The following is a 72,089-nucleotide window of genomic DNA, read 5'->3' as shown; positions in this document are numbered from 1 at the left end:
TGGATTTCGATGGTGCCCTATTTAATGTGAATGCGGCCGTCTCTAAAGCATAACCCCAAAACGATAGCGGTAAATCTGTAAGAGACATCATAGATCGCACCATATCTAGTAAAGTACGATTATGACGTTCGGACACACCATTACGCTGTGGTGTTCCGCGTGGCGTGAGTTGCGAAACTATTCCGCATTGTTTCAAATGTAGACCAAACTTGTAACTCAAATATTCTCCTCCACGATCAGATCGTAGAAACTTTATTTTCTTATTACGATGATTTTCAACTTCACTCTGAAATTCTTTGAACTTTTCAAATGTTTCAGACTTATGCTTCATCAAGTAGATATACCCATATCTGCTTAAATCATCTGTGAAGGTGAGAAAATAACGATATCCGCCACGAGCCTCAACATTCATCGTACCACATACATCTGTATGTATGATTTCCAACAAATTTGGTGCTCTCTCTCCATAGTTCCGAAGAACGGCGTTTTAGTCATCTTGCCCATGAGGCACGGTTCGTAAGTACCAAGTGATTCATAATCAAGTGGTTCCAAAAGTCCATCAGTATGGAGTTTCTTCATGCGCTTTATACCGATATGACCTAAATGGCAGTGCCACAAATAAGTTGCACTATCATTATCAACTCTGCATCTTTTGGCTTCAACATTATGAATATGTGTATCACTACTATCGAGATTCATCAAAAATAGAGCACTCTTCAAGGGTGCCTGACCATAAAAGATATTACTCATATAAATAGAACAACCATTATTCTCTGATTTAAATGAATAACCGTCTCGCATCAAACAAGATCCAGATATAATGTTCATGCTCAACGCTGGCACCAAATAACAATTATTTAGGTCTAATACTAATCCCGAAGGTAGATGTAGAGGTAGTGTGCCGACCGCGATCACACCGACTTTGGAACCATTTCCCACGCGCATCGTCACCTCGTCCTTTGCCAGTGTTCGCTTAATCCGTAGTCCCTGTTTTGAGTTGCAAATATTAGCAACAGAACCAATATCAAATACCCAGGTGCTACTGTGAGCTCTAGTAAGGTACACATCAATAACATGTATATCACATATACCTTTGTTCACCTTGCCATCCTTCTTATCCGCCAAATACTTGGGGCAGTTCCGCTTCCAGTGACCAGTCTGCTTGCAGTAGTAGCACTCAGTTTCAGGCTTAGGTCCAGACTTGGGTTTCTTCTCCCGAGAAGCAACTTGCTTGTTGTTCTTCTTGAAGTTCCCCTTCTTCTTCCCTTTACCCTTTTTCTTGAAACTAGTGGTCTTGTTGACCATCAACACTTGATGCTCCTTCTTGATTTCTACCTCCGCAGCTTTTAGCATTGTCTCGGGAATTGTCTTATTCATCCCTTGCATATTATAGTTCATCATGAAGCTCTTGTAGCTTGGTGGCAGTAATTGAAGAAATCTGTCAATGACACTATCAACCGGAGGATTAACTCCCAGCTGAGTCAAGTGATTATGGTACCCAGACATTCTGAGTATGTGTTCACTTACAGAACTATTCTCCTCCATCTTGCAGTTGTAGAAATTATTGGAGACTTCATATCTCTCAATCAGGGAATTTGCTTGAAATATTAACTACAACTCCTGGAACATCTCATATGCTCCATGACGTTCAAAACATCGTTGAAGTCCCAGTTCTAAGCCGTAAAGCATCGCACACTGAACTATCGAGTAGTCATCAGCTTTGCTCTGCCAGACGTTCTTAACATTGTAAGTTGCATCAGCAGCAGGCCTGGCACTCAGCGGTGCTTCCAAGATGTAATTCTTCTAAGCAGCAATGAGGATAATCCTCAAGTTATGGACCTAGTCCGTGTAATTGCTACCATCATCTTTCAACTTTGCTTTCTCAAGGAACGCATTAAAATTCAACGGAACAACAACACGGGCCATCTATCTACAATCAAACATAGACAAGCAAGATACTATCAGGTACTAAGTTCATGATAAATTTAAGTTCAATTAATCATATTACTTAAGAACTCCCACTTAGAAAGACATCCCTCTAATCCTCTAAGTGATCACGTGATCCAAATCAACTAAACCATAACCGATCATCACGTGAAATGGAGTAGCTTTCAATGGTGAACATCACTATGTTGATCATATCTACTATATGATTCACGCTCGACCTTTTGGTCTTAGTGTTCCGAGGACATATCTTCATATGCTAGGCTCGTCAAGTTTAACCTGAGTATTCTGCGTGTGCAAAACTGGCTTGCACCCGTTGTGGATGGACGTAGAGCTTATCACACCCGATCATTACGTGGTGTCTGGGCACGATGAACTTTGGCAACGGTGCATACTTAGGGAGAACACTTTTATCTTGAAATTTAGTGAGAGATCATCTTATAATGCTACCATCAGTCAAAGCAAGATAAGATGCATAAAAGATAAACATCACATGCAATCAATATAAGTGATATGATATGGCCATCATCATCTTGTGCTTGTGATCTCCATCTCCGAAGCACCGTCATGATCACCATCGTCACCAATGCGACACCTTGATCTCCATCGTAGTATCATTGTCGTCTCGCCAATCTTATGCTTCCACGACTATCGCTACCGCTTAGTGATAAAGTAAAGCATTACAGGGTGATTGCATTGCATACAATAAAGCGACAACCATATGGCTCCTGCCAGTTGCCGATAACTTGGTTACAAAACATGATCATCTCATAAAATAAAATTTAGCATCATGTCTTGACCATATCACATCACAACATGCCCTGCAAAAACAAGTTAGACATCCTCTACTTTGTTGTTGCAAGTTTTACGTGGCTGCTACGGGCTTAGCAAGAACTGTTCTTACCTACGCATCAAAACCACAATGATAGTTTGCCAAGTTGGTGCTGTTTTAACCTTCGCAAGGACCGGGCGTAGCCACACTCGGTTCAACTAAAGTTGGAGAAACTGACACCCGCTAGCCACCTATGTGCAAAGCACGTCGGTAGAACCAGTCTCGTGTAAGCGTACGCGTAATGTCGGTCCGGGCTGCTTCATCCAACAATACCGCCGAGGGAATCCTGGATTAAGGGGTCTCCGGACAGCCGGACTATATCCTTTGGCCGGACTGTTGGACTATGAAGATACAAGATTGAAGACTTCGTCCCGTGTCCGGATGGGACTCTACTTGGCGTGGAAGGCAAGCTAGGCAATACGGATATGTATATCTCCTCCTTTGTAACCGACCTTGTGTAACCCTAGCCCCCTCCGGTGCCTATATAAACCGGAGGGTTTTAGTCCGTAGGACAACAGACAATCATACCATAGGCTAGCTTCTAGGGTTCAGCCTCTCCGATCTCGTGGTAGATCAACTCTTGTACTACCCATATTATCAAGAATAATCAAGTAGGACGTAGGGTTTTACCTCCATCAAGAGGGCTCGAACCTGGGTAAAACATTGTGTCCCCTGCCTCCTGTTACCATCTGCCTTAGACGCACAGTTCGGGACCCCCTACCCGAGATCCGCCGGTTTTGACACCGACATTGGTGCTTTCATTGAGAGTTCCTCTATGTCGTCATCATTAGGCTTGATGGCTCCCTCAATCATCGATAGCGATGCAGTTCAGGGTGAGACTTTTCTCCCCGGATAGACCCTTGTGTTCGGCGGCTTCGCACTGCGGGCCAACTCGCTTGGCCATCTGGAGCAGATCGAGAGTTACGCCCCTGGCCACCAGGTCAGGTTTGGAAGCTTAAACTACACGGCCGATATCCGCAAAGACTTGATCTTCGACGGATTCGAGCCCCTTCCTAATGCGCCACACGTTCACGATGCACATGATTTAGCTCTGCCATCGGACAGTGTTCAGGAGATCGTGGCGGCAACCGCTCCGACCCTCAATTCGGAACCAGTTGCGCCATCCATGGACGGGTGGATATACCCCACCATGGAGGCTGCACTCTCATTGGCGATCGAGTCAAGTATCGACCTTACCCTTCACGGGAGCCGTGACGCCGAACTACCGGATTCTTCCCCGGCCACGGACTCCGAACCGCCTACGCCCGTACCTATCGAATCTGACTGGGCGCCGATCATGGAGTTTACCTCCGTGGATATTTTTCAGCACTCGCCCTTCGGCGACATATTGAACTCATTAAGGTCTCTCTCTCTGTCAGGAGAGTCCGGGCCGAACTATGTTCGGCAGGATTGGGATGCGGATGACGAAGAAATTCGCCGCCCACCCACCACCCACTTAGTAGCCACTGTCAATGATTTGACCGACATGCTCGACTTCGACTCCGAAGATATCGACGGTATGGACGACGATGCAGGAGACGAACAGGAACCACTGCCCACAGGGCACTAGACGCCCACTTCATCATATGATGTATACATGGTGGACACACCCAACGAAAACAACGACGAGGAACGGAAGGACACAGCGAAGGGTTGTTCCCTCGAGAAGCAGTCAAAGCGGCGGCGTAAGCGCCGCTCCAAATCCCGCCTCGGCAGAAACAACGGTCATATAGACCCAGCGATAGAGCAGGGCGAACCATCGCCCGACCAGGGCAACACGGAGAATCCAACCGAACAACCCGACCCCGTCGAAGATAACAGTCCGGACGATATCACATCGGACAGGCACCCGGAGCAACAGAATGCCCATCAAAGGCTGGTTGCCACTGCGAGGAGTCTGAAAAAGCAAAAGCAAAGGCTCAGGGCTGCACAAGACACACTAAGAATCAGATGGAGCGAAGTACTCAACACTGCAGCGAAGTACGGTGGTAATCGCCACACCAAGAGCTACCCGAAGCGAAAGCTGCTACCTGAATTTGATGAGGAGGCCTTAGATCCCCCGCAATAAAAAAACAAAACGTCCATCCAGTCGGATAGACGACCTCGTGGCCAACATAGAACGGCAAACGACGCCGCACATAAGCCGGTACGCGATCCACGTGAGGACTCGCATCAAAAGTACGGCGAAACCAGATCCATCTACGGGCCACGCGAGTGCGCTCCGGCATGCAATGCAACACAACAAACATCCCAATACCACGGTACACCCAAATACCGGGGTGCCGCACAACCCCTATGTTTCACCGATGAGGTGCTGGACCATGAATTTCCAGAGGGATTCAAACCCGTAAACATAGAGGCATACTATGGAACGACAGACCCTGGGGTCTGGATTGAGGACTACATCCTCCATATCCATATGGCTCGAGGATATGATCTCAACGCCATCAAGTACTTACCCCTCAAGCTCAAAGGGCCAGCTTGGTACTGGCTTAAAAGCCTCCCCAAAAACTCCATTGGACGCTAGGAAGAGCTCGAAGACGCCTTTCGGGCAAATTTTCAAGGGACCTATGTCCGACCACCGGATGCAGACGATTTAAGTCATATAACTTAATAGCCCGGAGAGTCAGCCCGAAAGCTTTGGAACAGGTTCCTCACTAAAAAGAACCAAATAGTCGACTGTCCGGACGCCGAAGCCTTAGCAGCTTTCAAGCACAGCGTTCGAGGTGAATGGCTTGCCAGACACCTCGGCCAAGAAAAGTCGAGAACAATGGCAGCATTAACAAGCCTCATGACCCGCTTTTGCGCGGGCGAGGACAGCTGATTAGCCCGATGCAGCACCAGCGACCCAAGTACATCCGAAGTCAGGGACGGAAACGGGAAATCACGACGCAGCAAAAACAATCACCGGAATAAAGAAGACAGCCCGAAGAGAACAGCGGTAAACGCCGGATTCAAAAGCTCTCGGCCAGGTCAGCAAAAGCTGCCCCCCAAAGGCAACAGAGACGAACTGTCCAGCCTAAACAAGATTCTGGACCAAATATGTCAGATCCATAGCACCCCCGATAAACCTGCAAATCATACCCATAGAGAATGTTGGGTCTTCAAGCAGTCCGACAAGCTTAACGCCGAAGACAAGGGGTAGGATACACCAAGCGAAGACGAGGACGAGCCTCGCAAGCAAAGCACTGGGGAACAGAAGAAGTTCCCACCAGAAGTCAAAACAGTAAATGTATTACACGTGACAAAGGGGAGAAACAAAGCGGCACTCCTAGAGACTCATGCCCCAGGGCCTATCACCGTGGTGTCCTGCCACTGGTCGTTCCAACCGGTCACCTTCAACCATCGAGATTACTCGGCAAGTATTCGGCGTGCAGGATGGGCTGCTTTGGTATTAGACCCAATAATTGACGGATACCACTTCACATGAGTCCTGATGGACGGTGGCAGCAGTCTAAACCAGATATATTAGGACATAGTCCGCAAAATGGGGATAGACCCAACAAAAATTAGCTGCAGCAATACTACCTTTAAAGGAGTAATGCCAGGCCTAGAGGCCCATTGCACGGGCTCCCAGCTACTAGAGGTTATATTCGGCTTTCCCAATAACTTCTGTAGCGAACATTTAACGTTCCACATCGCTCCGTTCCAAAGTGGCTATCAAGCACTACTCGGACGCGAAGCTTTCGCTCGCTTTAACGCAATACCGCATTATGCTTCCCTCATGCTTAAGATGCCCAGTTCACGTGGCATCATTACAGTAAATGGAAATATTGAGAGCTCCTTGCGCGCGGAAGACCGTGCGGCTGCCTTGGCAGCCGCACACTAAACGGCCTCACCAACTAAAGCAGCTGACAGGTCGTTAAGACCACGGACATGGTTGGACGAGTCCGGTACTGCTATATGTAATTGATACAGGTTTGATGGCTATACCCCTATTACAATACAAGGGGGTCAACGCGCGCGCACAAGTGACAATCAGGCTCAACCTTACTCATATTGTTTATTTAGTATAACTTACCTTTTGCACGGCAACTTTTCAATTAAGTTCCTCTCTTTATCAGATGACCATCGTGCTACAGCCATCAAGAATACGGCACAACGGAGGCACAGGCGCAGACGTGCAGCAGGGACCCATTAAAAGGATTCTTTTTAGATTAAGACCTTGCGTAAACCTTTTTTACTGTCTCTTGTTGATACACATCCCTCAGATTCTCAGTACAATTGAGAAGGATGCTGATGTATTGGCATGTGGCCACGTCAAAATATTGCACGTACCTGCACACCATGGGCTTATTACAAAGGGCACTGTTTAGGCCTGGTTTACACCATAAAGACTGAATACCTTAGGGAGTGTTCGGCGTCGCGAGTTTGGCCTTATATGCATTAGCTCCGAATCACGTCTTTGGTCAAATGTTGGGTTTGCTCGGCTCCTGTGTTTTGCTGCCTTACGTTCCGCTCTATCGTGTAAGGCGGCACCAGGAGAACTACTGCGATTGTGCCCTGGTTCATCCGGACGAGCACCTCAGTAGAGAAAGCCGAAAATTGACTGTCATGATATAGCGTGAGACTGGTCAACCACTCAATGACCTATCAGAATCTTCGGGATTCCTCGGCCTTAACGAAGGGACGTTTCCCGGCCAGGCATGTACGCACCCCGAATTCGGATGAGTGCGGAGCCACCAGGGGCTATATAGTAGCCCCACTGTCAAACTCCTCTGGCTAAGTGAAAGTGTTAAAGCATTATAGTACGGTTGCCTAGTTCGCTGCGCTATCACCTCCTTAATGGACCAAGACGTTGGGTCAAGTGTGAACATGCATCTTCTGCGAACACCCCCGCATTATATGCGTGGGGGCTAAAGCCGACGACTGCAATCTTTCAGGTTATATACATATATAGATAAACGGCCGCACATGAGGCATCATAATACTTTCGGGCAAAAGTATAAATACAGCCTTGATAAACTTAATAAAACATTGTTTTTACAATGGGAATACATGTCACTCAAACATAACATTCTTCGAGCACTGGGCCTCTATCGAACGAGCGCCTTCAAGAACTTCTTCAAAATAGTGCTCGGCAGCCACTCGGCCTATGGCCGAACCCTGCGCCGCAACAGTGGTGGCATCCATCTTTGTCCAGCATGTTTTGACATGGGCAAGGGCCATCCGTGAGCCTTCTATGCACGCCGACCTCTTCATCGAATTAATGCGCGGCACCGCATCAAGGAACTCCTGCACCAAACTAAAATAGTTGTTCGGCTTTGGCCTTTCCGGCCACAGATAATCCACAATAGACCTCATGGCGAGTCCGGACAATCTATTCAGCTCGGCCCATTCGGCAAGCCAATCAGTCAATGGAAGCGGACGCTCTGAAATGTGAAATTGTGACCAGAATAGCTTGTCCACTTCACGATCTGTTTGATCTCGGAAGTATTCGGCCGCATCGACAGCACTTGCCGCCAAGTCCAGATATGCGTCCGCCGAACTCCACAGCCGGTTCAGAGAGGCATACTGAGGATCTCCAAACTTCCTCCGTGGCATAAAGGGTTTCCCAGCTGCGATATCCCCGGCTTGACGCAGCTCCTCCTTTTTCGCTCTCATCACAGAGCGGGTATCTTTGGTCACCATCGTGACCTTTTCCAGGTCCGTTGCCTTCGCCCGGTTTTCTTCTTCAAGAAGCTGGCAACGGTCGGCAGTATCTTCTAACTTTACAGCCATCCTAGCCATTTTCTCTTTGCTCTCGCAATGTGCGGCCTGTTCGGCCCTTAACTCTTCGGCTGCTTGCAAAGCAGCCGCATTGCTACTCCTTGCTTGCTCCTTGGCTCGAGCAAGCTCCGCCCGAAGGGTCTCCATGGTGGCCGCTCCATCTACAGTCACAACATATTAAAGATACTAGCATCATGCTGCTCTTATCATGTGACGATCACCAGAAAGGCCACTCACCCTGTGCCTCGTCAAGCCGCTCGTTGACAAGCACGATGTCGGCATCTGCCGCATCCAGCCGCCACTTTAGTTCGGCATACCCATCAGTCCGGCTAGCCACCGGAGCCTCCACCACCTGCACATAAAGGCAGTCTGGTTATTGCCTGGGACTATGATCCTCTGTTTGCCGCCGTTTTCGACGACAACCAGAGTCTCAGGGGCTACTATCTACACAAGGCACATCTAAAAATGTGTGGTACTTTCAAAAATATACATCATTTCACATACCTCAAAACCCGTCAGTAGACTCATAAAGGCTTCATGCAGACCGCTTTCGGCGGACAAAATCCTTTCAATCACCGTACCCATCAATGTGTGGTGCTCTTCTGAGATAACTGCCTTCTCCAGCAGATCCCTTCGTACATCCGACCGCGCACCAGACGATGCCGGACTCTTTTGATTGCTCTCTTCGAGAGCTGGATACTGAGGACTTCGGGTGGCCATAGGATTACCTTCTGGCCTTGCCGGATTAGGAGAAGCCCTCTGCGATGACACCTCAGGGTCACCCGCTTCATAAGGCGGTGTGGTAGGGGGAGGCGTTTCGCTCTCCATCATCTCCGGAAGAAGATCCCCCGAAGATGAGCTCAGCTGAGAAGGGCTAAGATCAGAACTGCAAGATAAATACTTCGGTTATTTTCCTCACAAGTAAGGTAGGATATCTTCACTATTAAATACCTTTTGATTACTTACAGCTCGTTAGAGGGCTGATCCCCGCGCGGACATTGTGCGGCAAGAACACCCTCCGAGGCAGGACCCTCTGGCGGAGATTTCTTCTCCCGTTTGGAAACCTTGATTTCCGGATCTTCGGAGGTAGTCCTCTTCCTTCCCCGGGGAGAGAGAATGTCAGATTCTTCCCCTCGGTTATCCTCCCTCGCGGAGGCGCTCATTCCCTCGGTTGGAATAGGTAGCGATGGAGGCCCACTTTCGCCCTCTTTATTCCCCCTTTCATCTTCCTTTGAGGGCACCGAACAAGGTGCTGGCTCGAGCATCTTTTCTACCACCGGATTGTCCAAGCCTTCAGGAAGGGGGGCCGAACACCGAATCATCTTCGCCTTTGTTATCCGGTCCTGGTCAAAGAGCGATTCGTCAGGATGATTTCATGATATATAAAAGGACAGTGTGTTCGGCCATGGGATTACTTATTTGGGCAGCGGTGCGGTTGCTGCTCAGGCCCACGTCCTCGATAGTGTCCGGACACTCTATTTGGGGTCCGAAGAACGATTTGTACATCTCCTCATGCGTCATGCCGAGGAAATTCTAAATTGTGCATGGTCCTTCTGGGTTGAATTCCCACATACGGAGGGGCCGGCATTTGCAAGGCTGGACTCGACGAACCAGCATGACTTGCATTACCATAACCAGACTGAAATCTCCCTCAAAGAGATCTCGGATACGGCTCTACAGTATTGGCACGTCCTTGGCTGGACCCCCAGCTCAGTCCCCTGCTAATCCATGACATCAGTTGTGGTGTAGGGCCCGAGCGAAAGGTGGGGGCAGCTACCCACTTGGCACTTCGAGGAGCTGTGACGTAAAACCACTCCCGTTGCCACAATCCGGACACCTCTGGAAAGGAACCCTTTGGCCATGGAGCATCAATAATTTTGCTTATTAAAGCACCTGCGCACGCTGCGTACTGTCCCTCGACCATCTTCGGCTTCACATCGAAGGTCTTGAGCCACAAGCCGAAGTGAGGGGTAATGCAGAGGAAGGCCTCACAGACGACAATAAATGACAAGATGTGAAGAAGGGAGTCTGGGGCTAGATCGTGAAAATCTAGCCCGTAATAGAACATAAGACCGCTGATAAAGGGACCCAGAGCGAGGCCTAGTCCTCGGAGGAAGTGGGAGACGAACACAATGCTCTCATAGGGTTCGAGAGTAGGGACGACCTGCCCTCAGGCGGGCAGCCTATGTCAAATTTCGGTGGTCAAATATCTGGCCTCCCTCAATTCTTGATGTCCTCCTCCGTGATGGAGGAAGACATCTACTGGCCTTGAAGGCTGGATCCGGACATGATTGAAGGTCCGAGGCACCTGACCTTGGCTTTGGGTGTTAGAACTCGAGGCAGGGGTGGGATTCGATTGAGCACGTGTAACACCCTCGATGCGGCTATATCTCCTACGTGTCGAAGCACGACTTAGAGGCATAATCGCATTGAAAACAATGTCGCAAGTGAGGTAATCTTCACAACAACCCATGTAAATAAATAAAGGGGAAAGGTACATAGTTGGATTACACTCGCCACGTCACGCAAATACATGAACAAGTCATTACATTCATCCAATACACTCGGGGTCCGACTACGGTACCAAAATAAAGATCGACCCCCAGATGCGACAAAGTCCCCGATCGCCCCAACTGGGCACCACTACTGATCATCTGGGAAAGACACATAGTAACGACGAGAGTCTTCATCGAACTCCCACCTGAGCTCGGTCATATCATCTGGAACGGTATCATCGGTCCCTGCATCTGGTTTGGAAGTAATCTGTGAGTCACAGGGACTCAGCAATCTCGCACCCTCGCGATCAAAACTACTTAAGCTTATAGGTAAGGTAAAGGTATGATGTGGAGCTGCAGCAAGCGACTAGCATATATGGTGGCTAACCTATTCACAAAAGAGAGCGAGAAGAGAAGGCAAAAGCACGGTCGAACAACTATGATCAAGAAGTGATCCTAGAACAACCTACGTCAAGCATTACTCCAACACCGTGTTCACTTCCCGGATTCCGCTGAGAAGAGACCATCACGGTTACACACACGGTTGGTGCATTTTAATTAAGTTATGTTTCAGGTTATCTACAACCAGACATTAATAAATTCCCATCTGTCCATAACCGCGGGCACGGCTTTCGAAAGTTCAAAACCCTGCAGGGGAGTCCCAACTTAGCCCATCACAAGCTCACATGGTCAATGAAGGATATTCCTTCTCCTAAGACAATCCGATCAGACTCGGCATCCCGGTTACAAGACATCCTCGACAATGGTAAAACAAGTCCAGCAACACCGCCCGAATGTGCCGACAAATCCCGATAGGAGCTGCACATATCTCGTTCTCAGGGCACACTCAGATGAACACTACGTACAACTAAAACCAACCCTCAAGTTTCCCCGAGGTGGCACTGCAAGTGGCTCTGTTTGGACCAACACTCAGAGGAGCACTAGCCCAGGGGGGTGGTTAAATAAAGGTGACCCTCGGGCTCCGGAAACCCAAGGGAAAAAGAGGCTAAGTGGCGAATGGTAAAACCAAGGTTGTGCATTCCTGGAGGAGTTTTATTCAAGGCGAACTGTCAAGGGGTTCCCATTATAACCCAACCGTGTAAGGAACGCAAAATCCGGGAACATAACACCGATATGACGGAAACTAGGGCGACAAGAGTGGAACAAAACACTAGGCATAAGGCCGAGCCTTCCACCCTTTACCAAGTATATAGGTGCATTAAGATAAACAAGATAATATTATGATATCCCAACAATAAACATGTTCCAACAAGGAACGGTCTCCAATCTTCACCTGCAACTAGCAACGCTATAAGAGGGGCTGAGCAAAGCGGTAACATAGCCAAACAACGGTTTGCTAGGACATGGTGGGTTAGAGGTGTGACATGGCAATATGGGAGGCATGATAAGCAAGTGGTAGGTATCGTAGCATAGGCATAGCAAAAGAGCGAGCATCTGGCAAGCAAAGATAGAAGTGATTTTGAGGGTATGGTTATCTTGCCTGCAAAGTTTTCAGAGTTGCCTTGATCCTCGTAAGCATACTCAACAGGCTCCTCGTTCACGAACTCGTCTCCCGGCTCCACCCAAACAAGAACAACAAGCAAAAGGAACACAATCAACCAGGTGCAATGCTCAAGCAACATGATGCAAACATGGTATGATATTGTGGCATGCGATATATGATGCATATGCAAGATTTGCAAAGGAATGATTGAACCTCACCTCAACATGGAAATCCAAGAGTGCCACTGGAGAGGGGAGTTGATTTTTGTCGAAATCGATATAAAGATCACCGAAATCGGATGCACGGTTTGGAAATGGCAAGCAAAACAAATATGGCACCGGTCTGCAATAAACAACAAGTGACCATCTAAATGCATCAAGATAAATATGCTACAACACTCAAACATGGCAACAAAGTACATGACAGGGATCCACTCATGATGCTTGACAAAATATGAACACTGAGCTATGGCTAATTCATCCATTAACAGGTTCAAACAAGCATGACAAAAGTGCAAATGATAACAGGTTTCAGACTTTGTGAAATTAACAACAATCCAGGAATTTATCATCAGGAAGCAATCTTTAGAGCATGAAAACTACATGTTACGGGAACATATCATGGCAAAGAAAGGCATGGCATGAAGCTACTCTAAGCACATAACAAAAGTCCCTTAGTGACCAAGAGCCAAAAGGGATCAGAAAATACAATTGCAAACATGTGAACATAGCAAAAACATAAACAGATTCAGACTTAGTGAAAAACTGGAGCATGCAAAACAGATTAACAAGTAGGCATGTTTGCGAGCTCGATGCACTCACTACAGAGCATGGCATGACAAACTAAGCATACACCCATCAAGAAGACATGGCATATAAGCTAGACATGGCAAGAACAACAACATAGCATGCACGGATCAATAGCAACATCCTCGGCAAAATCGCTAAACATGTTAACAATCTGCCAGGAACATTTTTATAAAAAAAGTAGAGAGCTCGATTGACTCAAGCTAGGGTGCTCCATAATTGCAAACAAGGACATGGATGGATAGATCACAACAATATTAACAAAACATCCTTACTGATCATCCTCAAAAGAGGCACGGATCACTAGGAAACATCATGAACATATGGCATAAAAACAAAAACAGGACAAGGACTTAGTGAAATTCTAAGTCCCTGAAATCAGCATCACCGAGTAAGCTACTTTGCATGCTTGTGCTAGTCACCACAAACATCACAAAAATACATGGCATACACCCCTGTAAAGATGGCATGGCATTCATCAAAACACATGTAGAGCTGAGGATCATAACATGCACACATTAATCATGGCAAAAATGACAAAAGGCCATTTGCTGAAACAGATGTGAAATATTCCTCACATAGCCCTCTTCCAACAGCATTTCGGGCATCAAGATGAGCTCAAATGAAAATGATGCAATGAGATGAAATGACGTACTCATCGAGGCAAACATTTTGATATGCTACACACACGAATTGGAGCTACGGATGCAGAGTTATGGCATGTCAAAGAGAGCAAAAAATCTAGGGTTTCGGAGGGGAAAAGTCAACCGAGTGATGCTCCAGATCCAGATCCGGCCAGAGTTACCGTAGCAGGGTGCGGTCTCCGAGGATGGCCGCTGCCGGAGGTCGTGCTTGTCGGCGAAGGAGGTAGCCGGAGCGGAGGGGCTCGACTCGGACAACGAGGAGGCACGGCGGGGTCGCCGGAGCGGCAGGTACGGCGAGGAGGCGAGGCGCGACCGGGTGGCGCCAGCGTTGAGGCCGCCGCTTGCCGGAGCGGAGGGGCTCGGCGATGGCGCATGGCAGCGTCGGGCGATGGCAGCGGAGGCGACGAGGCGGTCGGGCGGCGCGGGCTCCCAGGCGGCGGGGTGGAGCCGATGGGCTTCGGGGGGCCCCGGCCGTGCCGAGCGGGCTGGCGGGACTGAGGCGGAGATGTGGGGCGCGCGGGGACACGTGGCATGCCCTGGTTGGCGGCGGCGGTCTCGTCCGGTGCGGGTAGACGTGTCCGCGCGCAGAGAGGGATTTTGTAGGGTTTCGGAAGGAGGGGATGATCTGAAAATTTCGGGGGATGCCTTTATATAGAGGTAGAGGGAGCTAGGAAGCTCCAAATGGAGTGGGGTTTGCGGCCACGCGATTGTGATCGAACGCTCTAGATGATGGAAGAGGTTTAAGTGGGTTTTGGGCCAGTTTGGAGGGGTGTTGGGCTGCAACACACACGAGGCCTTTCCGGTCCCTCGGTTAACCGTTGGAGTATCAAACGAAGTCCAAATGGCACGAAACTTGACAGGCGGTCTACCGGTAGTAAACCAAGGCCGCATGACAAGTCTCGGACCAATCCGAAAACGTTAACACCCACACACGAAAAGAGGTAGAAAGGACCACCGGAGGACATAGGAGCGCCGGAATGCAAAACGGACAACGGGGAAAATGCTTGAATGCATGAGACGAACACATATGCAAATGCAATGCAGATGATGACATGATATGAGATGCATGACAAAGACAACAACACACGGAGACAAAAACCCGACAACAAGGAAATAAAAATAACTAAGTGCCAGAAATGGCATGAGTTGGAATACAAATAAGGTAAATTACATCCGGGGTGTTACAACACTCCACCACTACGAAAGGATCTCGTGCCAAGATCTAGGACTGGAAAACTCCGGGTACTTAGAACGGAGGTGGTCCACGCGTTCCCAGGTGGCTTCACGGTCAGAATGATGTGACCACTTGACTTTGAGGAATTTGATTGACTTGTTGCGAGTCTTGCGCTCAGTTTCTTCAAGAATATCAACGGGGTGCTCACGATAAGAAAGGTCTTCTTGGAGATCAATGTCTTCAAAATTGACGGTGCGGTCAGGGGTCTTGAAGCACTTGCGGAGTTGAGACACGTGAAACACATCGTGCATGTTTGCAAAGTTGGAGGGAAGCTCAAGTTGATAGGCGAGATCGCCTCTCTTGCTGACGATCTTGAAAGGACCCACGTATCTAGGGGAAAGCTTCCCTTTGATACCGAAGTGACAAGTACCTTTCATTGGAGAGACGCGGAGGTAAACATGGTCTCCGATCTCGAAAGCCAAGTCACGATGCTTACTATCATAGTAGCTCTTCTGGCGCGATTGCGCTGCTTTGGGATTATCGCGAATGACTTTGCACATCTCTTCTGCCTCTATGATCAAGTCATTTCCAAGGAGTTGATGTTCAGCAGTCTCTGACCAGTTAAGAGGAGTATGACACTTCCTGCCATAGAGAATTTCAAATGGGGCCTTGCCCGAACTCGCTTGAAAGCTGTTGTTGTAGGAGAACTCGGCATATGGAAGACAATCTTCCCACTTCATACCGAAAGAGATGACGCAAGCCCTAAGCATATCTTCAAGAATCTGATTGACACCTCGACTTGGCCACTATTTTGGGGATGAAAAGCTGTGCTGAAACGGATGTTGGTGCCCATGGCCTTCTGAAAAGAATCCCAAAACTTCGAGGTGAAGATGCTGCCACGATCTGAAGAAATCAACTGCAGAATGCCGTGTAGAGAGACAATCCGAGAGGTATATAGCTCTGCCAATTGAACTGCTGTGATGGATTCTTTGATAGGAAGGAAATGAGCCACATTAGTGAGTTTGTCAATGACAACGAAGATAGCATCATTGCCATGCTTGGACTTTGGAAATCCAGTCACGAAGTCCATCTCAATGTGGTCAAACTTCCATTCTGGAATGACAAGAGGTTGGAGGAGACCATCTGGTCATTGGTGTTCTGCCTTCACTCTTCTGCAGACATCACATTCATTCACGAACTGAGCAATCTCACGCTTCATTCGAGTCCACCAATACGACTGCTTGAGGTCATGGTACATCTTTGTACTACCAGGGTGGATAGAGAGGAGTGAATTGTGAGCCTCGTTCATAATGACTTTACGAAGGTCACCTTTAGGCACAACAATGCGATCCTCGAAGAAGAGAGTATCCTTGTCATCAAGGCTATAGCACTTGTACTTGGGTTGTCTCTTGGCAATCCCAATCTTCACCTTCTTCACCATAGCATCAAGAAGTTGAGCCTCGCGAATCTGATCTTCCAAAGTAGGAGAGACTTGGAGGTTTGCGAGAAATCCTTGAGGAACAACTTGCAGATTGAGTTTGCGGAAAGCTTCACAAAGCTCGGGTTGGTAAGGCTTGAGAATCAAACTATTGCAGTAGGCCTTCCTACTCAATGCGTCAGCAATTACATTGTCCTTGCCTGGAGTATATTCGATACTTGGATTATACTCTTGAATCATTTCGACCCAACGAGTCTGCCTGAGGTTGAGATTGGGCTGAGTGAAGATGTACTTGATACTCTTGTGGTCATTGAAGATGTCCACTTTTCTTCCCAATAAGAGATGTCTCCAAGTTAAAAGAGCATGCACAACTGCCGCCAACTCGAGGTCGTGAGTGGGGTAGTTCTTTTCATTGGGCTTCAACTGGCGACAGGTATAGGCCACAACTTTCTTCTCTTGCATCAACACTGCACCAAGACCTTGAAGAGAAGCATCACAGAAAACCTCAAACGGTTTGGATTCATCAGGAGGAGTCAGAACTGGATCAGTGACTAACTTCTCTTTTAGGGTGTTGAAAGCGATGTCACATTCAGGAGACCAGACGTACTTGACGTGCTTCTGGAGAAGGTTGGAAAGAGGCTTCGCGATCTTAGAGAAGTTCTCGACGAACCTTCGACAATAGCTTGTGAGACCAAGGAAGCTGCGGAGTTGCTTCACGTTCTGAGGTGGTTCCCAATTCACAATTGCAGACACCTTCTCAGGATTCACAGCAATGCCCTTGGCAGAAATGATATGCCCAAGGTAGAGAACCTCATCGAGCCAAAACTCGCACTTTGAAAACTTGGCATAGAACTGATGTTCTCTGAGCTTATCCAGCACCAAATGCAAGTGCTTTGCATGATCTTCCTTGTTCTTGGAAAAGACCAAAATGTCATCACGGTAGACCAAGACGAAGTCATTTTTGTAGGCATTGAAGATGAAATTCATCATGCGAGAGAATGTCGGAGGAGCGTTGACAAGGCCGAAAGACATGACAGTGTATTCATATGACCCATAGCTTGTTCTGAATGCTGTCTTAGGGATATCTTGCTCACGAATGCGAATCTGATGATAGCCCATACGGAGATCAAGCTTGGAGAATACTTGAGCACCTTTGAGTTGTTCAAACAGCTCGTTGATGTTGGGAAGTGGGTACTTGTTCTTTATGGTCTTCTTGTTCAATGGACGGTAGTCGACACAAAGTCGGTCCGTTCCATTCTTCTTCTTCACAAAAATAACTCCACAACCCCACAGAGAAGAACTAGGTCGGATGAGACCCATTCGCTCTTGAATATCGAGTTGTTTCTTCAGCTCCTTCAACTCATCAGGTCCAAGCTTGTAAGGACGTTTGCAAACAGGTTCCGTGCCAGGCTCAAGATCGATGACAAATTCAACTGGGCGGTGCGGAGGCATTCCTGGAAGCTCTTCTGGAAAGACGTCTTGATATTCGCAAACGACTGGAATTTGAGATATGGCATCCAGCTCACCCTTCTCATTGAGAGAAAACAGACGGATGGTATCATCACGAGCGGCAAAGACAATTACATCCTGAGACGAATGAGTCAATTGAATCTGTCTGGCAGCACAATCAAGCTGAGCCTTGTGCTTAGAAAGCCAGTCCATTTCTAGAATAAGATCAATATCCGAGTTACCAAGGACCACTAGAGAGGATAGAAACTTATAGTCACCCAATGTGATAGAAACATCCGGGACGCAATTGTTAGATGTCATTTGCTTGCCCGGGGACACAATCTTCAACGGGAAAGGAATCCTTTCGGTCACAAATTCATGCTTGGCAACAAATGGTCTTGAAATTAAAGAAAGCGATGCACCAGTGTCAAAAAGAACTTTTGCAGGAACATCGTTAACAGGAAGGTTACCCATGATGACATCTGACGAGTCCTCTGCATGAGCTGCATTCAGCAAGTTGACCTTGGCGTGCTTGGGGTTATGCTTGACCACTGCAGTACTTGAAGATCTCACAGGAGGAGGAGGAGGAAGACGCCTCTGATTGAAGCATTTGTTGGCATAGTGACCCTTCTGTTGGCACTTCTTGCACGTGACCTCTGAAAGCGGACGGTGATACGAAGCACTTGATCTTGGAGCTTGAGACGAAGTCTTGTTCTGAAAGCCTGGGTTGGGTGGGTGGGAAGATCCATTGCCACCTTTGCTCTTCTGTTGATAAGGCTGACAGAACGGAGGAGGAGGCAGCCAATACTTTTGTTGCTTAGCCACTTGAGTAGAGGAAGAAGGAGTTGCATCTCTAACTCGCTTCGTGGAAGCATCGCACTTCAGTTGGCAGCCTCTTGCTTCATTGCCATGTTGTAAAACTCATCGTACTTCTTGGGCTCAAAGAGGACGAGAGCTAGCTGGAGTTCTTCTCTGAGACCACCCCTGAACTGGTATATAATGCTCTTCTCGTCAGGGACATCTTGCTTAGCGAAACGGGCGAGCTTCTGAAACGTGATGTTTTACTGGTAAACAGACATAGTACCTTGCTTCAGGTTGCGGAATTCCTCACGCTTGCTTTCAACCACACTCCGAGGAATGTGATGAGCTTTGAAGTCTTGACGGAATTCATCCCAGGTAATCGCACGGCCTCCTCTGGAATCTTTGTATTGCTGAAACCATTCTGTAGCTTGGTCTTTGAGTTGGAAGGAGGCAAACTTGACAAAGTCCTCAGGCCTGACGTTACTGCACTCGAAATGCTTGCATATGTCCACGAGCCAATCATCAGCGTTTGAGGCCTCGACACAGTTGCTGAAGGTCTTTGGCTGGTTAGCAAGGAACTGGTTGTGCTCTTGCAGAATTTGTGTGATCAGCTGCGTGTTTGCATTGGTAGCGGCCATCACAGCTTGCCATGCCTCCGGAGGTGGAGGTGGTGGTGGCGGATCCTGATTCTGATTGTTTCCCTTAGCAGGAGCCATCCTGAAGAGGGTGACATCCATTAGCATATTGACAGAAATATATTCAAGCTGAATCAAATGGATAGAAATTGCAACTTATAGTCTTCACATCCGAACAAAATGAACAAATGAATTCCAATTGAAATGGTCACATTTCCATAAATTGAGAAGCCACTTGAATAGATGTTGAAGAAAAACAACAAGGTACGGACAAGAACAAATACTTGGTGAGGATTACCCAATCCCAAACCAAATATCCGCGGAAGAAGAACTAGAGCTACAAGAATTCCCACCTATGAAACTCCCGAACCTTTACGGTTATGCAATCAGGTGTTGGGGATACAGGGGAAGCATAATATCTCACCCAAAGCTAGCAAATCGTACATCCAGCTGTATCCATCCTTCAACACATAACCAAGAAACCTTCGGAAATCATTTACCTAAACCTTCGAAAAGCATCCGTTATACAAGTTATGGCAATACTCCCGAACTCCCGGCCCAGTACTGGGTGGCGTCGAGGTTATCTCACCAAAAACTGCATAAAAGAGATTTTCGATGTCGGCGAAACTCAGGTATTCCAGAATCTCAATGATAAAATTGTGACGACAACACCTCGGAGCTCAACTCCCCGGGACACTGCCACAACCCCTAAATGACAGGAGGCACCAAGAACAATGTTCTTGTCATAAAACCATCGTAATGATTCCATGATACCCGCGTGATCCTATATTTTTTTAGTGAAATTTGAGAAGAGAAGAGTCAAAACTCTACGTCAAGATGCCTCACCAGAGCGACGAAGGGACAGAGGAGTAAAAAAATTCCTAACTCTCCGATATATATAATCCTAAATGACTCAAAACATTTTTTCTAGACTCAACCACGCCAACGATTCGATCAAGCAGGGGGCTCCTAAGGTCGGGGAAGGCTCTGATTACCAACTTGTAACGCCCTCGATTCGGCTATATCTCCTATGTTTCGAAGCACGACTTAGAGGAATAACTGCATTGAAAACAATGTCGCAAGTGAGGTAATCTTCACAGCAACCCATGTAAATAAATAAAGGGGAAAGGTACATAGTTGGCTTACACTCGCCACGTCACATAAATACATGAACAAGTCATTACATTCATCCAATACACTCGGGGTCCGACTACGGTACCAAAATAAAGATCGACCCCCAGATGCGACAAAGTCCCCGATCGCCCCAACTGGGCACCACTACTGATCATCTGGGAAAGACACATAGTAACGACGAGAGTCTTCATCGAACTCCCACTTGAGCTCGGTCATATCATCTGGAACGGTATCATCGGTCCCTGCATCTGGTTTGGAAGTAATCTGTGAGTCACAGGGACTCAGCAATCTCGCACCCTCGCGATCAAAACTATTTAAGCTTATAGGTAAGGTAAAGGTATGATGTGGAGCTATAGCAAGCGACTAGCATATATGGTGGCTAACATATTCGCAAAAGAGAGCGAGAAGAGAAGGCAAAAGCACGGTCAAACAACAATGATCAAGAAGTGATCCTAGAACAACCTACGTCAAGCATTACTCCAACACCGTGTTAACTTCCCGGACTCCGCCGAGAAGAGACCATCACGGTTACACACGCGGTTGGTGCATTTTAATTAAGTTATGTTTCAGGTTATCTACAAGCGGACATTAACAAATTCCCATCTGTCCATAACCGCGGGCACGGCTTTCGAAAGTTCAAAACCCTGCAGGGGAGTCCCAACTTAGCCCATCACAAGCTCTCACAGTCAACGAAGGATATTCCTTCTCCCAAGACAATCCGATCAGACTCGGCATCCCGGTTACAAGACATCCTCGACAATGGTAAAATAAGTCCAGCAACACCGCCCGAATGTGCCGAAAAATCCCGATAGGAGCTGCACATATCTCGTTCTCAGGGCACACTCAGATGAACACTACATACAACTAAAACCAACCCTCAAGTTTCGCCGAGGTGGCGCTGCAAGTGGCTCTGTTTGGACCAACACTCAGAGGAGCACTGGCCCGGGGGGGTTAAATAAAGATGACCCTCGGGCTCCTGAAACCCAAGGGAAAAAGAGGCTAAGTGGCGAATGGTAAAACCAAGGTTGGGCATTGCTGGAGGATTTTTATTCAAGGCGAACTGTCAAGGGGTTCCCATTATAACCCAACCGTGTAATGAACGCAAAATCTGGGAACATAACACCGATATGACGGAAACTAGGGCGACAAGAGTGGAACAAAACACTAGGCATAAGGCCAAGCCTTCCACCCTTTACCAAGTATATAGGTGCATTAAGATAAACAAGATAATATTATGATATCCCAACAATAAACATGTTCCAACAAGGAACGATCTCCAATCTTCACCTGCAACTAGCAACGCTATAAGAGGGGCTGAGCAAAGCGGTAACATAGCCAAACAACGGTTTGCTAGGACATGGTGGGTTAGAGGTTTGACATGGCAATATGGGAGGCATGATAAGAAAGTGGTAGGTATCGTAGCATAGGCATAGCAAAAGAGCGAGCATCTAGCAAGCAATGATAGAAGTGATTGCGAGGGTATGGTCATCTTGCCTGCAAAGTTTTCAGAGTTGCCTTGATCCTCGTAAGCATACTCAACGGGCTCCTCATTCACGAACTCGTCTCCCGGCTCTACCCAAACAAGAACAACAAGAAAAAGGAACACAATCAACCATGTGCAATGCTCAAGCAACATGATGCAAATAAGGTATGATATGCGGGATGCGATATATGATGCATATGCAAGATTTGCAAAGGAATGATTGAACCTCGCCTCAACATGGAAATCCAAGAGTTCCACTAGAGAGGGGAGTTGATTTCGGTCGAAATCGGTATAAAGATCACCGGAATCAGATGCACGGTTTGGAAATGGCAAGCAAAACAAATATGGCACCGGTCTGCGATAAACAGCAAGTGACCATCTAAATGCATCAAGATAAATATGCTACAGCACTCAAACATGGCAAAAAAGTACATGACAGGGATCCACTCATGATGCTTGACAAAATATGAACACTGAGCTACGCTAATTCATCCATTAACAGGTTCAAACAAGCATGACAAAAGTGCAAATGATAACAGGTTTCAGACTTTGTGAAATTAACAACAATCCAGGAATTTATCATCAGGAAGCAATCTTTAGAGCATGAAAACTACATGCTACGGGAACATATCATGGCAAAGCAAGGCATGGCATGAAGCTAATATAAGCACATAACAAAAGTCCCTTAGTGACCAAGAGCCAAAAGGGGTCAGAAAATACAATTGCAAGCATGTGAACATAGCATAAACATAAACAGATTCATACTTAGTGAAAAACTGGAGCATGCAAAACAGATTAACAGGTAGGCATGTTTACGAGCTCGATGCACTCACTACAGAGCATGGCATGACAAACTAAGCATACACCCATCAAGAAGACATGGCATAGAAGCTAGACATGGCAAGAACAACAACATAGCATGCATGGATCAATAGCAACATCCTCGGCAAAATCGCTAAACATGTTAACAATCTGCCAGGAACATTTTTATAACAAAAGTAGAGCTCGATTGACTCAAGCTAGGTTGCTCCATAATTGCAAAGAAAGACATGGATGGATAGAGCACAACAACAAAACATCCTTACTGATCATCCTCAAAAGAGGCACGGATCACTAGGAAACATCATGAACATATGGCATAAAAACAAAAATAGGACAAGGACTTAGTGAAATTCTAAGTCCCTGAAATCAGCATCACCGAGTAAGCTACTTTGCATGCTTGTGCTAGTCACCCAAACATCACAAAAATACATGGCATACACCCCTGTAAGATGGCATGGCATTCGTAAAAACACATGTAGAGCTCAGGATCATAGCATGCACACATTAATCATGGCAAAAATGACAAAAGGCCATTTGCTGAAACAGATCTGAAATATTCCTCACATAGCCCTCTTCCAACAGAATTTCGGGCATCAAGATGAGCTCAAATGAAAATGATGCAATGATATGAAATGATGTACTCGTCGAGACGAACATTTTGATATGCTACACGCACGAATCGGAGCTACAGATGCAGAGTTATGGCATGTCAAAGATAGCAAAAAATCTAGGGTTTTGGAGGGGAAAAGTCAACCGAGTGATGCTCCAGATCCAGATCCGGCCAGAGTTACTGTAGCAGGGCGTGGTCTCCGAGGATGGCCACCGCCGGAGTTCGTGCTCGCCGGCGGAGGAGGTAGCCGGAGCGGAGGGGCTCGGCTCGGACGATGAGGAGGTGCGCCGGAGGGCGGCGGGGTCGCCGGAGCGGCAGGTGCGGCGAGGAGGCGAGGCGCGGCCGGGTGGCGCTGGCATTGAGGCCACCGTTTGCCGGAGCGGAGGGGCTCAGCGATGGCGCATGGCGGCGTCGGGCGATGGCGGCGGAGGCGACGAGGCGGTCGGGCGGCGCAGGCTCCCAGGCGCGCGGGGTGGAGCCGATGGGCTTCGGGGGCCCCGGCCGGGCCAAGCAGGCCGGCAGGACTGAGGAGGTGATGTGGGGCGCGCGGGGACACGTGGCGCGCCCTGGTTGGCGGCGGCGGTCTCGTCCGGCGCGGGCGGACGTGTCCGCGCGCCGAGAGGGATTTTCTAGGGTTTTGGAAGGAGGGGATGATCCGAAAATTTCGGGGGATGCCTTTATATAGAGGTAGAGGGAGCTAGGAAGCTCCAAATGGAATGCGGTTTGCGGCCACGCAATCGTGATCGAACGCTCTAGATGATGGGAGAGGTTTAAGTGGGTTTTGGGCTTGTTTGGAGGGGTGTTGGGATGCAACACACACGAGGCCTTTTTGGTCCCTCGGTTAATCGTTGGAGTATCAAACAAAGTCCAAATGGCACGAAACTTGACAGGCGGTCTACTGGTAGTAAACCAAGGCCGCATGACAAGTCTCGGACCAATCCGAAAACGTTTAACACCCACACACGAAAAGAGGTAGAAAGGACCACCGGAGGACATAGGAGCACCGGAATGCAAAACGGACAATGGGGAAAATGCTCGAATGCATGAGACGAACACGTATGCAAATGCAATGCACATGATGACATGATATGAGATGCATGACAAAGACAACAACACACGGAGACAAAAACCCGACAACGAGGAAATAAAAATAACTTAGTGCCGGAAACGGCATGAGTTGGAATACAAATAAGGTAAATTACATCTAGGGTGTTACGGCACGGGAGGGAAAAAGTAACAGCCTTCTCCTTTTATAAAGAGGGTGAATATCAAGCGTCCTCCTTGTGGCCGTTTGGGACTTGCCTAAAATCTAGGAGTCCTAGGCACGGTTGGGTTACCCACGTCCGTATTGATGAGAATCCCGTAATAAGCGGAACACGATCTCTGCTTCGACAAGACGTGTCAAGAAACCGCCCCGCGTTATGTGCGGGGCTGGTTAAAGAAAAATGGTTCAAATAATTACCGGGCCGTGGCGTGATGTCATGCTGCCAACACATGTCAACAGATTAGATTTGTGGTAATATTATTCTCTCTACGGTGGTATGTGGAACTTATTTTGCAGGGTCGGACACTATCCTTGTATTCAAATTCTTCCGTGGTGTATTCGGAGGAGGAACCCGCCTTGCAATGACGAAGATAACACTGCGCGCCGGACTCATCGTCATTGTAGCCTGGTTCAGGGGCTACTGAGGGAGTCCTGGATTAAGGGGTCTCCGGACAGCTGGACTATATCCTTTGGCCGGACTATGGACTATGAAGATACAAGATTGAAGACTTCGTCCCGTGTCCGGATGGGACTCTACTTGGCGTGGAAGGCAAGCTAGGCAATACGGATATGTATATCTCCTCCTTTGTAACCGACCTTGTGTAACCCTAGCCCCCTCCGATGTCTATATAAACCGGAGGGTTTTAGTCCGTAGGACAACAGACAATCATACCATAGGCTAGCTTCTAGGGTTCAGCCTCTCCGATCTCGTGGTAGATCAACTCTTGTACTACCCATATTTTCAAGAATAATCAAGCATGACGTAGGGTTTTACCTCCATCAAGAGGGCCCGAACCTGGGTAAAACATCGTGTCCCCTGCCTCCTGTTACCACCCGCCTTAGACACACAGTTTGGGACCCCCTACCCGAGATCCGCCGGTTTTGATACCGACAACCGCCGAACCAAAGTATGACATGCTGGTAAGCAGTATGACTTATATCACCCACAACTCACTTGTGTTCTACTCGTGCATATAACATCAATGCATAAAACCAGGCTCGGATGCCACTGATGGGGAACGTAGTAATTTCAAAACAATTCCTACGCACACGCAAGATCATGGTGATGCATAGCAATGAGAGGGGAGAGTGTTGTCCACATACCCTCGTAGACCGAAAGCGGAAGCATTAGCACAACGCGGTTGATGTAGTCGTATGTCTTCACGATCCGACCGATCAAGTACCGAACGTACGACACCTCCGAGTTCAGCACACGTTCAGCCCGATGACGTCCCTCGAACTCCTATCCAGCTGAGTGTTGAGGGAGAGTTTCGTCAGCACGATGGCGTGGTGACGATGTTGATGTTCTACCGATGCAGGGCTTCGCCTAAGCACCACTACAATATTATCGAGGTGGACTATGGTGGAGGGGGGCACCGCACACGGCTAAGAGATCAATGATCAATTGTTGTGTCTCTAGGATGCCCCCTGCCCCGTATATAAAGGAGCAAGGGGGTGTGGCCGGCCAAGGGAGAGGGCACGCCAGGAGGAGTCCTACTCCCACTGGGAGTAGGACTCCCCCCTTTCCAAGTTGGATTAGGACTTGAGGGGGAAGGAGTGGAGGAGAAGGAAGGAAGGGCGCCGCCCCCCTCTCCTTGTCCTATTCAGACAAGGGGGGAGGGGCGCCCGGCCAGACCTTGCCTCCTCTCCTCTCTTCCACCTAGGCCCACTAAGGCCCATTTGATTCCCGGGGGGTTCCGGTAACCCCCCGGTACTCCAGTAAAATCCTGATTTTACCCGGAACACTTTTGATATCCAAACATAGGCTTCCAATATATCAATCTTCATGTCTCGACCATTTCGAGACTCCTCGTCATGTCCGTGATCACATCCGGGACTCCGTACAACCTTAGGTACATTAAAACATATAAGCGTGCTGACCCAATGGGTTCGAGAACTATGTAGACATGACCGAGACACGTCTCCGGTCAATAACCAATAGCGGAACCTGGATGCTCATATTGGCTCCTACATATTCTATGAAGATCTTTATCGGTCAGACCGCATAACAACATACATTGTTCCCTTTGTCATCGGTATGTTACTTGCCCGAGATTCGATCGTCGGTATCTCAATACCTAGTTTAATCTTGTTACCGGCAAGTCTCTTTACTCGTTCCGTAATACATCATCCCGCAACTAACTCATTAGTTGCATTGCTTGCAAGGCTTAAGTGATGTGCATTACCGAGAGGGCCCAGAGATACCTCTCCGACAATCGGAGTGACAAATCCTAATATCGAAATACGCCAACCCAACAAGTACCTTCGGAGACACCTATAGAGCACCTATAATCACCCAGTTATGTTGTGATGTTTGGTTGAACGCAAAGTGTTCCTCCGGTAAATGGGAGTTGCATAATCTCATAGTCATAGGAACATGTATAAGTCATGAAGAAAGCAATAGCAACATACTAAACGATCGTGTGCTAAGCTAACGGAATGGGTCATGTCAATCACATTATTCTCCTAATGATGTGACCCCGTTAATCAAATGACAACCCATGTCAATGGCTAGGAAACTTAAACATCTTTAATCAACGAGCTAGTCAAGTAGAGGCATATAGTGACACTATGTTTGTCTATGTATTCACACATGTATTATGTTTCCGGTTAATACAATTCTAGCATGAATAATGAACATTTATCATGATATAAGGAAATAAATAATAACTTTATTATTGCCTCTAGGGAATATTTCCTTCAGTAAGATGGATTCTACCTCCTCCATCTCATGATTGAGTTCAGCATGGATCACCAAAAGCTTCACATGACAAGAAGAAACGATGATAATATCCGCCAGTGGGTAGAATCTCATGGATAAGCGGATTATAAACTTAGGGATGACTTATTTCGCATTCAGAGTGACATTGCGATTATCATCATGAAAGAAGTCATCAATGAGAAGGGGATGTTCCACCACGACCCTATATCGCGAGCTGACGTTCGAACTCGCATAGACATGCAACGTCAGGACCTCACGCCATTCAAGAAGCTAGGGTCCATCCTCGATGATATGGAAGGATGGAACTTCTAGGGATTTAGGATGTCAATGATGATGATGATATGTGTCGGTTGAACTTGTATACTTTCTGTAGCGATGAAACTTTGTGATGTCCATGTTCCCTGCCGAGCTTGCGTAACACTACTTTGTTAGTTTGGTACGATGACCTGCGTACCTCTAGTTAATTAGTTTGCGTACTATATGTTGCATCTAGTTGCTAACCCTTTCTTTTCCGTGTTGCTCTAGTATATTTTGTTGCATATGATTGTATATTCTCTTGATGAAGATGCATATCTAACAGGTACCTAGATTCTTGATGGTGAAGAAGCAGTGCTATGTCATGTACAAAGGGAAGGTTCCAGGAGTGTACGACGAGTGGCCTGAGTGTCAGGCGCAAGTGGATGGGGTCTCGGGCGCCAGCCATAAAGGCTTCAAAAGCAGACAAGAAGCAGAAGCTAGTTACTTGAGTTCACGCTAGCGCGAGAGAGGACTCATAACCGCCGCCTTATGTACTGCATAGTTCTGCTCTCACTCGTAGTAATAGCTCTTCTCGCGTATATCAATGTTTATATGGATGACGATGTAGTTGCAAGTATTCGAGACTTGTATCACTATTTTCGAGGTGATGACGAGAGACCAATTTGTGTTGGATGATGATTATGGTGATGACATGATTTGATGAGACTATTTGTATGTATATGCTATGATTACATTTGTATGTGTATGATATGCTAGAGATTATTCTATAAAGCCCTAAACAAAATTCAGGAGCAAAAAATATGGAGCAGGAAAAAATTCAAACACTAACAACAGTAGCATGGGGTATGGCTTCACTAGCAGCGAGTTCTTAGCAGTAGCGCTCTTTGTTCAAGGGCGCTACATCTATTAGCAGCAGCGCTTGTTGGAGACCGACGCTGCTACTATCCCTAGATAGCAGTAGCGCGGGTCAAACCACGCTACTGATAAGCGTTAGCTATAGCGCTATATCAGTAGCGCGGCCACCCGCACTACTGCTAAGCATTTAACCCGCGCTACTGCTAGGCTTTTCCCTAGTAGTGCATGATCACCTACATTCAACTAAATATATATGCCCAGATATTTCCCCACCACATGATGCTTGCCAAGAGAGAAAATAAAAATGGAATAGAGAAGAATAGTATTGACACTTGCATAAAAGTAAATACATGACGTAAAAGATAGGCCCTTCACCGAGGGAAGCAGAGGTTGTCATGCGCTTTTTGTTTTTGGATGTGCAAGATCTTAATATAAAGGAACACCACTTTATATTGCCCCTTGTGATAGCAACCTTTATTATGTGCTATGTTGCTTTTATTTCTTCACCATCACAAGTTCGTATAAAGCTTATTTTCCCTTACAATAAAAGATCATACATATTTAGGAGCAATTTTTATTGCTTTTGCACCGATGATAACTTACTTGAAGGATATTATTCAATCCATAGGTAGATATAGTGGACTCTCATGACATGAAACTAAGTTTAATGTTTTTTTGGATGCACAAGTAGTATCTATACTTAGTGCAGATTTTTTGGCTACCAAAAGATATTAAGAAAGCACCACATGTTGGAGGATCCATGACAATATAACTTCTATGTGAATATAAGCAAACATAACTCATTACTTTGTCTTCCTTGTCCAACGTCAACTAATTGGCATAGAATATGTTAATGGGGGCTCACAATCATAGAAGATGTCCAAGATAGTATATTTATATGTGAGACCTGATGCGGCTTGAAACTCCGTCGGTATTTCTCCAAAGAGGAACAAATGATGTAGCACAACTATGGTAGGTATTTCCCTCAGTTATGAAACCAAGGTATCAATATTGTTGGAGGACCAAGCAAGACTGTGTAAATGGTACCTGCACACAAAGATCAAATACTTGCAACCCGACGCGTAAGAGGGGTTGTCAATGCCTCCTCGATAAAAAGATAAATTGTTTTGTGATAGATTGGATGAATAGATCTTGATAAAATATGAAATAAAATAAATAAAGAAAAAGTGCAGCAAGGTATTTTTTGGGTTTTTGGGAATATAGATCTGAAAACAAAAATGGAAAAAGATAGATCAAAAAGCAAATATGATAAAAGATAGACCCAGGGGCCGTAGATTTCCCTAGTGGCTATAGGATCGAAAGTATGTCTAGAGGGGGGTGATTAGACTACTTGACGAAATAAAAATCTAACCTTTCCCAATTTTAGTTCTTGGCAGATTTTATCAACTTTGCACAAGTCAAGCAATCAACCCACGCATGCAATTCTAAGAGTATAGAAGCGGAAAGTAAAACAATTGCATATGAAGGTAAAGGGAGGAGTTTGAGAGAGCAAACGCAATGTTAACACGGAGATTTTTTATCCGTGGTTCCGATAGGTGGTGCTATCGTACATCCACGTTCATGGAGACTTCAACCCACGAAGGGTAACAGTTGCACGAGTCCACGGAGGGCTCCACCCACGAAGGGTCCATGAAGAAGCAACCTTGTCTATCCCACCATGGTCGTCGCCCACGAAGGACTTGCCTCACTCGGGTAGATCTTCACAAAGTAGGCAATCTCCTTGCCCTTACAAACTCCATGGTTCAACTCCACAATCTTGACGGAGGCTCCCAAGTGACACCAAGCCAATCTAGGAGACACCACTCTCCAAGAGGTAACAAATGGTGTGTTGATGATGAACTTGTTGCTCTTGTGCTTCAAACGATAGTCTCCTCAACACCCAACTCTCTCTCATGGGATTGAATTTGGTGGAAAGAAGATTTGAGTGGAAAGCAACTTGGAGAAGGCTAGAGATCAAGATTTATGTGGTTGGAATGGAATATCTTGACCTCAACACAAGTAAAGGTGGTCCTCTCTCAGAAAATGTATGTTGGAAGTGTAGGCATGTTCTGATGGCTCTCTCCACGAAATAAGAGTTGGTGGAGGGGTATATATAGCCTCCAAACAAAATCTAACCGTTACACACAAATCACCAAACTCGGTGGGACCGATTCAGAGAACTCGGTTAGACCGATTTAGTTCAAAATGTGAACGTTAGGATTTTCGGTGGGACTGACACATCAACTCGGTGGGTCCAATTTCGTTAGGGTTAGGGAATAACGTAATCTCGGTGAGACCAATTACACAAACTCAGTGAGACCGATTTTGGTAATAGACTAACCAGAGAGTTGGCCAGGCAAACTCGGTGAGACCGATTCGCTCATCTCGGTTGGACTGAAACGTTATGAAAGGGAAACAGAGAGTTTTTGCAATCTCGGTGGGACCGATCGCTCATCTCGGTTTGACCGAAATGTTATGAAGGGAAATAGAGACATTACAATCCCATCTCGGTGAGACCAAGATCCCTATTGGTGAGACTGAAAATACTAGGGTTTCTGGCAGTGGCTATGTCAAGAGAACTCGGTGGCGCCGGATAGAAAGATTCGGTAGGGCCGAGTTTGACTTTTGGTTTGGGACATATGTGGATATGAGAAAGTAGTTGAGGGCTTTGGAGCATATCACTAAGCATTTCGAGCAAGAAACTCATTAAGCAACACCTCACCCCCTCTTGATAGTTATTGGCTTTTCCTATGGACTCAATGTGATCTTGGATCACTAAAATGAAAAATGTAGAGTCTTGTGCTTTGAGCTTGAGCCAATCCTTTTGTCCTTAGCATTTTGAGGGGTCCACTTTCTAATCCATGCCATGCCAATCATTGAGCTTTCCTGAAATATTTATCTTGAAACATCATTAGCTCAATGAGCTATATGTTGTTAGGAATTACCAAAACCACCCAGGGATAGTTGCACTTTCAATCTCCCCATTTTTGGTAATTGATGACAACATATAGATCAAAGCTTCGACAAATGATAATAAGATTGAAAAACATCGTCGCTTTGAGAAGTATGTGATAAGCAAGAGCTCCCCTAAATTTGTGCATTATTTAAAATTTTCTTTTGAATGCAAATGCACAATCGATTAGGATCATGGGTTACTCTTCCATGTCACATACATCTTGGTGGAGCGCTCAAAATGATAGAAATTAAAAGCATGCACTCATCACCAAGAAAGTGAATGATCATATAAGGATATAAGAGATAATATCATCCAACAAGCATTAAGGGTAGCATATGATCAAACACATGATCAAACAAGTATCTCACAAGGACATAAAGTATCTCACACAAGCACACAATAAAGAAGTTCAACCATAAACAAGAGAGATAAAAAGAAACACTCTCTCTCGAAGCCTATGATCTATACATTTTTCTCCCCCTTTGGCAACAAGTTACCAGAAAGTTCAAAAATGCATACTGCTAAATGTCTCTCAGGCTTGATCTTCGGGAGGTGGTGTAGAGAGAACTCCAAGGATGAAGGCATCAGTTGAAGTTGCTGGAGCTGATGGAGTGGCTGCTGGTGGTGGCACTGGAGTTGTAGCTGCTGGTGCTAATGTTGTAGCTCTAGTATCTGTGACTAGCACTGCAACAGATCTCTGGCTTCAACGCACTCTAGCAAAAGCATCTATAGTTGACTTGCCCTTCTTCTCCTCCACTTCCTCCTGAAGTTTCTCAACTGCTGACTGAATCTCAATTACTTTGACATCAAGATCATAGAATTTCTGCTCAATGATCCTCTCCAAGCTCTCCTGGTTTGAGTCTGGGTGGCCAAGCCCTTCTCAATCATCAAAGTGGATTGGATCAGATATCCAATCTCATCTTGCTTGGTCTTCAAGAACACTTGAGATGCCTCTTCAACAGTTGGCATCCTTGCAGCTTTCTCAGCTTTAGCTTTGGCTTTCTTCTCATGTGCTTGAACTAATGATGGTTCATTATCATCCATCACAATTGTGTTGTCTTCAAATTCAGGGTATATGGCCAGGTGCTCCTTATCTAATAGATATTTGCATGTGCCCATCTTGGAGTTGACAAGCTCTTGAATTTGTGGGGCATACCCACATCTTTTCTTCTGATCAGCTGTTGTCCTTTTGATTGTCTCTACAATCAGACTCATGACTTTGAACTTTTGAGGCACGTCAAACAAATGTAGCAAATTGATAGCACGGCCTATGATCATCTTGTGATCTCCTAACTTGGGTAGAAATGTGTGCCTTAGGATGCAGTTGATGGTAGGCAGACCAGACAACAAGAAGTGGACAGATCCAAACTTATGAGTCTCTAAAGCATCATCTGGGATCTCTTTGTACATGTGTGCCATAGTGTTGTGGTCTTTCTTCTTCTCGGCATAAACATCCAAGTCATCCTCATGTTCTTCTGGGGCATTGATCAACTGAGCCCATTCTTCAACAGTGCATTGGTACCTTGTACCTTCAGACATCCAAACCATCCTTCCATCTGGATAGAAGTGAGCTGTGGAGTAAAACTACATGATGAGCTCATCATTCCACTTGGTGAGCTTATGGGCAACAAATGTATCAACTTCACATGCTTTGAAGCTGTCATATACTCCTGGATAGTGATCTTCATTCTCCTTGATGTACTCCCAGTCAACCCATCTCATGTCACACACTATGGGCTTCTTGTCAAGTAGGACAGTCTCATAAAAGTCTTGTTGTTCCTTTGTGTGGAACCTGTAATCCACAGCAGTTCTCCTCCTCACAAGATATGGATCAGACTGTCTCCACAATCTCAGTCATGAATCCTTCCTGATCTTCATATTTTCTGCAACAGGATGTGCATCATTGTGGTCAGGGATCTTGGGCTTGAGCTTCCTTAGCACTTGGGCTTCATCTTCTTCTTCATCAACAGTCTCAGGCACTGGGGCCTTGTTCTTTTCTGCACCTGGAATGTTTCTAGTGCTTCTCTTTGGAGCAGACTTCTGAGCTGGAGCTTTGGGAGCAGACTTGGGCTTTGATGGAGCAGCCCCTGATCTGATTGCATCTCCCATAAGCTTCTGAGCTTTGGGTGTTGGTGCAGCATCCACTTCCTCTTCTTCATCATCTCTCATCATTGATGGCTTGCCAATAACTCTGGCAATGGTCTTCTTGAAACTTTATTTCCTCTTCTTGCCTTCACCTCCTTCTTTGGGTTCAAGAGTGAACTCCATTGTTTCTTGAGTGGAGGCTCTAGATTTTGACATTGGAACTCTTCTTGCTGGAGCCTTTGTCTTCATTCCAGGCTTACTTGCAGCAGATGTGCCATACTCCTTTTTCAGCACCTTTTTCCTTGAAGTGGCTTCATCCCCAACAGCCACATAATCTTCATCCTTAGAATCTGAGGTTTTCTTCTTCCTTGTCATGGTAGTTGCCTTTGGCAGGTTACTATGTGTGCTCCTGCTGCCCTCATTATAGCTGCTGGAGGGACTAGTGCCCTCACTCATCTGAACCTGCTCTTCACACTTGTTCTGACTGTCACTTTGATCATACATCTTCAGGAAAACTGTCAACAAACCATGTGAATAGGTTGTAGATGAGGTAGAGTAGATGAGCATCACAAAGTACAGAGGTTTTGCAAAACAGTTGAGTCAAAAAGCTTAGTTTTAGTTCTCTACAGAAGTGATCTCAGAGATACCGAATTGACAAACTCGGTGATACCGAAGCAACACTTGGAACCTAAACTAGTGAACTCGGTTGGGCCGAGTCACAGTTCGGTGGTACTGAGATTGCTAGGGTTTCACAGAATCTTGAACTCGGTCACACCGATTTGCACATTTCGGTCGGACCGAAAAGCGCATGTGCAATGGCCAAGGCCAAATCGGTGAGACCGATTTCTACAGTTCGGTCGGTCTGAGATGAGTTCTACGGAGAGCTAACCCTAAAATTTTCGAATCAATCTAGACCTAAGGAAGTTTTAGCTGGATGGATCAATCTCAATCGTGGCAGAAAACATGACATTGTCCTTGTGCTAGGAATCGGAGTGAAAAAGACAGCACAAGGGGTCGAACACTTACCCTAGAGCGGCGAGTGTTCGCTACAGCGGAAACGGCGGAGCAGATTGCTATTGACGGCAGTGGAGACCAGTGGAGGGAGGTCGCTAGCGGCGAGAGGACGATCCGGAGACCCGAAGAGGCAAAGCAGGTTACGTGTGGGTGAAGGGTTTCAGAATTTTTTCCAAAATTTGACCCGTCAGTATACATAACCTGACCCTGTCAGTGTGATTGAGTGGAACAACTCAGTGGCACCAAGATGCAAAACTGCAGGCAGTTACTACAACTCGGTGTGACCGAAAGGTTAAGGTTCTAATCGGTTGCACCGAGATTGAAAACCTAGATCAACTAAGTGATCTCGGTAGGACCGAAAAGGATTAATCGGTCAGACCGAAATGCACAAAGAGGTTTTGGAAGTTTAAGTCTATGACGAATCGGGGACTCCGAGTGCCCCTCACATAGAGTGGTTCGAATCTGACTTGATCAAAGTTTGTGATGTAGCATGAATAGAGTTTGAGACGAGGAAAGCATAGATACCTAGAGGGAGTTCTTAGGCATTCTTGTCCATCCATTTGGCAAAAGGGGAAAATCCAAACAATCAAAGCAACAAATGGTTGTCCTTGAATGAGCAAAATATGCAACCAACATGCTCACTCAATAAGATGGCAAATGAAATATGTGACAAAGCATGCACAAACACTCTAGCATCTATCAAGCAATTTGGCGATGACTAGGTCATCTATATATGCGTATATTGACTTAGGATTCAAATGAGAACATTTGATCGTAGGTCATACTCATCGTTTAAGCACAAGTGGGGTTGCCACTTTTACATAAAGCATGTTGTGTTCACACCATTAGAGTTGCTTTAGCTCCATTGATTAGAGTAAAGCTCCCACTAGATGTGATATCCCCCCTAAGAGGGATGAACTAACCTTAGGTTTTGTCGATGATGACTTCATGTAGGTGTTGAAGTTGTAGATGCTCGATGTTGATGTAGATCCTTTGGAGCAATCCTTTGGAGTGAGTTGCACTTTCAATACCTACACGGGTTAGTCCCACAAGGAACAAACAAGGATATCCATAGACATACAGTGATATTCACATGAGATGATGTCCATGAATGCATTAGGTTACCTTGTCCCTTGTCTTACCAACAAGAGGGTTTGTGACTCCTTGAACTAGTGCAAGATATGGAAGTTGTTTGCACTTGTCCTCGCCAAAATGATATGAGTGAAGTATGTTAGCGGAGTCACCCTCAAGAACTCTCTAGTTCTTCTTCTTCTTCAGGATCCACACCATCTTGATTGGAATCCTTGGAGTTGTAGTCATACTTGATGAAGTAGAACTTGATGTAGTCTTGGGAACCCACTTGACCAAGTCCTTAGGTGCTTCTTCAAATGCATCAATCTCCTCTTGAAGCTTGTCCTTGCCTTTTTGCTTATGGTCTTGTGGTGGAAGATCATCTTGAGCTTGTGTTCCTTGGAAAGAAGTAGGATCATACTTCTCTTGTTGAGGAACAAATTTCATCTTGGGGTATTGATCTTCTTCCCACTCAACTCCATTGTCATTGAGCTTTCGTTCAAAACCAACACCTTGATTCTTCTGGTGCCTTCCTTGCTTGCGTACAATTTCCTCAAATTGCTTACTTCCGACAAGGCTCTTGTAAACACCTTTCTCTATAATTCCCTTCAATAAGCTATTTTCTTGCTCAATTGTAACTTGGATAAGAGAATCATTAGTGGAATCAAGAGAGCTACTAGAAGCAACAACATTGGATTTAGCATGATTGTTGTTACTACTAGATGAAGAATCTTTCTTGTTCTTGCTGCTAGATTTAACTTGTGGCATGTAAGTAGACAAGAGTAAACGCTTGGCAATGTAAGAAGAACTTTTCTTGCGAAAATCATCATTGATTGCCTTTAAAAACTCATGCTCTTGCTCAAGGATAAGCTTTTCAAAGTGTAGCTTCTCATGAGTCTTTAAAAGTTCTCGATGATCTTCCAAGGTAGTTTCATGAGCTAACTTAAGAGTGTTTAGTTCTTTAGTTAGACGCTCAATCTCCTTCTTATCATCGTCATTCGTTTTATCTTGATTAGCATGATTAATAGCAAGTTCTTCATAGTTTTCATTACTAGAGTTGTCAACAAGTAAATCATCATCTCCTAGCAAATGATCTTCATCACTATTGAAATCAACATACTCGGGGTGTGTTACCTTTGGACCCTTAGCCATGAAGCATCTTCCAATTCCTTCATTTGGTGAGTCAAATATGTCGTAGGAGTTGGTTGTCACAAGTGCTAGTCCGGTGACACATTCATCTTGAGTATATTCGGAGTCGGAGTGATAACTTCTTTTGGAGTGATCACCGGAGTCGGAACCAGATACCCATTCACCAACATGAGCTTGATGTCTTCCTTTTGTGTAGCTCCTTGATGACTTATCCTTCCTGTCTGAATCCTTGCTTCTCCGAAAGGGTCTTCATTCATAACAATCATACCTACTCCTTCTCTCTCTTGGTGGTGATTATTCTCTTGTACTCCTTTTGGGAGAATCTTCTCTTCTTTTGTAGGGAGTCGTACACTCATTGGAGTAGTGTCTTGGTCTTCCACAATTGTAGCAATTTCTTTCGCGACTTGAAGATCTCTTGTTTTTGTAGGATCTTGACTTGGAGCTTCTTTCCTTGCTCCTTTTCTTGTAGAATTTGTTGAAGTTCGTCACCATTAAACTCAATTCTTCATTGAAGGTTTGCTTCTCACTTGATGATGTGGGAGCTTCACATGAGGCTTTGTAAGCACCACTTGACTTGTTGTGGAGCTCTTCCTTATCCTTGAGTGACATCTCATGAGCAACAATTCTTCCAATGACTTCCATTGGCTTGAGATCTTTGTAATTGGGCATCATTTGGATCAATGTGCACATGGTATCATATTTTCCATCCCAGGCTCTTAAGATCTTCTTGATGATGAATCTATCGGTCATCTCTTCACTTCCTAAGCCGGCAATCTGATTTGTGATGAGAGCAAGCCTAGAGTACATTTCAATGACGCCTTCACCATCCTTCATTTTGAACTTGTCAAGTTGACTTTGAAGCACATCCATTTTGGATTCCTTGACGGAGTCGGTACCTTCGTGCATATCAATCAAAGTATCCCAAATTTCCTTTGCATTCTCAAGACGAGTGATTTTGTTGAATTCTTCAGGGCAGAATCCGTTGAAGAGAATATCACAAGCTTGAGCATTGTATTGCAGGATATTCAACTCTTCTGCGGTAGCTTCACGTTTTGGTTCTCTCCCATCAAAGAATTCACCTTGCAAGGTAATACACACAATAGCCCAAATGACCGGGTTATGTCCAAGAATATGCATTTTCATCTTATGCTTCCAACTAGCAAAATTTGTACCATCAAAGTAAGGACCTCTACGGTGGAAATTTCCCTCGCTAGACGCCATACTCTCCTAGGTTGTGAGACCAAGGCTATGACCACCAAAAGCTATGGAAATCAAAGCAAATGGAGACCAAAGCTCTGATACCACTTGTATGATCGAAAGTATGTCTAGAGGGGGGTGATTAGAATACTTGATGAAATAAAAATCTAACCTTTCCCAATTTTAGTTCTTGGCAGATTTTATCAACTTTGCACAAGTCAAGCAATCAACCCACGCATGCAATTCTAAGAGTATAGAAGCGGAAAGTAAAACAATTGCATATGAAGGTAAAGGGAGGAGTTTGAGAGAGCAAACGCAATGTTAACACGGAGATTTTTTATCCGTGGTTCCGATAGGTGGTGCTATCGTACATCCACGTTGATGGAGACTTCAACCCACGAAGGGTAACAGTTGCGCGGGCCCACGGAGGGCTCCACCCACGAAGGGTCCATGAAGAAGCAACCTTGTCTATCCCACCATGGCCGTCGCCCATGAAGGACTTGCCTCACTCGGGTAGATCTTCATGAAGTAGGCAATCTCCTTGCCCTTACAAACTCCTTGGTTCAACTCCACAATCTTGACGGAGGCTCCCAAGTGAGACCTAGCCAATCTATTAGACAGCACTCTCCAAGAGGTAACAAATGGTGTGTTGATGATGAACTCCTTGCTCTTGTGCTTCAAATGATAGTCTCCGCAACACTCAACTCTCTCTCATAGGATTGGATTTGGTGGAAAGAAGATTTGAGTGGAAAGTAACTTGGAGAAGGCTAGAGATCAAGATTTATGTGGTTGGAATGGAATATCTTGACCTCAACACAAGTGTAGGTGGTTCTCTCTCAAAAAATGTATGTTGGAAGTGTAGGCATGTTCTGATGGCTCTCTCCACGAATGAAGAGTGGGTGGAGGGGTATATATAGCCTCCACACAAAATCTAACCGTTACACACAAATCACCAAACTCGGTGGGACCGATTCAGAGAACTGGACGGACAGATTTAGTTCAAAATGTGAACGTTAGGATTTTCGGTGGGACCGACATGTCAACTCAGTGGGACCGATTTCATCAGGGTTAGGGCATAACGTAATCTTGGTTAGACCGATTACACAAACTCGGTGAGACCGATTTTGGTAATAGACTAACCAGAGAGTTGGTCAGGCAAACTCGGTGGGACCGATTCGCTCATCTCGGTTGGACCGAAACGTTACGGAAGTCAAACAGAGAGTTTGCATTGCAATCTCAGTGGGACCGATCGCTCATCTCGGTTTGACCGAAACGTTACAAAGGGAAACAGATAGATTACAATCTCATCTCGGTGAGACCGAGATCCCTATCGGGTGAGACCGAAAAGACTAGGGTTTCTGGCAGTGGCTATGTCAAGAGAACTCGATGGCACCGGATAGAAAGATTTGGTAGGGCCGAGTTTGACTTTTGGTTTGGGACATATGTGGATATGAGAAAGTAGTTGAGGGCTTTGGAGCATATCACTAAGCATCTTGAGCAAGAAACTCATTAGCAACACCTCACCCCCTCTTGATAGTATTGGCTTTTCCTATGGACTCAATGTGATCTTGGATCACTAAAATGAAAAATGTAGAGTCTTGTGCTTTGAGCTTGAGCAAATCCTTTTGTCCTTAGCATTGTGAGGGATCCACTTTCTAATCCATGCCATGCCAATCATTGAGCTTTCCTAAAATATTTATCTTGAAATAGCATTAGCTCATTGGGCTATATGTTGTTAGGAATTACCGAAACCACCCAGGGATAGTTGCACTTTCAGTGGCTTCTCTCGAGAAATAGCACACGGTGGGTAAACAAATTACTATTGGGCTATTGATAGAAGAACAAATAATTATGACGATATCCAAGGCAATGATCAATATATAGGCATCATATCCAAGATTAGTAGATCGACTCCTGCCTGCATCTACTACTATTACTCCACACATCGACCACTATCCAGCATGCATCTACTGTATTAAGTTCATGGAGAAATGGAGTAATGAAATTAGAACGATGACATGCTGTAGACAATATCTATTTATGTAGGAATAGACCCCATCTTGTTATCCTTAATAACAATGATACATGCATGTATTATTGCCCCTTCTATCACTGGGAAAGAACACTGCAAGATCGAACCCATCACAAAGCACCTCTTCCCATTGCAAGAAAAATCAATCTAGTTGGCCTAACTAAACTAGAGATCCGGAGAAGAAATATGAGGCTATAAATAATCATGCATATAAGAGGTCAAAGAAGACTCAAATAATATTCATGGATATAAATCTGATCAAAAACTTGAACTTCATCGGATCCCAACAAACACAACGCAAAAAATTCATTACATCAAATAGATCTCCAAGAGACCGTTCTATTGAGAATCAAAAAGAGAGAAGAAGCCATCTAGCTACCGCCTACGGACATGCAGGTCTACAGTGAACTACTCATGCATCATTGGAGGGGCACCAATGAGGATGATGAAACCCTCCGTGATGGTGTTAGATTGGATCTCATGGTTCTAGAACTTGCGGCGGCCGGAATTGTGTTTCGTCGACTCCCTAGGGTTTCTAGAATATTTTGGAATTTATAGAGCTAAGAGGCGGTGTAACGGATCTACATGGGCCCCATAACCCATCAGGGCATGCCTGGGCCTCCTGGCGCGCCCTGGTGGGTTGTGGTCCCCAAGGGCCTTCCCTGGTCCACTTTCTTGGCTCCAAAGTTGTCTTTTGGTCCAAAAAATCTCCAAAAAGTTTCACTGTGTTTGGACTCCGTTTGATAGGGATATTCTGCGAAGTAAAAAACCAGCAAAAAACAACAACTGGCATTGGGCACTATGTCAATAGGTTAGTCCCAAAAGATGATATAATGTTACTATAAAATGAATATTAAACTCCCAAGATTGATAATATAACAACATGGAATAAGCAAAAATTATAGATACGTTGGAGACGTATCAACATCCCCAAGCTTAATTCTTACTCGTCCTCAAGTAGGTAAATGATAAAAATAGAATTTTTGATGTGGAATGCTGCGTAACATGATCATCACATATTCTTTTCTTTTTTAGCATGGACATTTGGACTTTATATTGTTCAAAGCAATAGTCTAGTATTGACATGAAGATTTCAATACTCAAGCATATTAACAAGCAACCATGTCTTTAAAAATATCAACACTAAAGAAAGTTATCCCTAGCCCATCATGCTCAATCATTGATCCACTCACGAAACACACTCGAATATTAGCTACATAGTGCCCCCTAGTCGGTGCTTTATAAGAGAAGATCGAGACTCAAAACAAAAATAAAAATTGCAAAATAGATAGGCCCTTCGCAGAGGGAAGTAGATGTGCTAGAGCTCAAAGCTTAAATTGAGAGATAAAATTTTTGAGAGGCATACTTTTCCCGTCAACGAAAATGACTGAGTAATTCCTAACATTTTCCATGCTAGATATATCATAGGCAATTCCCAAACATAAAATAAACTTTATTCCTTTTTCCACTATACTTTCACATTCCATGGTGATACGTCTCCAATGTATCTATAATTTTTGATTGTTCCATGCTATAATATTATCTATTTTGGATGTTTAATGGGCTTTACTATGCACTTTTATATTATTTTTGGGACTAACCTATTAACCGAAAGCCCAATGTAAATTGCTGTTTTTTTGCTTATTTCAGTGTTTCACAGAAAAGGAATATCAAATGGAATCCAAACGGAATGAAACCTTTGCGAGGATCTTTTTTGGAACAAACGTGATCCATGAGACTTGGAGTGGACGTCAAGGAAGCAGGGAGGCGGCCACGAGGTAGGAGGGCGTGCCCAGGGGGCCAGGCGCGCCCCCAACCTCGTGGGCCCCTCGTATCTCCACCAACCTACTTCTTTCGCCTATATATACTCTTATACCCTAAAACCTTTGAGGAGAGCAAAGAAACACCTTTTCAACCGCTGCAATATTCTGTACCCGTGAGATCCCATCTTGGGGCCTTTTCCGCGCTCTGCCGGAGGGGGATTCGATCGCAGAGGGCTTCTACATCAACACCATAGCCTCTCAGATGATGTGTGAGTAGTTTACCACAGACCTTCAGATCCATAGTTATTAGCTAGATGGCTTGTTCTCTCTCTTTGGATCTCAATACAAAGTTCTCCTCGATCTTCTTGGAGATCTATTCGATGTAACTCTTTTTGTTGTGTGTTTGCCAAGATCCGATGAATTGTGTGTTTATGAACTTGATTATCTATGAATATTATTTGATTCTTCTCTGAATTCTTAGACGCATGATTTGATATCTTTGCAAGTCTCTTAGAATTATCAGTTTGGTTTGGCCTACTAAATTGATCTTTCTTACAATGGGACAAGTGCTTAGCTTTGGGTTCAATCTTGCGGTGTCCTTTCCCAGTGACAGCAGGGGCAGCAAGGCACATATTGTATTGTTGCCATCGAGGATAAAAATAAGGGGTTTATACCATATTGCTTGAGTTTATCCCTCTTCATCATGTCATCTTGCCTAAAGCGTTACTCTGTTCTTATGAAGTTAATACTCTAGATGCATGCTAGATAGCAGTCGATGTGTGGAGTAATAGTAGTAGATGCAGAATCGTTTCGGTCTACTTATCACGGATGTGATGCCTATATTCATGATCATTTCCTTAGATATCATCATAACTATGCGCTTTTCTATGAATTGCTCGACAATAATTTGTTCACCCACCGTAATACATGCTATCTTGAGAGAAGCTACTAGTGAAACCTATGGCCCCCGGGTATACTTTACATCATATAAGTTTCCAATCTACAATCCTAGTTTACTATTTATTTTGTAATCTTTATTTTGCAATCTATACCACAAAAATACCAAAAATATTTATCTTATTATCTTTATCAGATCTCACTTTTGCAAGTGGCCGTGAAGGGATTGACAACCCCTTTATCGCGTTGGTTGCAAGGTTCTTATTTGTTTGTGCAGGTACTAGGTGATTTGCGTGTAGTCTCCTACTGGATTGATACATTGGTTCTCAAAAACTGAGGGAAATACTTATGCTACTTTGCTGCATCACCCTTTCCTGTTCAAGGGAAAACCAATGCACGCTCAAGAGGTAGCAAGAAGGATTTATGGCGCCGTTGCCGGGGAGATTTGCACCAAGTCAACTCAAGATTTGATCTCCCGTCAACTAGACATTTCTAGCGCCGTTGCCGGGGATATCTACACTCAAGCCAAGACATACCAAGTACCCATCACAATCTCTTATCCCTCGCATTACATTATTTGCCATTTGCCTCTCGTTTTCCTCTCCCCCACTTCACCTCTGCCATTTTATTTGCCTCTTTTTTGTTCGCCCTTTTTTCACTTGCCTCTTGTTTGCTTGTGTGTTGGATTGATTTTTTGTCAAGATGGCTTAGGATAATACTAAATTGTGTGACTTTTCTAGTACCAACAATAATGATTTTATTATCACTCCGATTGCTCCTCTTATCGATGTTGAATCTTGTGAAATTAATACTGCTTTGCTGAATCTTGTCATGAAAGATCAATTTGCTAGCCTTCCTAGAGAAGATGCCGCAACCCATCTAAATAGCTTTGTTGATTTATGTGATATGCAATAGAAGAAAGATGTGGATAATGATATTGTTAAATTGAAGCTATTTCTGTTTTCGCTTAGATATCATGGTAAAACTTGGTTCTCCTTTTTGCCTAAAAATAGTATTGATTCTTGAAATAAGTGCAAAGATGTTTTTATCTCTAAGTATTTTCCTCCCGCTAAGATCATCTCTCTTAGAAACGATATTGTGAATTTTAAGCAACTTGATCATGAGCATGTTGCACAAGCTTGGGAGAGGATGAAATTAATGATACGGAACTGCCCCACACATGGTTTGAATTTATGGATGATTATACAAAAAAATTATGTTGGACTGAATTTTTCTTCTAGAAATCTTTTAGATTCAGCCGCGGGAGGCACTTCTATGGAAATCACTTTAGGAGAAGCTACTAAACTCCTAGATAATATTATGGTTAATTATTCTCAATGGCACACCGACAGATCTACTAGTAAAAAGGTTCATGCGATAGAAGAGATTAATGTTTTGAGTGGAAAGATGGATGAACTTATGAAGTTGTTTGCTAATAAGAGTTCTTCCTCTGATCCTAATGATATGCCTTTGTCTACCTTGATTGAAAATAATAATGAATCTGTGGATGTGAATTTTGTTGGTAGGAACAATTTTGGTAACAACGCGTATAGAGGAAACTTTAATTCTAGGCCTTTCCTGTGACGCCCCAGATTTGACCGTACACTAATCATACACGCAGACGTGTACGACCAAGATCAGGGACTCATGGGAAGATATCACAACACAACTCTACAAATAAAATAAGTCACACAAGCATCATATTACAAGCCAGGGGTCTCGAGGGATCGAATACAAGAGCTCGATCATAGACGAGTCAGCGGAAGCAACAATATCTGAGTACAGACATAAGTTAAACAATTTTGCCTTAAGAAGGCTAGCACAAACTGGGGTACAGATCAAAAGAGGCGCAGGCCTCCTGCTGGGATCCTCCAAAACTACTCCTGTTCATCGTCAGTGGGCTGCACGTAGTAGTAGGCACCTCCAGAGTAGTAGCAGTCATCATCGACAGTGGCGTCTAGTTCCTGGACTCCATCGTCTAGTCGCAACAATCGAGTATAGGAAGGGGGAAAAAGCGGGGCAAAGGAACTGTGAGTACTCATCCAAAGTACTCGCAAGCAAGGATCATAGACGAGTCAACGGAAGCAACAATATCTGAGTACAGACATAAGTTAAACAAGTTTGCCTTAAGAAGGCTAGCACAAACTGGGGTACAAATCGAAAGAGGCGCATGCCTCCTGTCTGGGATCCTCCTAAACTACTCCTGTTCGTCGTCAGTGGGCTGCACATAGTAGTAGGCACCTCCAGAGTAGTAGCAGTCATCATCGATAGTGGCGTCTGGTTCCTGGACTCCATCATCTGGTCGCAACAATCGGGTATAGGAAGGGGGGGAAAGGGGGGCAAAGCAACCGTGAGTACTCATCCAAAGTACTCGCAAGCAAGGAGCTACACTACATATGTATGCATTGGTATCAAATGGAAAAGGGGTATCATATGTGGACTGAACTGCAGAATGCCGGAATAAGAGGGGGATAGCTAGTCCTTTCGAAGATTACGGTTCTGGTAACCTCCATCTTGCAGCAGGAGAAGAGAGTAGATGGTAAGTTCACCAAGTAGCATCACATAGCATAATCCTAACCGGCGATCCTCCCCTCGTCGCCATGTGAGAGAGCGATCACCGATCGTATCTGGCACTTGGAAGGGTGTGTTTTATTAAGTATCCGGTTCTAGTTGTCATAAGGTCAAGGTACAACTCCAAGTCGTCCTGTTACCAAAGATCACGACTATTTGAATAGATTAACTTCCCTACAGGGGTGCACCACATTTCCCAACACGCTCAATCCCCTTTGTCCGGACACACTTTTCTGGGTCTTGCCTGGCCTCGGAAGATCAACACGTTGCAGCCCTACCTAGGCACAACAGAGAGGTCAGCACGCCGGTCTAAATCCTATGGTACAGGGGTCTGGGCCCATCGCCCATTGGACACCTGCATGTTGCATGGGCGGCCGGAGAGCAGAGCTAGCAACAACCATTACAAAGGAAGTTGTGTTACGCGGTCCAACCCGGCGCGCGCCGCTCAGTCGCTGACGTCACGAAGGCTTCGACTGATACCACGATGTCGAGTGCCCATAACTGTTCCCACGTAGTTGGTTAGTGTGTATAGGCCAGTGGCCAGACTCACATCAAATACCAAGATCTCGTTAAGCGTGTTATTTTGACATAACCGCGGACGCCGACCAGGGCCAGGCCCACCTCTCTCCTAGGTGATCTCAACTTGCCCTGTCGCTCCGCCTCAAAGTAACAGTCGGGGGCCGTCGGGAACTCAGGCCCCCCACTACCTGGATGGAGCCACCTGCCCCTTTAGCCCCCAACACCGGAATCACTTGCGAGTACTGAATGAGCCGACACGACTTTAGTCACCACAAGTATCATATATAAAGTATATAATATATACCCGTGATCACCTCCCGAGTGATCACGGCCTGATAGTATAGCAAGGCGGACAAACAAGAGTGTAGGGCCACTGATGATAAACTAGCATCCTATACTAAGCATTTAGGATTGCAGGTAACATATCAACAGCTGTAGCAAAGGCTATGCATCAGAATAGGATTAATGGAAAGCAGGAACATGCTACACTACTCTAATGCAATAAGTATAGAGAAGAGTAGGCGATATCTGGTGATCAAGGGGGGGGCTTGCCTGGTTGCTTTGGCAAGAGAGAGGGGTCGTCAACATCGTAGTCGTACTGGGTAGAAGCGGCATTGGTCTCGTAGTCTATCGGAGAGAAGAGGGGAAAGAAACAATGAATATAATGCAAACAGAAGCACAACGATGCATGACATGACAAATAGCGGTGCTAGGGGTGCCCTAACGCGGTATGAGGTGGTATTGGTGAAGGGGGGAAACATCCGGGAAATTATCCCCGGTGTTTCGCCTTTTCGGATAGATGAACCGGAGGGGGAAAGTTGCGTGTTCGCTATGCTAGGGATGTGTGGCAGACGAACGGGCTGCGTATCCGGATTTGTCTCGTCGTTCTGAGCAACTTTCATGTACAAAGTTTTTCCATCCGAGCTACGATTTATTTTATATTAATTTTTAAAAGATTTAAATTAATCTTAGCATTTATTTAATTAATTTAATTGAACATTATCCAGAACAGTGCCTGCTGACGTCATCATGACAGCAGCAGTTGACCTGGTCAACCTGACAGATGGGTCCCACCTGCGAGGGACTATTTAGCTAGTTAACAGTATTTAATTAGGTTAATTAATCATACTTACTTTATTTTTAAACATAATTAATTAAGATAATTATTTAGTTAATTAATTAATTAATATTTTATTTATTTATTTATTTTAAGTATTTTTTTAATTTAATTAATTTTTTCTATTTTCGAGTGGACCCCGCATGTCATTGGCCACGGCCTTAACGGGCACGCGTTACGGGCTTCGGGGAGGGCGAGGCACGGGTGGAGAGCTGGGCCGGCGGCTGCGGTGAGTGGATGCAGGCGCGGCCAATGAGGTCAGGGGCGGGTGCAGCGATGGCCAGCGTGGCTCAGCGGCGGGCACACACGAAGGCGAGCGGGGGTGCGGTTGGTCGTAGCGGCGACAACAGAAGGAGAGGCAGCGGCGCAATGGAGCAAAGCAGCAGCGGGAGGAAGCCGAGCGGTCGGCAGCGGCCACGCGCGCGCGGGCGAGGCCCGAGCATGGCGAGCGCGCATGGGGAAAGACCGGGGGGTGGGCGCCGGATCGTGGCTGCGGGCGCGTGACGAGCAACTAGGTGGGGAACAGAGCACGTGGGCGTGCGCGGGCAGGGTGGGCGAGCAGGGGATGGCGACCGCGAGCGCGACCGGTGGCGGGCGAAGCGGGACGAGGGCGGGCGCGCGAGCATGTGGGAGACAGGGGAGAGAGAGGAGGGGCACGTGCTCACGGCGGGTCATAGGGTTTCGGGCAGCGGGGCGTGGGGAGGTAGACAGGGACGACGTCGTCGAGGAGGCAGTCCGACGAGGTGGCCGTCGACGAGGTAGGCCGCGGCGGTGGCGGTTCCATCCCGATCCTGTTCGGGTTGAGAGAGGAAGGGCGCCGTGCGGGACACGATGGAGAGGCGGGCGCCGACGAGGAGGGCAATGTGGAGCACCGGCGACGACAGGGCTGCGAGGTGCGATGGGGACGGCGACGTGCGCCTCCTGATCCAGATCGGGAGGGAGAGACAAGGGAGGGGGATCGAGTGGTGGGGGTAGTGGGCTAGGTCACGGTTAGGGTTGGGGGTTGTACATGGGGTGGCTTTGCCAGTCGGGCGGCCCATCGGCCTGTTGGGCCGAGGCCCAGATGGGGGGTTCCTTTCCTATTTTTTTGTTTTACTTTTTCTTTTCTGTTTTAGCTAATTGTTTGGGCAACAAATGAGTTTTGTAAAACATGAGAGTTGGCCCACAAATCACAACACAATATATCCTACCACCAAAAACTAGTTTAGGCTAAATATCATTTCATATTTATTTTGTATTAATAAAAAGTTATTAAATAATGTTTGAGTCATCGTTTGAGGTTGTCTAAGTCACTTATTAACTTTCAATAATGTTGTTTACAATTTTATCATAGCCTCTGATTTATATACTATTTATTGAACATTTTAGTTTTAATATTTAAAAACTTTTATTGTTTGCTTGATTTTAAATTTTGAATTTGAAACGTTTTTGAACTAATGTGAGATTAGCAACAATAACCGAGGTGACATGGCATCGCTAACGTGGGATTACTGTAGCTTAATTATCCGGGCATCACAATTCTCCTCCACTACAAGAAATCTCGTCCCGGGATTTAAGAGATGGAGAAGGGGAAAATGTCTGGTTACGAAATTCTAACAAATCTTCTCGGTCTTGGTTGCTCTTCTCGAAGAAGTTAATCCCTTTCGTTGATGTCTTTATTTCTATGCTTCAGGTCATCATGATGAAGTCGGCATCCTTTCTTTGGGAACTCGGTCGTACTTACGAAAGAATAAGGGGGTATACCAGAAGAATGGACCTCTACAAGGTAGACTATCTGGTAGATATCATCGGGGAAGGTGGCAGAAAGTAACTCTCAAATTGAAACTTAAGAAATATCGAGAGCAAAGTAAGGAGGTATCATGGGAAGTTTTGAGCGGGCATGCAATCGATCGATGGTTGATGCAAGGCGAGAAAGGGGTTCAGAGCAATGAGAATAAATATTGCGTCTGATACCAGAATATATTTCTGGGAAAGTGACCCTGTGAATTACATACGAAGTCAAGTGCGAGGGATAACTTCGGAGATAGAGGTGTACAGGAGAGTCAGGTTTCGATCCTGGGACCTGTGGGTTATGGGCCCACCATGTGCGTTAACGGTAGGAAGGGCGGTGACGTCTTGCATGACCATGTAGGCAAGACATGTCAGCGGATAGCATGTCAGTCATGTCGGCAACAACGTCGGTACCAAGGGCGAGGGACGAAGATAACCATCTTCCTTCTCGTTGAATCAGGCGGGCCAATAGGCAAAGTTCTCATCCATCGGTGGTTACCGGAATGTCAACAACAGTAGTAACAGGGTCTTACTGATAGAATTGTACACCGAGGTGTTTACCTAAGCAGGAGAAAATTACTGCTTAGATCATATAGCTCACAAGAAGGTTTAAACAAACCAATGGAAAGGAAAAAAAGTGATTATCAGGTTTAAACAGAACAATGGAAAGGAAAATGTGTTTAAACACATATTTCAAGGGTATATCCTTCCCAAGGACAAGCAGAGCATGATATCCATGACAGGATATAATGTAGAAAACCCTTTAGGCGAGGGGAGAGAAATTTCATGACATTACCCATACAACGGTGTTAGGATATTTGATAAGGAAAATTTAGCATTGTGCTTCAAATGTTCTTATTGAAAATCGGAGTACCACATACAAGCTTCGAGATAGCATTGACAAGGTCTTTAAGCAAAGGTCAGACTTTGGATACAGAAAGGATCCATCAGGAACCACTCATAGAATAAGTGTTCCAATTTCCTCATGAAAGAATGAATAACCTTGCTAAAAAGGAAACTATAACAATGGGTCCTCCGGTCAGGTGCGCTAGGCATGACATCACCTTACTGAGCTATACAGAATCCAATGTTACGGCTTTTGGAAAATGTTCCAACCATCATATCTGACCGAGATTCAGTTCTGATTGGTGTCAGTATACCTCAGACTCATGATGCCTGAGAAGGAAAGGTGCAACACAATTGACGAGATGACATTGTAAAATTCTTAGGAAATGAACTATGGAAGCGAGTTCTGAAACAAGAGTTCATCATTAAATCAAGGAAATGATGAGGGGATGGCTGATGGACTCAACGACAATTCCTCGAGTTTTACTAAAAGATGGATTTCCACAATTTTGTGAACAAGGAGATAACATTTGTCAGATCAAATGATATGATGGTGTATGCTCGAGGAATGCATACACAATTAAGCATTGATTGAAAGGTGCACCCGAAATATTGGCTTAGGTAGCATGATCAATGTTTAGAATGGTGATTCAATAACCAACACACCAAGAACGAAACTATCATTCATTATCTTACAAGCAATAAGGTTGCTAGTAATTTTGAATTTTACACATCACACTTCAATCGTCGGTATTCCGGTTGGAAACAATACGGGGACCAAGAGATGAATGTAGATGGAGGGATGTATCAATTGTATCAAGAACTCTCAAGAGGTGGTGAAATTCCCACGACATTCTTGACATAAATGTGGTAATATTCCAAGGTAAAGAAGAACAAATGCTGGATAGCAATGAACTCAAGGTATAACACAAAATATGATCAAGTTTATGTTGGAGGGATGGCAATAAAGTGGCCGATGATAACACAAATCATCGAGGGCAAGGATGGTATTCCTCATCACGAATTCAATTGATATCCTGGAAGAGCTCAGAATGTTGATGATGATCATGACACAATTGTCGAGAGATTTCATGAAGATGTAATTGATGGCGATGACATCAAGTCAAAGGAATGATGATGTGAAATGTTATTGGAACCATGGATACGGCATCAACTCAGAATCAAGCTTGCTGTTCAAGGTGAGATGATATGACAAGGAAGATTGACGTAAGCTTAGCTCATCGTCGAAAGCTGTGCTTTGGGAATAAGTACCAGGTGGCATAGTTTAAAATTTAGCACAAGGTGATAGCCGATTAGCCTAGGATTGACAAGCTCGAGTACAAACTCGTGAGTAAAGCAGATTACTAAGAGTTGTTTAATCATGGTGCGGACCCGATTTAGTTATCGATGTCCTCGAGTGACTAACAAATCGGAACCAGGAAACATTGGAATCATGAGGAATAATACTCAATGAAGGCTCATAATAAGCAACATGGTTCGATGATATTATCAAGATACCAGAGGGTAATACTCGAAGGTAGAGCAAAATAGAGGGTTGATAAGTGTATTGATCTGCAAAAGACAAGTACTTTAACTTGTTCGAGAAAAGGAATCAAGGAATATCAATATGGCCGAAACCATAGTTGCAAGGGATCCAATTCAAAGACACCGAAAGAATTATCCAACTAATTAAAAGGTTTTCAAGAAGCTTCCATGATAAGTTCCACATCGGGTCCATGGGCATGAACACAAAGTTCAAGGTCGACTCCCACTTCTCCAATGCATAACTTTCAGTAACTTCTCATTTTCGAAGAAATTATAATGTCGAAATTTTATTTAGCAAAATACCAGAAGAGTATGACTCGTGAAAACTTTCGAGTTCACACATATTAAGGAAGGCATAGGTTCAACCCGTCAGGGTACCATGGAAACATATACCACAAGCTTCAATAGTAAATACCACCAGCTCGAAAACAGAGCATGGTTGAGAAAACAAATGATACAGCTTAACAAAGGCTTTATGTATTAGGGAAGGAATTTCCCAAGGTTTTCGTAAATGAAGGACACCGTCGGATGATAAATTCAGCAAAGGATCTGACGGTCCATAACCGAGCTGATGTGAGCATCGGTACCCAACCAGAATAAGAAGGGATGCAAGGAGATCAGACTATAGAAACAACTGACTAATTCAAAGCCGAAATGCAAAGGAATTATGATCTTTAAATCAAGGGATCAGAAGCAAACACTCTGATCAAGGATGGATAAGTTGAGTAGGCTTAGGGGTACAATCGATGGCAATTTGATTGGTCGAGATCCAGCTCATGTTTAATATGACGTCTGAGCCGAAAGGATGAATTCTAGGATCTGATTGAGGATTGCGAGCATTCGCAACATATCAAATCAAGGGACTCGAAATGATAATTACAAAGGAAGCTAATGAATATTGCTAGCCATATGGAACACAACCACAATGCACGCAGACAAGTAATTGCAGAGTAATAGCGGACAAAGATTTATCGAAAGATCAGATAGTATTTCAATGTGTCTTGTAAATCATATGAACAACGGGGGAAGAGAGGATACTCGGTAAGTGCGAGTAATTATCCGTAGGGGTATTCAGGTTGCAAAGAACTGCAAGGGCAGTGGGTACAAAGTATTTTTGGAACAATAGAGAGAATTTCGGGGTATCTTGTAATAACAAGATTAACTGGGAATAAAAGTAAGGATGACAGGTGTATGTATTTATCCATAGGGATATTTTAGTGGTAGGGGATGGCAAAAGCAATGGGCACAAAGTCTCGAGAGAACGACAGAGAGTATCTTTGGAATCCTTCGGTACAACAGGAGATCATCTGTAATAAGGGGCTCTCCGGGTGGATGTGATCACGAGACCCTAATGTTAGAGTTAGTAAAAATCGTTTCACCCGGATAGAAGAGAGATCAGAATCCCAGAGTATAGACGAGGAATAAAAGATCCTAATACCACCCAACGGCGATGTGGGCCCATCGGCCGCACAACCATGTTAGTAAAACAGATTTCATCGACTAGACTGAACTTTGGCCGAGGAGTGTGGAAGGGGATTCCTACAGGCAGTCGGCTCTGATACCAACTTGTGACGCCCTAGATTTGACCGTACACTAATCATACACGCAAACGTGTACGACCAAGATCAGGGACTCACGGGAAGATATCACAACACAACACTACAAATAAAATAAGTCATACAAGCATCATATTACAAGCCAGGGGCCTTGAGGGCTCGAATACAAGAGCTCGATCATAGACGAGTCAGCGGAAGCAACAATATCTGAGTACAGACATATGTTAAACAAGTTTTCCTTAAGAAGGCTAGCACAAACTGGGATACAGATCGAAAGAGGTGCTGGCCTGATAACCCACAAGTATAGGGGATCGCAACAGTTTTCGAGGGTAGAGTATTCAACCCAAATTTATTGATTCGACACAAGGGGAGCCAAAGAATATTCTCAAGTATTAGCAGCTGAGTTGTCAATTCAACCACACCTGGAAACTTAATATCTGCAACAAAGTATTTAGTAGCAAAGTAATATGATAGTAGTGGTAACGGTAGCAAAAGGTAATGGTAGCAAAAGTAATGTTTTGGTATTTTGTAGTGATGATAGCAATAGCAACGGAAAAGTAAATAAGCGAAGAACAATATATGGAAAGCTCGTAGGCAATGTATGGGTGATGGAGAATTATGCCGGATGCGGTTCATCATGTAACAATCATAACCTAGGGTGAGACAGAACTAGCTCTAGTTCATCAATGTAATGTAGGCATGTATTCCGAATATAGTCATATGTGCTTATGGAAAAGAACTTGCATGACATCTTTTGTCCTACCCTCCCGTGGCAGCGGGGTCCTAATGGAAACTAAGGGATATTAAGGCCTCCTTTTAATAGAGTACCGGACCAAAGCATTAACACATAGTGAATACATGAACTCCTCAAACTACAGTCATCACCGGTAAGTATCCTGATTATTGTCACTTCGGGGTTAACGGATCATAACATATAATAGGTGACTATAGACTTGCAAGATAGGATCAAGAACTCTCATATATTGATGAAAACATAATAGGTTCAGATCTGAAATCATGGCACTCGGGCCCAAGTGACAAGCATTAAGCATAGCAAAGTCATAGCAACATCAATCTCAGAACATAGTGGATACTAGGGATCAAACCCTAACAAAACTAACTCGATTACATGATAGATGCCATCCAACCCATCACCGTCCAGCAAGCCTACGATGGAATTACTCACGCACGGCGGTGAGCATCATGAAATTGGTGATGGAGGATGGTTGATGATGACGAAGGCGATGGATTCCCCTCTCCGGAGCTCCGAATGGACTCCAAATCAGCCCTCCCGAGAGGTTTTAGGGCTTGGCGGCGGCTCCGTATCATAAAACGCGATAAATTCTTCTCACTAATTTTTTCTCCCCGAAACCAAATATATAGAGTTGGAGTTGAGGTCGGAGGAGCTCCAGGGGGCCCACGAGGTAGGGGGCGCGCCCCCACCCTCGTGGATAGGTCGTGGGCCCCCTGGCCTTCATCTTTTGCAAGGATTTTTTATTATTCCCGAAAAGTTGTTCCGTGAAGTTTCAGGTCATTCCGAGAACTTTTGTTTCTCCACATACATAACACCATGGTAATTCTGCTGAAAATAGCGTCAGTCTGAGTTAGTTCCATTCAAATCATGCAAGTTAGAGTCCAAAACAAGGGCAAAAGTGTTTGCAAAAGTACATACGACGGAGACGTATCAACTCCCCCAAGCTTAAACATTTGCTTGTCGTCAAGCAATTCAGTTGATAAACTGAAAGTGATAAAGAAAAACTTTTACAAACTCTGTTTGCTCTTGTTGTTGTAAATATGTAAAGCCAGCATTCAAGTTTTCAGCAAAGATTATAACTAACCACATTCACAATAACGCTTAGGTCTCAAGTTTACTCATATCAATGGCATAATCAACTAGCGAGCAATAATAATAAATCTCGGATGACAACACTTTCTCAAAACAATCATAATATGATATAACAAGATGGTATCTCGCTAGCCCTTTCTGAGACCGGCAAACATAAATGAAGAGCACCTTTAAAGATCAAGGACTGACTAGACATTGTAATTCATGGTAAAAGAGATCCAGTCAAGTCATACTCAATGTACTAATAGTAATGAATGCAAATGACAACGGTGCTCTCCAACTGGTGCTGTTTAATAAGAGGATGATGACTCAACATGAAAGTAAATAGATAGGCCCTTCACAGAGGGAAGCATGGATTTATAGAGGTGCCAGAGCTCGGTTTTGAAATAGAGGTGAATAATATTTTGAGCGGTATACTTTCATTGTCAACATAACAACCAAGAGATGGCGATATCTTCCATGCTACACACATTATACGCGGTTCCCAAACAGAATGGTAAAGTTTATACTCCCCCTTCCACCAAAAAGCATCAGTCCATGGCTTACTCGAAACAACGAGTGCCTCCAACTAACAAGAGTCCCAGGGGGAGTTTTGTTTACAATTATTTTGATTTAGTTTCATAAAGCATGGGACTGGGCATCCCGGTGACTAGCCATTTTTCTCGTGGGTGAGGAGCAGAGTCCAGTCCTCTTGAGAATAACCCGCCTAACATGGAAGATACGGACAACCGTAGTTGATACATGAGCTATTCGAGCATACAAAACAGGATATTTATTTGAAGGTTTAGAGTTTGGCACATACAAATTTACTTGGAACGGCAGGTAGATGCCATATATAGGTAGGTATGGTGGACTTATATGGAATAACTTTGGGGTTTATGGAGTTGGATGCACAAGCAGTATTCCCGCTTAGTACAGGTGAAGGCTAGCAAAAGACTGGGAAGCGACTAGCTATAGAGCGACAACAATCATGAACATGCATTAGAATTAATCAACACCAAATGCAAGCATGATTAGGATATAATCCACCATGAACATAAATATCGTGAAGGCTATGTTGATTTTGTTTCAACTACATGCGTGAACATGCGCCAAGTCAAGTCACTTAAATCATTCAGAGGAGGATACCACCCTATCATACCACATCACAACCATTTTAATAGCATGTTGGCACGCAAGGTAAACCATTATAAGCTCCTAGCTAATCAAGCATGGCACAAGAACTATGATCTCTAGTTGTCATTGCAAACATGTTTATCCATAATAGGCTAAATCAGGAACGATGAACTAATCATATTTACAAAAACAAAAGAGGTCGAGTTCATACCAGCTTTTCTCATCTCAATAAGTTCATCATATAATCATCATTATTGCCTTTCACTTGCACGACCGAACGATGTGGATAATAATAATAGTGCACGTGCATTGGACTAAGCTGGAATCTGCAATCATTCAATAAACAGGAGAAGACAAGGCAATATGGGCTCTTTTGTCAGATCAACAATAATGCATATAAGAGCCACTTGAACAATTTAATTAGGGTATTCTCCTATCGACCCCAAAGAAAAGAAAAGAAATAAAACTATTTACACGGGAGAGCTCCCAACAAGTAAAAGAAGAACAGGAAATCTCTTTGGGTTTTCTTTTTAATTACTACTACAAGCATGGAAAGTAAACTAATTAAAATCTACAACTAATTTTTTGGTATTTCTTAAGGTTTATCAAACACACAAGAAGAAATCATAAAAAGGGAAATAAACTAGCATGGATGATACAATGAAAAAGTATGAGCGCCGACATCTGGCAATGAGTATGTGAACATAAATGTAATGTCGGTGAGAAATACGTACTCCCCCAAGCTTAGGCTTTTGGCCTAAGTTGGTCTATGGCCACGGCTGGCCTGGCAGATATCCATAATAATAGTTGGGGTCGTACTGAGATCCAACGGCTATCGCCTCCTGAGCTGCAGCGTGGCGACGAGTGGCCCCCGCCCTCTCGTACTCATCTGCCTCCTCTCTGGTAATAACATATCTTCCTTTTGACTGATAATCAAAGAAGGCACGAGCAGGGAGAGTAATATGGACAGCACAGCGTCTGTCAAAGATTAAACGATACTGGAGAGGTGATTCATTCCTCTCGACAAACTGGTGGTGAACCATAGCATTAAAATCTGAATAAGCAGGAGGCAACTCAATATCATCTTCGCGTATGGCTATACCAAGAAATTAGCTATGCGGGTTGCATAAATTCCACCAAAGAAATCTCCATTAAATCTATTAAGATGCAACCTACGTGCAACAATGGCTCCCAAATTATAAGATTTATCTCCTAACACAGCACTCCTAAGAATACTGAGGTCAGGAACACACATGTGACATGCCTCATCTTTACCATTAATGCATCTACCTATGAAGAGAGCAAAATAATGTATAGCAGGAAAGTGAATGCTCCCTATGGTAGCTTGTGTTATATCTCTAGATTCCCCCACAATTATACTAGCAAGAAAATCTCTAAATTCAGATTTGCGAGGTTCCCTGACACTGCCCCATTGTGGAAGTTTGCAAGCAATGGTAAAATCCTCTAAGTCCATAGTGTAAGAATTTTCATAAAGATCAAACATGACAGTTGGAGAATTACGTGAAGATGAAAATTCAAACCTCCTCACAAAGGAACTAGCGAGATAGTGATACTGGCTGCACTTTTCTTCCTCGAAGCTCACAAGATTAGCATTACACAAATATGCGTTAAATTCTTCCTTAATTCCTGCTCAATCCATAAAGTTTTCAGAAGGCCACTCACAAGGACGCACTGAGCGTCTCTTGGTGGCTCTTCATCAGCATCACGCATTGCAAGTATGGGTCCTTGCTTCCTTGAAGAACCACCTTGGAAAATTTTCCTAAGCATATTTCTTCCTCTGAAAAATTCCTGAAATTTTTAGTAACTTCAAAATAAAAGTATACCAAACTCAATAATATTGATAGCAACTACTCCTACAAGTGCCTAGGGCCTATATCATGCATCAAAACTACTTTTGACCATATAAATTTGACATGCAAGCTCAAGAACAGGGTCGCCTAAGCAGCAAAAATTTGCAATGAATAAAGCACTAGAACAAAAACTAATTGGACCAATGGAGGAGTCACATACCAAGGAACAATCTCCCCAAGTAGTTTTGTGAGAGGTGCTTTGAGCAAGGAGATAGAAAATGGCAGCAAAATGAGCTTGGACTCGGGTTTGAGCTGGATATTCGTGTTTGGGGGAGGAAGAAGGAGTGTGTGGGTGAAAGGATAAGTGGAGGAGGGCCACCATGGGCCCACGAGGCAGGGGGCGCACCCAGGGGGTAGGGCGCGCCCCTGACCCTCGTGGCCAGGTGGATGACCCCCCTGCTGTGTTCTCAGTGTCAAATATTCTCAAATATTCTAGAAAAAATCATATTTAAATTTCAGGGCATTTGGAGAACTTTTATTTTCAGGGTATTTTTATATTGCACGGATAATCAGATAACAGAGAGAAAACACTATTTTTATTCTATTTAATATAAATAACAGAAAGTAAAAGGAGGGTACAGAAGGTTGTGCCTTTAAGTTTCATCCATCTCATGCTTATCAAAAGGAATCCACTAACAAGGTTGATCAAGTCTTGTTAACGAACTCGTTCCGAATAACATGGAACTGGAGAAATTTCGTATAACACTATGTTACCTCAACAGGGATATGCACATCCCCAATAATAAGAATATCATATTTCTTCATGACAGTAGGAAGAGGAAATTCAAAACCTCCAAATATAATCGATGGGATTTTTCCAATAGAGTTGATACTATGAACTTGAGGTTGTTTCCTCGGAAAGTGTACCGTATGCTCATTACCATTAATATGGAAAGTGAAATTGCCTTTAGTGCAATCAATAACAGCCCCTGCAGTATTCAAAAAGGGTCTTCCAAGAATAATAGACATACTATCGTCCTCGGGAATATCAAGAATAACAAAGTCCGTTAAAATAGTAACGTTTGCAACTAAAACAGGCACATCCTCACAAATACCGACAGGTATAGCAGTTGATTTATCAGCCATTTGCAAAGATATTTCAGTAGGTGTCAACTTATTCAAATCAAGTCTACAATATAAAGAGAGAGGCATAACACTAACACCGGCTCCAAGATCACATAAAGTAGTTTTAACATAGTTCTTTTAATGGAGCATGGTATAGTGGGTACTCCTGGCTCTCCTAGTTTCTTAGGTATTCCACCCTTAAAAGTATAATTAGCAAGCATGGTGGAAATTTCAGCTTCAGGTATCTTTCTTTTATTTGTAACAATATCTTTCATATACTTAGCATAAGGATTCATTTTGAGCATATCACTTAATTGCATACGCAAAAAGATAGGTCTAATCATTTCAGCAAAGCGCTCAAAATCCTCATCATCCTTTTTCTTGGATGGTTTGGGAGGAAAAGGCATGGGTTTCTGAACCCATGGTTCTCTTTCTTTACCATGTTTCCTTGCAACAAAGTATTTCTTATCATAACGTTGATTCTTTGATTATGGGTTATCAAGATCAACAGCAGGTTCAATTTCTATATCATTATCATTACTAGGTTGAGCATCATCATGAACATTATCATTAACATTATTACTAGTTTCAGGTTCATTACCAGATTGTGTTTCAGCATCAGAAATAGAAATATCATTTGGATTCTCAGGTGTTTCAGTAATAGGTTCACTAGAAGCATGCAAAGTCCTATCATTTTTCTTTTTCTTCCTTTTAGAAGGACTAGGTGCATCTATATTATTTCTCTAAGCATCTTGCTCAATTCTCTTAGGGTGGCCTTCAGGATACAAAGGTTCCTAAGTCATTCTACCAGTTCTAGTAGCCACTCTAACATCGTTATCATTATTCTTACTATTCAATTCATTGAGCAAATCATTTTGAGCTTTAAGTACTTGTTCTACTTGAGTGGTAACCATAGAAGCATGTTTACTAATAAGTTTAAGTTCACTTTTGATGTTAGCCATATAATCACCCAAGTGTTCAAGCATATTTGAATTGTATTTCAATTGTCTACCAAAATAAGCATTGAAGTCTTCTTGCTTTGCCATAAATTTATCAAACTCATCTAAGCATGGGCTAGCAAACTTAGTAAATGGGATTTCAGCTTTATCACATCTATAGAGAGAATTTACCTTTACTACCTGTGTCGGGTTATCAAGATCATGTGTTTCTTCAATAGGTAATGGATTAAGATCATATGTTTCTTCAACAGGCGGTAAATTAAGACCGTGTATTTATTCAATAGGAGGGAAATTCTTAACATCTTCAGCTTTAATACCTTTTTCTTTCATATATTTGTTTGCCTCTTGCATATCTTCAAGACTGAGAAATAGAATACCCCTCTTCTTCGGAGTTGGTTTAGGAATAGGCTCAGGAGTTGGTACATGAACTGGTTCAGGAAGTGTCCAATTATTTTCATTTGTCAACATATTATTCTATAGAATTTCAGCTTCATCCGGTGTTCTTTCCCTGAAAACAGAACCAGCACAACTATCCAGGTAATCTCTGGAGGCATCGGTTAGTCCATTATAAAAGATATCAAGTATTTCATTTTTCTTAAGAGGATGACCAGGCAAAGCATTAAGTAATTTGAGAAGCCTCCCCCAATCTTGTGGGAGACTCTCTTCTTCAATTTGCACAAAATTATATATATCCCTTAAAGAAGCTTGTTTCTTATGAGCTGGGAAATATTTAGCAGAGAATAAATCATATCCTGTGGACTACGCACACAACCAGGATCAAGAGAATTAAACCATATCTTAGCATCACCCTTTAATGAGAACGGAAATATTTTAAGGATATAAAAGAAACGAGTTCTCTCATCAGTAGTGAACAGGGTGGCTATATCATTTAATTTAGTAAGATGTGCCACAAAAGTTTCAGATTCATAGCCATGAAAAGGATCAGATTCAACCAAAGTAATTATATCAGGATCAACAGAGAATTCATAATCCTTATCAGTAACAAAGATAGGTGAAGTAGCAAAAGCAGGGTCAGGTTTCATTCTAGCATTAAGAGATTGCTGCTTCCATTTAGCTAATAACCTCTTGAGTTCGTATCTATCTTTGCAAGCTAAAATAGCTAAAGAAGCTTCTTTATCAAAAACATAACCCTAGGGAATAACAGGTGAGTCTTCATCATCACTTTCATCAATATTATCATATTCAATATTTTCATTCTCTCTAGCCCTAGCAAGTTGTTCATCAAGAAATTCACCAAGTGACACAGTAGTATCAAGCATAGAAGTAGTTTCATCATAAGTATCATGTATAGCAGAAGTGGCATCATCAATAACATGCGACATATCAGAACGAATAGCAGAAGCAGGTTTAGGTGTCGCAAGCTTACTCAAAACAGAAGGTGAATCAAGTGCAGAGCTAGATGGCAGTTCCTTACCTCCCCTCATAGTTGAGGGATAAATCTTGGTTTTTGGATCTGTCAAGTTCTTCATAATGATAAGCAGATATAAATCCTAAGTGACTCAAAGAATAGGGGATCGCGACTTCTATTCTCCCCGGCAACGGCACTGGAAAATAGTCTTGATAACCCACAAGTATAGGGGATCGCAACAGTTTTCGAGGGTAGAGTATTCAACCCAAATTTATTGATTCGACACAAGGGGAGCCAAAGAATATTCTCAAGTATTAGCAGCTGAGATGTCAATTCAACCACACCTGGAAACTTAATATCTGTAGAAAAGTATTTAGTAGCAAAGTAATATGATAGTAGTGGTAACGGTAGCAAAAGGTAATGGTAGCAAAAGTAATGTTTTTGGTATTTTGTAGTGATGATAGCAATAGCAAAGGAAAAGTAAATAAGCGAAGAACAATATACAGAAAGCTCGTAGGCAATGGATCGGTGATGGAGAATTATGCCGGATGCGGTTCATCACGTAACAATCATAACCTAGGGTGACACAGAACTAGCTCCAGTTCATCAATGTAATGTAGGCATGTATTCCGAATATAGTCATATGTGCTTATGGAAAAGAACTTGCATGACATCTTTTGTCCTACCCTCCCGTGGCAGCGGGGTCCTAATGGAAACTAAGGGATATTAAGGCCTCCTTTTAATAGAGTACTGGACCAAAGCATTAACACATAGTGAATACATGAACTCCTCAAACTACGGTCATCACCGGTAAGTATCCCGATTATTGTCACTTCGGGGTTAACGGATCATAACACATAATAGGTGACTATAGACTTGCAAGATAGGATCAAGAACTCTCATATATTGATGAAAACATAATAGGTTCAGATCTGAAATCATGGCACTCGGGCCCTAGTGACAAGCATTAAGCATAGCAAAGTCATAGCAACTTCAATGTCAGAACATAGTGGATACTAGGGATCAAACCCTAACAAAACTAACTCGATTACATGATAGATCCCATCCAACACATCACCGTCCAGCAAGCATACGATGGAATTACTCACGCATGGCGGTGAGCATCATGAAATTGGTGATGGAGGATGGTTGATGATGACGATGGCGATGGATTCCCCTCTCCGGAGCCCCGAACAGACTCCAGATCAGCCCTCCCGAGAGGTTTTAGGGCATGGCGGCGGCTCCGTATCGTAAAACACGATAAATTCTTCTCTCTGATTTTTTTCTCCCCGAAACCAAATATATAGAGTTGGAGTTGAGGTCGGAGGAGCTCCAGGGGCCCACGAGGTAGGGGGCGCGCCCCCCACCCTCGTGGACAGGTCGTGGGCCCCCCTGGCCTTCATCTTTTCAAGGATTTTTTATTATTCCTGAAAAGTTGTTCCGTGAAGTTTTAGGTCGTTTCGAGAACTTTTGTTTCTGCACATAAATAACACCATGGTAATTCTGCTGAAAACAACGTCAGTCCGGGTTAGTTCCATTCAAATCATGCAAGTTAGAGTCCAAAACAAGGGCAAAAGTGTCTGGAAAGTAGATACGACGGAGACGTATCCAGGCCTCCTTCCTGGGATCCTCCTAAACTACTCATGTTCGTCGTTAGCGGGCTGCACGTAGTAGTAGGCACCTCCAGAGTAGTAGCAGTCATCATCGACAGTGGCGTCTGGTTCCTGGACTCCATCATCTGGTCGCAACAATCGTGTATAGGAAGGGGGAAAAAGGGGGGCAAATCAACTGTGAGTACTCATCCAAAGTACTCGCAAGCAAGGAGCTACACTACATATGTATGCATTGGTATCAAATGGAAAAGGGGTATCATATGTGGACTGAACTGTAGAATGACGGAATAAGAGGTGGATAGCTAGTCCTTTCGAAGACTACGGTTCTGGTAACCTCCATCTTGCAGCAAGAGAGGAGAGTAGATGGTAAGTTCACCAAGTAGCATCGCATAGCATAATCCCAACCGGCGATCCTCCCCTCGTTGCCCTGTGAGCGAGCGATCACCGGTCGTATCTGGCACTTGGAAGGGTGTGTTTCATTAAGTATCCGGTTCTAGTTATCATAAGGTCAAGGTACAACTCCAAGTCGTCCTATTACCGAAGATCACTACTATTCGAATAGATTAACTTCCCTGCAGGGGTGCACCACATTTCCCAACACGCTCGATCCCCTTTGTCCGGACACACTTTTCTGGGTCATGCCCGGCTTCAGAAGATCAACACGTCGCAGTCCTACCTAGGCACAATAGAGAGGACAACACGCCGGTCTAAATCCTATGGCGCAGGGGCTTGGGCCCATCGCCCATTGCACACCAGCACGTTGCATGGGCGGCCAGAGAGCAGAGCTAGCAACCTCCATTAGAAAGGAAGTTGCGTTATGCGGTCCAACCCGACGCGCGCCGCTCAGTCGCTGACATCACGAAGGCTTCGGCTGATACCACGACGTCGAGTGCCCATAACTGTTCCCGCGTAGTTGGTTAGTGTGTATAGGCTAGTGTCCAGACTCAGATCAAATACCAATATCTAGTTAAGCTTGTTATTTTGACATAACTGCGGACGCCGACCAGGGCCAGGCCCACCTCTCTCCTAGGTGGTCTCAACCTGCCCTGTCGCTCTGCCTCAAAGTAACAGTCGGGGGCCGTCGGGAGCTCAGGCCCACCACTACCTGGATGGAGCCACCTGCCCCTTCAGCCCCCAACACCGGAATCACTTGCGGGTACTCAACGAGCTGACCCGACTTTAGTCACCACAACTATCATATATAAAGTATATAATATATACCCGTGATCACCTCCTGAGTGATCACGGCCCGATAGTATAGCATGGCAGACAAACAAGAGTGTAGGGCCACTAATGATAAACTAGCATCCTATACTAAGCATTTAGGATTGCAGGTAAGGTATCAACAACTGTAGCAACAATGACAGGCTATGCATCAGAATAGGATTAACGGAAAGCAGTAACATGCTACACTACTCTAATGCAAGCAGTATAGAGAAGAGTAGGCAGTATCTAGTGATCAAGGGGGGCTTGCCTGGTTGCTCTAGCAAGAGAGAGGGGTCGTCAACTGGGTAGCAGCGGCGTCGGTCTTGTAGTCTATCGGAGATAAGAGGGGGAAGAAACAGTGAATATAATGCAAACAGAAGCACAACGATGCATGACATGACAAATAGCGGTGCTAGGGGTGCCCTAACACGGTATGAGGTGGTACCGGTGAAGGGGGGGAAACATCCGGGAAAATATCCCCGATGTTTTGCGTTTTCGGACAGATGAACCGGAGGGGAAAGTTGCGTGTTCGCTATGCTAGGGATGCGTGGCGGACGAACGGGCTGCGTATCCGAATTCGTCTCGTCGTTCTGAGCTACTTTCATGTACAAAGTTTTTCCATCCGAGCTACGGTTTATTTTATATTAATTTTTAAAAGATTTAAATTAATTTTAGCATTTATTTAATTAATTTAATTGAACATTATCCAGAACAGTGCATGCTGACGTCAGCATGATGTCATCATGACATCAGCAGTTGACCTGGTCAACCTGACAGATGGGTCCCACCTGCCAGGGACTGTTTAGCTAGTTAACAATATTTAATTAGGTTAATTACTTATTAGGTTAATTGATCATACTTAGTTTATTTTTAAACATAATTAATTAAGCTAATTATTTAGTTAATTAATTAATTGATATTTTATTTAATTATTTTTTAATTTAATTAATTTTTTCTATTTTCGGGTGGACCCCGCGTGTCATTGGCCAGGGCCTTAACGGGCGCGTGGTTACGAGCTTCAGGGATCCGGGCGTCACCCGTTTGGTGAAACCGTGCAGGGCAGGGGGGTCAGCGCGCGCCAGCTGGCGGCGAAGCGCCAGCGGCAACGGGACGAAGCAGCGCGGGGGCGTGCAGGAGCGCGAAGGGCGAGGCACGGGCGGAGAGCTGGGGCGGCGGCCGCAGTGACTGGATGCGGGCGCGGCCAATGAGGTCAGGGGCAGGCGCGGCGAACGGCCATAGTGGCTCAATGGCGGGCACGCAAGAAGGTGAGCGGGGGCGCGGTTGGTCGCAGCGGCGACAGCAGAAGCAGAGGCAGCGGCGCAACGGAGCAAAGCAGCAGTGAGAGGAAGCCGAGCGGTCGGCAGCGGCCACGCGCGCGTGGGCGAGGCCCGAGCATGGCGAGCGCGCATGGGGGAAGTGGGCAGGCGCGGGGAAAGACCGGGGGGTGGCCGCCGGATTGTGGCTGCGGGCGCGCGACGAGCAGCTAGGTGGGGAACAGAGCGCATGGGTGTGCGCGGCGGGGTGGGTGAGCAGGGGATGGCGACCGCGAGCGCGGCCGGTGGCAGGCGAAGCAGGACGAGGGCGTGCGCGCGAGCGTGTGGGAGACAGGGGAGAGAGAGGAGGGGCGCGTGCTCACGGCGGGTCGTAGGGTTTCGGGCAGCGGGGCGTGGGGAGGTAGACGGGGACGACATCGTCGAGGAGGCAGTACGGCGAGGTGGTTGTTGACGAGGCAGGCCACGGCGGTCACGGTTCCATCCCGATCCTGTTCGGGTTGAGAGAGGGAGGGCGTCGTGCGGGACGGGACAGAGAGGCGGGCGCCGACGAGGTGGGCAACGTGGAGCACCGGCGATGACGGGGCTGCAAGGTGCGACGGGGACGACGACGTGCGCCTCCCGATCCAGATCAGGAGGGAGAGACAAGGGAGGAGGGATCGGGTGGTGGGGGTAGGGCTAGGTCACAGTTAGGGTTGGGGTTATACATGGGGTGGTTGGGCCGGTCTAGCGGCCAATCGGCCTGCTGGGGCGAGGCCCAGATGGGGGGGTTCATTTCCTCTTTTTTTGTTTTGTTTTACTTTTTCTTATTTTTTTTGTTTTTTGTTTTAGCTAATTGTTTGGGCAACAAATGAGTTTTGTAAAACATGAGAGTTGGCCCACAAATCACAACACAATATATCCTATCACCAAAAACTAGTTTGGGGTAAATATCATTTCATATTTATTTTGTATTAATAAAAAGGTTATTAAATAATGTTTTCAGTCATCGTTTGAGGTTGTCTAAGTCACTTATTAACTTTCAATAATGTTGTTTACAATTTTATCATAGCCTCTGATTTATCTACTATTTATTGAACATTTTAGTTTTAATATTTAAAAACTTTTATTGTTTGCTTGCTTTTAAATTTTGAATTTGAAACATTTTCGAACTAATGCGAGATTAGCAACAATAACCGAGGTGATGTGGCATTGTTAACGTGGGAGTACTGTAGCTTAATTATCCGGGCGTCACATTTCCCTAGTAATTCCTCTAATAATTATGGTAATTCCTACAACAACTCTTATGGAAATTTTAATAAGATGCCCTCTGATTTTGAGACTAGTGTTAAAGAATTTATGATTTCTCAAAAGAATTTCAATGCTTTGCTTGAAGAAAAATTGCCTAAGATTGATGAGTTGGCTAGGAACGTGGATAGAATATCTCTTGATGTTGATTCTTTGAAACTTAGATCTATTCCACCTAAGCATGATATCAATGAGTCTCTCAAAGCCATGAGAATTTCCATTGATGAGTGCAAAGAAAGAACCGCTAGGATGCGTGCTAAAAATGATTGCTTTGTAAAAAGCGTGTTCTTCTAGTTTAGCTGATAATAATGATGAAGATCTAAAAGTGATTGATGTGTCTGCTATTAAGTCTCTGTTTCCCAATATGAATCTTGATAAAGATGGGACTGGAGATGAGTCAACCTTAGTTAAAACGCATCCCAATGATTCAGAGTTTTTAGATCTTGATGCGAAAATTGGTAAAAGTGGGACTGAAGAGGTCAAAACTTTACATAGCAATGAACCCACTATTTTGGATTTCAAGAAATTTAATTATGATAATCGCTCTTTGATATATTGTATTTCCTTGTTGTAATCCGTGCTAAATTATCGTCATGCTTATGATCAAAACAAAGCTTTCACTAAACATATTGTTGATGATTTACTGCAATCTTACGAAGAAAAACTTGAATTAGAAGTTTCTATCCCTAGAAAACTTTATGATGAGTGGGAACCTACTATTAAAAGAAATATTAAAGATCATGAATGCTATGCTTTATGTGATTTGGGTGCTAGTGTTTCCACGATTCCCAAAACTTTGTGTGATGTGCTAGGTTTCCGTGAATTTGATGATTGTTCTTTAAAATTGCATCTTGCAGATTCCACCATTAAGAAACCTATGGGACGAATTAATGATGTTCTTATTGTTGCAAATAGGAATTATGTGCCCGTAGATTTTATTGTTCTTGATATAGATTGCAATCCTACTTGTCCTATTATTCTTGGTAGACCTTTCCTTAGAACGATTTGTGCAATTATTGATATGAAAGAAGGAAATATTATATTCCAATTCCCATTAAGGAAGGGCGTGGAATACTTTACTAGAAATAAAATTAAATTACCTTATGAATCTATTATGAGAGCCACTTATGGATTGCATACCAAAGATGATAATACCTAGATCTATTCTTGCTTTTATGCCTAGCTAGGGGCGTTAAATGATAGCGCTTGTTGGGAGGCAGCCCAATTTTATTTTTTATTTATTGTTTTTTGTTCCTATTTAGTAATAAATAAATCATCTATCCTCTATTATGATTGTGTTTTTATGTTTTAATTACTGTTTGTGCCAAGTAAAGCCATTAGGATCTTCTTGGATGATTGTTGTTTGATCTTGCTGAAAAAAACAGAAAGTATGCGCTCACGAGAATAATTTTCGTTTTCAACCAGAGAGCGATAAAATACTGGTTCCAACTGAAGTAGATCAATATACAAATTATTTAGGTCGTCCTAATTTGGTAGAATTTTGTGTGTTACATAAGTATTTGAAACCTACGGATTACTACAGACTATTATGTTTTTGACAGATTCTGTTTTTCGTGTGTTGTTTGCTTATTTTGATGAATCTATAGCTAGTATCGGGGGGTATGAACCATAGAGAAGTTGGAATACTGTAGGTTTATCACCAATATAAATAAAGAATGAGTTCACTACAGTACCTCAAGTGGTGATTTGTTTTCTTATACTAACGGAGCTCATGAGATTTTTTTGTTGAATTTTGTGTTGTGAAGTTTTCAAGTTTTTGGGTAAAGATTTGATGGATTTTGGAACAAGGAGTGGCAAGAGCCTAAGCTTGGGGATGCCCCGGAAGGAATAACCTCTTTCGTCTTAGTCTATCGGTAACTTTACTTGAGGCTATATTTTTATTCACCACAAGATATGTGTTTTGCTTGGAAGTCTTGTATGATTTGAGTCTTTGCTTTTTAGTTTACCACAATCATCCTTCTTGTACACACCTTTTGGGAGAGACACACATGAATTGGAATTTATTAGAATAATCTGTGTGCTTCACTTATATATTTTGAGCTAGATAATTTTGCTCTAGCACTTCACTTATATTTTTTAGACCACGGTGGTGGTTTTATTTTGTAGAAATTATTGATCTCTCATGCTTCACTTATATTATTCTGAGAGTCTTTTAGAACAGCATGGTAATTTGATTTGGCTATAAAACTAGTCCTAATATGATAGGCATCCAAGATGGGTATAAAAAAACTTTCATATAAAGTGCATTGAATACTATGAGAAGTTTGATTCTTTATGATTGTTTTGAGATATGAAGATGGTGATATTAGAGCCATGCTAGTTGAGTAGTTGTGAATTTGAGAGATACTTGTGTTAAAGTTTGTGATTCCCGTAGCATGCACGTATGGTGAACCATTATGTGATGAAGCTGGAGCATGATATATTTATTGATTGTCTTCCTTATGAGTGGCGGTCGGGGACGAGCGATGGTCTTTTCCTACCAATCTACCCCCCTAGGAGCATGTGCGTAGTACATTGTTTAGATAACTAATAGATTTTTGCAATAAGTATGTGAGTTCTTTATGACTAATGTTGAGTCCATGGATTATACGCACTTTCACCCTTCCACCATTGCTAGCCTCTCTAGTACCGTGCAACCTTCGCCGGTACCATAAACCCACCATATACCTTCCTCAAAACAGCCACCATACCTACCTATTGTGGCATTCCCATAGCCATTCCGAGAGATATTGCCATGCAACTTTCCACTGTTCTGTTTATTATGACACACTTCATCCTTGTCATATTTCTTTGCATGATCATGTAGTTGACATCGTATTTGTGGCAAAGGCACCATTCATAATTTTTCATACATGTCACTCTTGATTCATTGCACATCTTGGTACACCACCGGAGGCATTCACGTAGAGTCATATTTTGTTCCAAGTATCGAGTTGTAATTCTTGAATTGTAAGTAAATAAAAGTGTGATGCTCATCATTATCAGAGCATTGTCCCAGTGAGGAACGGATGATGGAGACTATGATTCCCCCACAAGTCGGGATGACACTCCAAACGAAAAAAGAGAGAAAAAAGAGGCCATAAAAAGGCCCAAATAAAAAATGATAGAAAAAGAGAGAAGGGGAAATGCTACTATCCTTTTTCCACACTTGTGCTTCAAAGTAGCACCATGATCTTCATGATACAGAGTCTCTTATGTTGTCACTTTCATATACTAGTGTGAATTTTTCATTATAGAAGTTGGCTTGTATATTCCAATGATGGGATTCCTCAAAATGCCCTAGGTCTTCGTGAGCAAGCAAGTTGGATGCTCACCCACTTAGTTTCTTTTGTTGAGCTCTCATACATTTATAGCTCTAGTGCATCCGTTGCATGGCAATCCCTACTCACTCACATTGATATGTGTTGATGGGCATCTCCGTAGCCCATTGATATGCCTAGTTGCTATGAGGCTGTCTTCTCCATTTTGTCTTCTCCACAACCAGCATTCCATTCCACCTATAGTGCTATATCCACGGCTCACGCTCATGTATTGCGTGAAGATTGAAAAAGTTTGAGAACATCAAAAGTATGAAACAACTGCTTGGCTTGTCATCAGGGTTGTGCATGATTTAAATATTTTGTGTGATGAAGATAGAGCATAGCCAGACTATATGATTTTGTAGGGATAGCTTTCTTTGGCCATGTTATTTTGAGAAGACATAATTTCTTGGTTAGTATGCTTGAAGTATTATTATTTTTATGTCAATATTAAACTTTTGTCTTGACTCTTTCGGATCTGAATATTCATGCAAAAATAAAGAGAATTACATTGAAAATTATGTTAGGAAGCATTCTACATAAAAAATTCTGTTTTTATCATTTACTTACTCGAGGACGACCAGGAATTAAGCTTGGGGATGCTTGATACGTCTCCAACGTATCTATAATTTTTGATTGTTCCATGCTATTATATTATCTGTTTTAGATGTTTAATGGGCTTTACTATGCACTTTTATATTATTTTTGGGACTAACCTATTAACCGAAAGCCCAGTGCAAATTGCTGTTTTTTGCCTATTTCAGTGTTTCGCAGAAAAGGAATATCAAACGGATTCCAAACAGAACGAAACCTTCGTGAGGATCTTTTTTGGAACAAACATGATCCAGGAGACTTGGAGTGGACGTCAAGGAAGCAGCGAGGCGGCCACGAGGTAGGAGGGCACGCCCAAGGGGGCCAGGCGCATCCCCCACCCTCGTGGGCTCCTCGCAGCTCCACCGACCTACTTCTTTCGCCTATATATACTCTTATACCCTAAAACCTTCGGGGAGAGCAACGAAACACCTTTTCCACCGCCACAACCTTCTGTACCCATGAGATCCCATCTTGGGGCCTTTTCCGGTGCTCCGATGGGGGGGGGATTCGATCACGGAGGGCTTCTACATCAACACCATACCCTCTCCGATGATGTGTGAGTAGTTTACCACTGACCTTCGGGTCCATAGTTATTAGCTAGATGGCTTCTTCTCTCTCTTTGGATCTCAATACAAAGTTCTCCTGGATCTTCTTGGAGATCTATTCAATGTAACTCTTTTTGCGGTGTGTTTGCCGAGATCCGATGAATTGTGGGTTTATGAACTTGATTATCTATGAATATTATTTGATTCTTCTCTGAATTTTTATATGCATGATTTGATATCTTTGCAAGTCTCTTCGAATTATCAGTTTAGTTTGGCCTACTAGATTGATCTTTCTTGCAATGGGAGAAGTTCTTAGCTTTGGGTTCAATCTTGCAGTGTCCTTTCCTAGTGACAGCAGGGGCAGCAAGGCACATATTGTATTGTTACCATTGAGGATAAAAAGACAGGGTTTATATCAGATTGCTTGAGTTTATCCCTCTACATCATGTCCTCTTACCTAAAGTGTTACTCCATTCTTATGAGCTTAATACTCTAGATGCTTGCTGGATAGTGGTCGATGTGTGGAATAATAGTAGTAGATGCAGAATCATTTCGGTCTACTTGCCACAGATGTGATGCCTATATTCATGATCATTTCCTTAGATATCATCATAACTATGCGCTTTTCTATCAATTGCTCGGTAGTAATTTGTTCACCGACCGTAACACATGCTATCTTGAGAGAAGCCACTAGTAAAACCTATGGCCCCCGGGTCTACTTTACATATAAGTTTCCAATCAACAATCCTAGTTTACTATTTATTTTTCAATTTTTATTTTCCAATCTATACCACAAAAATACCAAAAATATTTATCTTATTATCTTTATCAGATCTCACTTTTGCAAGTGGCCGTGAAGGGATTGACAACCCCTTTATCGCGTTGGTTGCAAGGTTCTTATTTGTTTGTGCAGGTACTAGGCGATTTGCGTGTAGTCTCCTACTGGATTGATATCTTGGTTCTCAAAAACTAAGGGAAATACTTACGCTACTTTGCTACATCACCTTGTCCTCTTCAAGGGAAAACCAACGCATGCTCAAGAGGTAGCACATGGCTAGCCGTAACCACAGGTACCATCCATACCAACAATTTCCAAGGAATTTATTATTTGACAACATAAATTAAATTTCTTTTTTATTTCAGGACCAAGCATCCCTATTACCGCCGTACTCTCGTGGAATGGAAAGTGAATAAACACTAATTTTGAGAATAATACATCTAGCATGGAAAATATTGGCCACCCCCTGCCACTTCATGAGCAGTACGAGCACACAAAAAGGAAATTCATTTTGAAAAATTAGAGGTGGCACATACAAATTTACTTAGAACGGCACGGAAATACCGCATATAGATAGGTATG

This window comes from Triticum aestivum, chromosome 1A, assembly GCF_018294505.1.
Source record: "Triticum aestivum cultivar Chinese Spring chromosome 1A, IWGSC CS RefSeq v2.1, whole genome shotgun sequence".
Classification (NCBI taxonomy): Eukaryota; Viridiplantae; Streptophyta; class Magnoliopsida; order Poales; family Poaceae; genus Triticum; species Triticum aestivum.
The sequence above is the reverse complement of the archived record's forward strand: the minus strand, read 5'-3'. Positions refer to the sequence as shown.